General features: G+C 40.0%; 3 protein-coding genes and 1 non-coding gene across 6 annotated transcripts; 2 read left to right on the forward strand and 2 right to left on the reverse strand.

The window, feature by feature from the left end:
* Nucleotides 1-415: 415 nt before the first annotated feature.
* LOC145030657 (putative prolyl 4-hydroxylase 3) lies at nt 416-3,744 on the reverse strand. The gene is made up of 8 exons (XM_078979043.1): nt 3,428-3,744; nt 2,757-2,847; nt 2,475-2,572; nt 2,264-2,361; nt 1,757-1,886; nt 1,409-1,596; nt 1,244-1,329; nt 416-693 (listed from the first exon to the last, which is right to left on the reverse strand). The coding sequence occupies exons 1-7, from the start codon at nt 3,634-3,636 to the stop codon at nt 1,256-1,258; spliced, it is 888 nt and encodes a 295-aa protein (XP_078835169.1). The 5' UTR covers nt 3,637-3,744; the 3' UTR covers nt 416-693; nt 1,244-1,255.
* Nucleotides 3,745-6,444: 2,700 nt separating this feature from the next.
* Nucleotides 6,445-7,566, reverse strand: EMB1793 (LYR family of Fe/S cluster biogenesis protein). 3 transcript variants are annotated; one of them, XM_078979046.1, is made up of 3 exons: nt 7,448-7,545; nt 7,254-7,363; nt 6,445-7,127 (listed from the first exon to the last, which is right to left on the reverse strand). In XM_078979046.1, exon 3 carries the CDS (start codon nt 7,080-7,082, stop codon nt 6,609-6,611), a length of 474 nt encoding a protein of 157 aa, XP_078835172.1. In that variant the 5' UTR covers nt 7,083-7,127; nt 7,254-7,363; nt 7,448-7,545; the 3' UTR covers nt 6,445-6,608. The 3 variants fall into 3 exon arrangements, with proteins under 3 accessions (XP_078835172.1, XP_078835170.1, XP_078835171.1); XM_078979044.1 differs by lacking the exon at nt 7,254-7,363 and having other exon boundaries at nt 6,445-7,094; nt 7,448-7,566; XM_078979045.1 differs by lacking the exon at nt 7,254-7,363 and having other exon boundaries at nt 7,448-7,548.
* Nucleotides 7,567-8,715: 1,149 nt separating this feature from the next.
* Nucleotides 8,716-10,602, forward strand: LOC145030660 (Pentatricopeptide repeat (PPR) superfamily protein). The gene has a single exon (XM_078979047.1). The coding sequence runs from the start codon at nt 8,796-8,798 to the stop codon at nt 10,392-10,394; it is 1,599 nt and encodes a 532-aa protein (XP_078835173.1). The 5' UTR covers nt 8,716-8,795; the 3' UTR covers nt 10,395-10,602.
* Nucleotides 10,603-22,538: 11,936 nt separating this feature from the next.
* On the forward strand, nt 22,539-22,645 carry LOC145033183 (small nucleolar RNA R71). Its single transcript, XR_013677420.1, has one exon. It is a non-coding gene; the product is annotated as a small nucleolar RNA R71 (small nucleolar RNA).
* The last annotated feature ends 49,444 nt before the right edge of the window (nt 22,646-72,089 follow it).

Here is a 72,089-nt window from a genome sequence, read left to right on the forward strand (position 1 = left end):
TTTTATTAATTGCAAATGAATTCTATACACAATGTAAATAAATTACAATCATTTATGATTACTTTAAGGTTCAATCGTTAGCTATACACTTTCATCATTTACCACCCATACAACATATTTTAACAAATTTAACTACCCTTTTCGAAAACTTACCAACTTTCACCTTAAATTTTATTCAAGTCTTATATAATTTTGTAAAAGATATAAGTTTACTACATTAAATAATTTATATATGAAAAGTTGTATGTTACTTGAATTTTGAAATTTTGGTAAAAATATCTTACTTATTCCGTACATTTACCATTAAAAAAATTGAATCAAACCCTAACATCACATGGTCTGGACTCTGGATGCCATGTTTCAAGCCAATGGTCATAAAAATAAAAAAATTTAAGAAAACAAAACACAAACACCAAGTACAATTCGACAACATTTTACAAGAGTAAATTCATCTCAGCATAACATCGTGTCAAAAAATTAAGTACTCGCCATGAAACATAAAAAATAATAATAAATAATAAATAACTAGGATTTTGCTACTCTCATAAATGATCATGGTTATCTGTTATCTGTAATCTGTAATCAATTTCCGTTACTAACTAACACAAAGCTCGGTTTAATTTTCTGCAACTATAACTTACCACCAACAACCCATCTCTATACACCAACACCACCACATCTTCAATTTACTTGCTGCCAAATATTAAAAAAAAGAAAAAAAATAAAATTAGTATACTTTTTAATCCCATTGTAAGTGTGTAATAATAGCCTCTACTTACATTTTGCTACTATTGACTAAGGTTATGTTTGTCGTACTAGCTGAAAAGCTAGCTGATAAATAAAAAGCCAGACGATAGCTGAAAAAATAGCTGATAAAAAATGACGTTTGGTAAAATTGACTGAAAAGCTAGGTATGAAATGACATAAAAGAACATTTAAAAGAATGTGTTTTTATAATTAATTAAGGGGTATATTTTGAAATTTTTAAAAAAGCTTCTAAAAAACTTGTCTAAGTAGCTTTTTAAAAAGCTAGCTTATAAGCTACATTTTGGCTTAAAAAAGCTCGAAAAATAAGCTAGCTGTGGCAGGCCAAACACAACCTAAAAAATGTAAGTATTTTGCTTTACGGCTAAGCAATTGTAATTATGGTTTACGTAAAAAATCGATGCAAGGTGTTTATCCGAAATACGAGGTTTTCAAAAGAAAAAAAAAATCTAAAATTAAAAAGGTTTAAAAATGGTACCTTTCGAGAGACTTAAATTTTGTATTCTTCAACATGCATCCATTTTGTTGATGACCATTTATGTCCTTTTATCACAGGACAACCACCTAAAAATACAGAATACATGAGCTCAATCGTATAAAAAACGAATATGTATGTAAATAGAAAACATTCATATTTACATACCATGCAAACTAGTGGGATCCAACGTGGCATCAGGCCTCATGCTCCAAAAAAGCAATGCATCACCCATTTTTGGTTTCACATGCACACCCTTTTTAGCACATTCAGATAAATTATTCCACTCAGGGTGAGAGCTGAAATTTCCCTGTGCAGCTGGGAAAACCGTTTCTCCCCCTTCCTCCACATCTGACCTGTAATCATATCATATCATATCATATCATATCATATCATATCATATCATATCATATCATCAGATAAATGAGTATATAAGTATTTACTTATATTAGGGTTTAGGGTTTAGGGTAAAATACAGATAGGTTTCAAATTTCAATAAAAATGGAGGATACTCACAGATACATAAGAACTGTAGCTATTCTTTGGCCACCGTTTTTAGTGTTGAATTCATCAAGAAAGTAGTCAAAGTGAGGCTCATACTTTTGTCCTTCTTCATAGTGAAGAACTTGTAGCCCTTCTCCATGCTCTGTTAATTAAGAAAATAGCAGATTAAAAAAAAATGGTACTTGTGCTTTTAAGTCCAATACTGAAACTTTGTTTTTTTTTTTTTTCGAATTTGGTCCTTATTACAAGGTTTCATATCAATTTTGGTCCCTGGGACTTTCTGAATTTAATCCTTATTTCAAGGTTTCATATCAATTTTGCTCCATGAGCCAAAAGCAACATGAATGCAAGTGTGGAGTAAACACGATAATAATCAGAAACCACAGGGACCATTTTTGTAATTTACTGTTGAGAACAATATTTGTCTGTAATGTATGATCCACAGAAAACAGAAGACAATAGAGTTTAGAGTGTGTAACTGATTATAAAATGAGCATGAGAGATATTCATAAATCATACCTACAGGGATAAATGTGAAGTCTGCTATTCTTTGTTCAATGTTGCGTATAATTTTATCTCTTCCCCTTCTCAAAAATGTTCCTGAGCTTGTACGTACCCTAAAAAATGAAAGTTCAAGAAAAATCTGATTGCATTCATTTCATATGATATGATTCAACTGAAATATAAATAAATAAAAAAAGATTAAAAAGTGTTAGAACACAGAAAAAACCTGCTATCTTTGCTTTGACCAGTCTTGCTATCAACAACTGTTGACTTTGCCATGTGAGGTTTGGCAAGATTTATCAAATACTCGCACTCTTCCTTTGACTATTTCATAACACAACATCAGAGTCAATACTCAATACTTCAGCATTGATTATATGTTAATGTTGGTGTTTCTTTTTGACATGATGCATTAAGTGCAACATAATAGAGGAAGTAAGAGATAATTAGGTATGATATAGAAGCTGGAAAGCATATAAATATGTAGGAAAGAAGAAAGGCTACTCACCAAGAAATTGTGATAAACAAAGGCTCTAGGCTCCCAAGAGAGAATCTCAGTCCATTGATCTCCTCTTTTTCCCATCTCATCACCATCACCACTGCATTGCATTGCACATCAATCAAGTTCAAGTGTGGTTCATAACTGGGAAACTAATAGTGATAAGCATGGTTGTTTATAATTATACTATATTCACATACACATAACAAAATGAGATGCAATTAAAATGCTAAATATGCAGTTCCCCTATTTTGGGCTATCTACCACACTTCTGATCAATGTCTGACCTTTTCTCATTGCAATCTCAAAAAGCCACAAATTTTGTGTCTTGTAATGTCTACTGTATACACCCGCTGTTCTATAGAAGATATGCACCTTGGATCTTGATGTCGGAGTCGGACCTAGTACATTTCAAGGTTCGAAGTAGAAGGACTTTCCTATAGATTTAATAACGGATTTCCGTTACAAGACCTAAATTTTATGCCATAGATTGAAACAGATTAACAAAAGTTTATACTGTTCGCCTGATTCAACCCCTATGGCCGCGCAGATCGTCCCTGAAAACTATCTAAGTTGAATTTAGGTGACAAAAATCACCCAAAAATCGAACCACGATCACATCTCAGAAAAGTAACCGATTAAACGTAAATTCAGGAGAAAATGAGATGAAAACTACATACATAAGAAATCGTTTCCGTTTGAAGATGATGTGATCTCGAAGGTAAGAAGAAGAACTGTCGTCGGAACCGATCGGGAGCGAAAAGATCCCTAGAGCAAGAAGTACCAGTAAAACTATTGTCAGCATTAAAAGCATTGATAGAACTAACGCCATCGTCGACGATCTCTTCCCGTGGTGATGCCGACCCAAATAGTTTCTTCCCTTCCGCATTGTTGCAAAGATTTCGGGATGAAAAGAAACCCTAGTTCGAAGGGTTTTCAGCTGAATTTTCGTTCGTTGTTTTTCTGGAATCGAAAAATGGAAGTCTTTGATGACTTGTTTGGGTTTGTATACTTTATATACATGTGTTGAGGAAGAAGGAACTAACGGAAGGCGGCACGGTCCACGGACATTGTTTGTGAAATGACAGATTTGTCCTTATCCCCGGCCTGTTTAATCCAAATTATGATAGATATAATATAATTGCACTTTAAAAAGTATTTTTGGTTGATTTCCTGTTTTCAATTATATTGAATTCTTTTATATCTTTTATCCAAATAACTATATAAGATTGATACAACAACGAGACATAATGCTTCCATGTTGTGCATTCATATCACGCAATGTTATCATGTTACATTCAAACACATGACTTGTCTTTCCAATATGAGCAAGACACGCTTTTATTTATGTAAATACTTCACATTTAAAGCTTCCAATGTTACTATTCACTCCCAATGTTACATTCTCTTATGTATTTATTCTTTAAATGCTTTGTAATTATCTTCTAGTATAGTTTTGTTATACAATTGAAAACATTAATACTTCGATAAGTAAAGTTGATAATCCTTCTTAATAAATGAAGGTTTTTTTGCCACTTGTCATCTTCTCATTCATTTGAACACATGACATTTTCTAGATTTTTAAAATTTTTTATTTTCCACTTGTCATTTTATTGTATTTTTTATTTTATTAAATTAAAATTCCACATTTAATGTGTAAGGTAATATATATGTAAAATATTTATTAGAAAGAGTTTATATATGTAATGTATTCAATACATTAAAATCTCATTAATTTTAATAATTCAAATTTTTCTATTTTTCTTATAAATTCAAACTTTTCAAATTGTTAAAATTTTATATTTGTTTTTTTTAATTAAACCCATGTAATACATGGATCTCACACCTAGTTGTTATAAAATAAAATAAAACACTGTCCTGATCTATAAGACTCTTGAGATAATCTTTAATCTTCACGGTTACAACATATGAAGGAAACCTCAATGTCCTTCATAGAATTGTAGTTTGAAAAAAAAAAATTTGAAAGATTTTTTTTTATTTAACTATTAATACTCTGTTTTTGTTTTTTTAAACCACTATATAACTTTTTTCTATAAATCCCACTATAGGTTGAAATTTGTTTCGGTTGAACCATTGTGATTTAACCATTAATATTTTCAATGTAGAGAAAAAAAAAACAATTTTACTCAAAAAAAAATATTCTTCCAATAGGTTTTTAGAATTTATTACTGAAAAAACCTTAGGTGATTTTATGAAAAAAAAAAAAAAAAAAAAGAGGTTTCCCATGGGTAAACTAAAAAAAATCCAATAATTGTTTTATGTAATTTTATAATAAAAAAACTATCGGTGAAATAAAATTAATATATATTTACAAGTACGATAAACCCCGTTTTGAATATATATTGGTAAACAAAAAATTGGTTCCTATCATCCTATGGGCTTGTTTTTGTTTGCTGTTTTGCAGCGTTAGCCACCCGTATTGGCGTATTCGAATATTGACTTTTGTATATAAGCTTTTTTATTTTCTTTTGATTTGTGTTTATTTTTTCTTTATTTTTTTAATTTAGTTATTTTATCGCAGATTAATACTTTTTATTTTTTAATTTTTTTTTATCATAAAGGTTAACACCAAGTTCCTTCCCTAATTTCAAGCAGTGTAGCTTAACGTTATCCCCAATACAACATTTTTACATTGTAACCTCATATTTTTAGATCGATTAAAAATGATTTCATTTTGTAGATTATTCACATAACCTTTTTTCTATAACTAAATTAATTTTTCAGTTTTGCTTTATAAAATGATGTAGGACTTTACTTTATAGAAGCTTTTTACTATTACTTGATATTTAACTTGTATATATTATATATCATGTTCTAAGAAACAAACACCCACTAAAAAGTGTTTGGGTTCATGGTTTCAACGAAATCCAATGGAACCGGAAATCCAATGGAACCGGACTAAAGGGTTGTTTGGTTTACCTTTTTAGAGGTCAAAATTCCTTTTTGGAAAAACTGTAAAAAATCAGGTTTTCCTGACTTTTTCCAAAAAATTGATTTTCATTCTATCCAAAATCTAAAAGTGCTTTTAAAATTTTTTTGCCAAACATCTTTTACCTTTCATATTTTCCTAAAATGACTTTTGGTCTTACAAAAACTAAGCCAAACACCCCCTAAGTTTTCATAGCATCACATGTTTGTTTGTCAAATGAACATAAGTCAACTTGTTAGATTCATTCATATAATCATATTCCATATTTGATAAATTTATTAATTCCTAAGGAAGCTGGATAAAAGAATTCAATTACATTTTTTATTTCTTTCAACTAAAGACCCTCACCATAAATATAGTAAAAGTATAAGAAATTAATTACAAGTTGAAACTCATACACATACTCTAATCTCTTTACCAATATAGACTAACCATTTTATTCATTTACCCATAATAACAACTTTTTTTTTTTACTGATTACAAGTTTCACATTACATATTTTGCTATTACCAGTAAATAAATGTAAGCATGTTACTATTATGGGTAAAGAAATGTCAGTATGCTTCTATTATATTTATGGGTAAAGAAACATAAACACACTGCTATTATACATACAAGAATACAGTACAACTTTAGTGCATTTATTGGTAAAAGAAATGTAAGAACATTATTACTATATGTAAAAAAATGTATAAATACGTTTTGCTATTATATGTAAAAAACAAAGTACATGTTACAAGTTTCAGGTTATCAGTAAAGAAATGCAAGCATGATAATTCTTGCAATTTCTTTATTTCATATTTGCTTGTTTTGAATCCATTCCACAAAACAAAACTCACCAAAAACTAAGAAAGCTAAACATCTAATACACTATTCATACAAGAATTTAGAATTTAAAATCTTTACCTATTTTATCTGCGTTCAAGATCTGCTTTTTCCTTAGCAATTTGTGCCTTTTGCTTTTCAACAAGTTTATCAAGAGCAGCTTGAACAGCATCATGTCCACCAATAAGCAACCGAGTAATAACTTCTGGATCCTTCTCGAATCGAGCTTCTTCAAATTCCTTTCGTGCATTTGTTCTAAGAACATCACGCCACATAACTCCATGTGAATCTGACCACATAAAGAACCGAGTTGCTCTAATTATGTCACGATAAAGACCGAGTACCTCTCTACGGGTGGTGGTAAGTCTTTGTCTGATCAATCTCTCATCTTCTTCATCATCGTTGTGATTTTTTTGTTTCTTGACTACATGTCGATCCAGTAGCTCCTCCACTGTGTCTGGGCCGTTGTTCAAGAAATACCGGCGGTGGAGGTGGTGGAAATGGAGGTCGGAATGGATAGAGATTGCAAGATTCCGGCATTTTCTGGTGGTAGCTGCCATCTCCTCCGTAAGCTGTTTATTCAAAAACGGATGTTGATGTTGAATCTATGCGTAACGATGTGAAAATTGAACATTAATGCATTGTTTTGATGGACAAAATCGAATTAAGATGCTAAATCACGATCAAACAGAAGATTAAACAATCAAGGTAAGGTGAATCTGTTCAAGCACCTCATAGTCATGGATCGCTCTTATAAAACCCTAAGTTAATATGCAAACGGGATTCCCAAAATTTAGACGAGAGACAAACATATCGTATCAGGCAAAGCAGGGAACCCTAACTATAGAAAAATCCCAAAACGGAAGAAATCAACGAACACGAACAAGATTCACAAATTAAAGAAGGCGAAGAGAAAAGAACTCACCTATGGAATCGATCTGATTGTCTCCAAGAACAAGCCGATGGCGGTTGAGTTAGGAGACACGAGTTAGGAGACTTTGTAAAAGAATTTTTTATCTTTAACAAAATCATTTTTTTCAGGAAAGTGTTGGTGAAAAATGAGGCTAAATTTTTTAAAAATTATTTCGAATAATTTTTGGATTTAAGTTCGGCAATGATTTTTTTAAGTTTTTTGGAAAAAAGTCTGAATTAAAAAAAAAAAAAAAAAAAAAAAAAAAAAACCTTGTTTGGTATACCTATTTAAAGTTTTAGTTTAAAATTTTAAAACAAAAACTTTAAATCTAAAATCTTTTAACTTTAGTTTTTATTTTTATATATATTTTATATATTTTAAAGCTTACAATTATTTTTATCAAATAAATTTTATATAAATAAAAACTACAATTTCCAACTACCAACTTTAATTAACATATAACAGTTAACAATTAGTTGTATCAAACATATTTATAAGTTTTTTTATTTAAAATAAAAAACTTAAGCTCATAATTTTAAACAAACTTTTCTTTGACTCATGTTTTAAAAACTTGCTACCGAACGTATTTACCTAATAAAATGGCATTACTCTAGAACCCACCACAAGTATGAACTATGTGTCTATAAGATTCCTCTTAATCAAGCAAAATGAGTAGATTTATACAAACCGAAAGAGAAATCTTTCATAACAAAAAAAAAAAAAAAAAAAAAAAAAAAAAAAAAAAAACATATTATCCGTACTAATCAACTTTTTTGAAAGTAAAATTATGATTCAAACTTTTTTATTTATTGGATGAATTCATAAGCATACAAGAAGTTTTGGTAATAGAATTTGTTTTCGTAAAAGACTATATAACATTGTTTTACGGTTTCTAACAACAGTTAAAAAAAATACAATTTGTTATTTGTTTACCTGTTATATTTATATAAAACTTTTATTTAATGACCGAAAACTTTAGATACTTTGTATTACAAAGAATTTGATATCAACTTTTTAGTTTGATTTCAATTGAAAACTAATTATAATATATATGATGTGAATGGGCAATAACGATTCTTTATATAATTAGTTATTCGTATTCATATTTACATCTTTATTAATGTCATATTCAATAATAGAACTAATATCATAGTTTTAGAATAATAAAGTAGTAATAAACTGAATCAATTGATTTAAAACTGAATTAGAAATCGATTTTCAGTTAAATCGATTATTCCATTTATAATGTAAAAATTACAATATCATATTTTCAGTGAAAAGAACCCCAATACCTACAAACTCACATCCAAACAGCCCTCTGTTTTATTTTGCTTTCGTACGGGAAAAAAAGAAGCAGCTAATGGCCGTCGTCAAACCAAACCTCCGCCGTCTCTCCGGCCTGGCCTCCATCAACCGCTATTGTTCATCTACCTCCGCCGTGGCCTCCGCCTCCCATTCCGACACAGACACTGACACCAGTATAGTCGTCACCACCGCGACCAAAACCATTCAGAAACTATCTCACTCGGAAACCCTAATATCAGAAAAACTCCACTCTATAATCAAAAACCACCACCGTCAAAACCCCAACCCTAGCCCCATCCCCACCGATTTTCCTCCCAACTTTACCATCCCTTCGCTCTCCTCCGACTTCTCAAATCTCTCCCGCCAACAGCCCATCTCACCCGCCGTAATCCGCTCCGTAATTGAAAAATGCGCCGCCGTCCGCCATGGTATTCCTTTTACACCAACCCTAGCTTTCTTCAACTGGGCTACCAGCACAACAACCGGTTCCTCGGATACATATAACGAAATGATCGACCTCGCCGGAAAAGTCCGACATTTTGACGTAGCGTGGCAGGTAATCGAGATGATGAAACAAAGAAACGTGGAAATTTCGATTGATACCTTCTCGATTTTGATTCGTAGGTATGTTAGAGCTGGGTTAGCTGCTGAAGCTGTTCACGCATTTAATCGAATGGAGGATTATAACTGTAAGCCAGATCGGATTGCGTTCTCTGTTGTAATCAGTATTCTCTGCAAGAAACGAAGAGCTGAAGAAGCTCAATCCTTTTTCGATAGTCTAAAACACAAATTCGAACCAGATGTTGTCGTGTACACCAGTTTAGTCCATGGGTGGTGCAGAGCAGGTAAGATTTCAGACGCAGAAAGGGTATTCAATGAGATGAAAACCTCTGGAATCAATCCAAATGTTTACACTTACACCATTGTAATCGACGCTCTATGTAGAACTGGTCAGATAACTCGTGCACATGATGTGTTCGCTGAAATGCTCGACCAAGAAATCAAACCCAATGCAGTCACATACAATAACCTAATGCGTGTACACGTAAAATCCGGTAGAACAGAAAAGGTTCTACAAGTTTACAACCAAATGAAGCGCCTTTCTTGCACACCCGATTTAATCACTTACAATTTCTTGATCGAAACCCATTGTAAAGATGAAAACCGTGATGAAGCAATCAAGATTTTGAACTTGATGATCAAGAACGGATGTGAACCAAATGCGAGCAGTTTCAACCCAATTTTTAGGGAAATCATGAAAGCCCGTGATGTGAATGGTGCTCATAGATTGTTTGGGAGGATGAAGGGGTTGAAATGTAGACCGAATACTGTGACTTATAATTTGTTGATGAGGATGTTTGCTGATTCGAAATCAGCTGATATGGTGTTGAAGATGAAGGAGGAGATGGATGAAAATGGTGTTGAGCTTAATGTGAATAGTTATAGGATTTTGATTGGGTTGTATTGTGTGATGGGGCATTGGAATAATGCTTATAAGTTTTTTAGAGAGATGATTGAAGAAAAGTGTTTGAAACCGAGTAATGGTGATTATGAAATGGTGTTGGGGCAGCTTAGAAAAGCCGGGCAGATCAAGAAACATGAAGAGTTGGTGGAGAAGATGGTGAATAGGGGGTTTGTTGTTCGACCATTGTAGGAGGCATTGCATACAACAAAAATTGTGTTTTTTTTTGTTCTTATTTGTAGGATTTTGATGCATACATTTAATTTAAGTTAGGGTTTCATTGCTTGATTGTTGTAGTATGTATGCGTAAATGCATACAACGTACCCCAATCGTTTTTTCCAAGTTGTTTTATTAAACTAAACGGTTGTGAACACAATGTATTGTTAGTTAGTTTGCTTATTCTGAGTGTTTTTGCAAAATTGGTCTTGTATATACTCTTGATTTTCTCAAATAAATCAAAATAACATCCTCTTAATAAATAAAAATAATTTTGTTACGTGTCATTGTCTCATATATTATACCATTAATTTATAACCTTTAGGAACTATGATTATAAAACTAGTTAAATTTTTATAGTAAAAATTCAAAGTTACTAATTAATTATTTTAAATAAACATTTTAGATAAGTTATTAATTAAAAGATATTTTCTAAGTTATATTAAATTATAATCATTGATTTAAATAATTACATGATCTTATAATCTATATTAATTTTATTTTAGTTTTAAATTAATGTTATTAATTTAATGTAATTCAAGTGAGAAAATCAAAATGAAAAATCAATAGTTTAACATTAATTATGCGGCCTAATAGGATGATACATAACAAAAAGAGAATAAATCTATTCTTTTGTTAGAATAGAGAGATATGTCATTTTGTCATAATTTTGAGATATCTATTTTCCACTTGTCATTTACTTTATTTTTATTTTTCTATATATCATTAATTTAGTTCTATAAATTTGTAACAGCCCGGAATTTCCAGGTATTTATTTTTGGGTTATTTTTGGAAATTGTGAGTGGACTCGGCGAGTTGGAGCTCAAACTCGCCGAGTAGGATCGCGGATTTGGGCAAGGGTTCGCGTCCGGACTCGACGAGTCCAAGAGTGGACTCGGCGAGTCCACGCTGTGTGGTGAAGCCCTAATTTCCGGGGTTTGAGACCTATTTAAAGGGCTTTATGGCCGTCATTTGTGCTCACCCAACCCTTAGAGAGAAACCCTTGAGTGTTGGAACGTTTTGAGAGAGAAAGGAAGCATTCTTGACCTTATGTGTGTGATTTAGCAAAGAAGGAGAAGGTTCTAGTCAAGAGGAAGCAAAGGAGGTTGCTATTATGTGGAAGTGAAGCTTAGATCATCGATCTAGAGGTATGATTTCGATTCATTTTCTGTTTTGTGAAGTATAATGGGATCTAAGGTTTCTTATGGACATTTATGGGATGATTTGATGCCAAATAGTTCCCTTCTTGTGTTGAGACTCTGGATCTGGATCCATAGAGGTCCAGAGAGCCTCACTCATCAAGCTTTATGTATAGCAATGGAGTTTATGACCTTGAGTTGTAGTAATTGAGACAAAAACATCATATATGGTCATATAGGGATTGTATGTGCATCAAGATAGTGACTTTACGTGCTAAATAAGCTTGGAAGGACTGGATCTATGGGTTAATGGACTGGATCTGACCTTATGAGCAAGTTTTAGTCATTGCATGGCACGGACTCGCCGAGTCCGAAGAACAGACTCGGCGAGTAGTATGAATATTGCCCGACCACACAGCGAGTGGTCTTGCCGAGTTGGGGAGGGTTGACTCAGTGATTCGGGGGGGGGGATCAGAGTGGACAAGTGGACTGAGTCAAGCTGGACTCGCCGAGTTGTTCTTGAGACTCGGCGAGTTGAGTCGTGGTGGCCCCACAACTCATGCCAGGTGGAACTCGTCGAGTTAGGGGAATACTCGACATGTCAATGGAGGATTTAAAGGAAATTAGTGTATACGCTCAGACTCGCCGAGTCGCTAAAGTGCACTCGCCAAGTCCGGTCAAAGTTGACCGTTGACCGTTGACCAGGGTTGACTTTAGTTGACTTGTTAGGGAGTAGTCAACCTTAGTTAGGAAAGTGTTAATTAGAGATGTATTGTGATTTAGGAGGACTATAACTCGGGAGATCGAGCACTAGTGGTTTCAGGATTTACGACTTACCGAGACACGCGAGGTGAGTCTTCTCACTATACTTTACCTTGAGTAGGTAACCAGAGTTATGTGATAGAGTAATTGTATGCTATGTATGTTATGTGTTGTACTGCATTATTTATATGTGATTTATGTTGTGCATGTTTACAGAGTTAGAACCGGAAGGTTCACAGAGTTAGAACCTGAGGGTTCACAGAGTATGGGTGCACGGACCCACAGAGTTATAGCCTCGAGTGGCTAATATGTGTTATATGTGGTATATTGGGGAACTCACTAAGCTTTGTGCTTACAGTGTTTGATGTTATTGTTTCAAGTACTAATGACGACCGCGGGAAGGCGCCGACTTGATCCGTACACACATGGAGTTTATACATTTATGATCTTGGGATTTTGTATTTACTTGAATTGGATAAATAAATATGGTTGTTTTATGAATATCAAATAAAATATGTTTTATGAAAATTTGAAAAATTTGTTTTGAAATTCACGGTGTTACAAAATTAAACATACCATAATCACTATATTAAATTCAAATTTAAAGTTTCAAATTTCAAATTTCAATTTCAATTTTAAATATATTTACAGTTTAAACCTTCGTATTTAACATTTCATTATAATCAACATGTTTAGTAGATGGGTCTAACAACTAAACACATAATTTTAATTTACTTTTTTGCATGTTTTTTTCTTATAATTTGTACTTATTAAAAATTTTAAATTCCAATAAACTTCTCGATTAATTACTCGTATTTAACATTTTGTTTTAATCAATCCGTATAGCACTGTTGTAAAAATCCCGATTAATTCCTAGGCACTACTCGACCGATTAGAGGGCGCCTAGCAATTAATCATTGCATACATAATGAGTGAAACATTATAAAACGATGAAATTCTAACATTTTGAAGAAATTTTATCTCAATGGAAACTATTTGAGGCATGATTAGTGTCGTATTAATCATATTAACTTATTTTGTTATTATATTAGTGGTATTTACGAACTTTGATATGATATTAGTCATATTCTTTTTTTTTTAAATTCAACAAATTAGCAATTAATGGTACCTAATTAATCTCCGCCTAGCCGATTAATCCCTTGACCCCAGTCCACCGACTAGCTAACGTCGAGCGATTTTTACAACCTTACCGTATAATATATGGAACTCACAAATAGTGTAATATTAAAAAAAAAAAAAAAAAAGTATAACGACTTGATCTTTTGACTATTTGCGATCACTAGGCCTTCATTATTGTATTTTACAATAATTTATTATTTTATTAGCTTTTTAAAAAATCAATAAATCATAAAGAAAAAAAGTGTTCGACTCTTGAAAAATAGATTTTTGTAATCTTTTTTTTTGTTACATCTAATAAGGAGTTTTAAGAAGTTATTTACAATTAATTTCTTGAAAAGTAAACAAAAATTAAGATAACTTATGTGTACTCGATTCATGATGAATATGCTTAAGCTCAAAGATGCCATGATTTTGGAACTAAAATCTACCATAGGATCGGTAGGCACTAAGACTACAACTAAGATTGATAGATCTATTGAAGAAAAAAAAAAGTAGGAATTATAGCAATAACTACAACACATATAAGCTTTATTATAGCCATTTACGTGTGGAAATCGATATAGTGGATGGGGATCAAAAATCGGTAACAATCAAGTCCCTAGTCCAATGATTTCTCACACTAATCACTTTAAATATGTTCTTCATCAAAAAGATAAGTGTAACATTCAAGAGGAATCTCCATACGATATTAGATTGTTAAAGGTAAATGATGGAAATGAGATGATTTGAAACTGTCTCCATGTGTGGAGAAGTTTGAAATTTGTATGAATTGTTGATAATAATAATAATAATGGTAATTCAAAAGATGAATACCATGGAGTCGATGACTATTCTGTGAAAATGAAGAAGATGGTGTTTATGGAACCATAAATGATTTTTGGTGTAGAAGAAGTTGGTGTTTATGGAACCATAAATGATTTTTGGTGTAGAAGAAGTTGGTGTTTATGGAACCATAAATGATTTTTGGTGTAGATCTCCCCCATCACTATGTCTAGTGTCTATTATTAAAACTAGAATACCAATACATTATCAACCTACTTTGCATGTCTCACCCAGCCAAATGTTCAAAAGCAAACCGGGTTTGTAATATATTGAAGAAGTTTTACTAATTTAAACAAAATAAATAATCCAAAAACATGTTTTAGTCATATTTCTTTCTGAAAACCATAAATGTCGTATTGATCATCTTGGTAGAAGGTATTGAATTTTTTTAAAGTTGGAATATTGAAAGACCAACACACTTACACTTGTTCAAGAATTCAAATATGTTACAATCATTGTCAAGCAAACAAGAAGGTGTTAGGTATTTACTAAAGATTTTAAGATTTTAAATGAAGAGAGAACTACAAGATATATGAGGAAAAGAAATATGACTTAAATCATATCTAGTTGTATAAGTCTTAGCATTTGAATCATGAAAAACCACATTATATGGATTGCATTGTGAAGTACAAAGCTACTTTCAGAAAATACAACCTTTAACTACATGTTTTCAACTCTAAATTCGACATTGTTAAGGACCAATGAACATTGAACAACATGGTCTAGTATTATTGATCAGAAACCAATCATAGGAAATATAGAGGCTCTTTGAGATGCCAATATCATGCTTCACAATTCCACTATGGAGTCCATATTGTAAGATAAATGATTGATTTCATTCATAAATAATGAGGTTAAACCTCATATATATAGGGTTACATAAGAGGCCTAATCTAAACTCTAAAGTGTTTGGGCCTAAACCCTAATCACCAACATCCCCCTACAGTTTGATCGGGAGGGGACAATTAAACTGGAAAAACAAAAACATAAAACATAACATAAAGGAAGACATCGGCACTGGCGATGGCAGAGCTCTAACGATAACAACTAACAACTGCTTGTCGGAGAAAGAGAGAGAAGAAGTGACAGCCATCATCAGTTCCTTAATATAAGAAGAGAGGAGCGGTGGCAACGATAACTATCATGAAACTGGTGACAGAGGGATCCGGAGAAAGGCAGCGAGAAAGAAAGAGGGCTTGAGTTGCGGCAGACGGAGCCAATTCCAGCAAGATCAGCGACTGCAATGTTAATAGAGAAAGAAATGACTACAGATCAGAGGCTGCCTAGCAGAGAAGGTGCAATCAAAGAGAGGCAGTCTTAATATTAGAAGGGGATGAATCGGAAAAGAGATATGAAGAAGTGGCCAACCAAGGAGGAGGTAGAAGGTGAGGAGGCAAAAGTAGATGAGGCAGTAGAAGAAGCCGATGAAAGGGCCCTGGTTTGGTGTCATCCTGCTATTTTATTATTTATACGGAGAAGAGAAGAAACAGAAAAATAAAGAACATAATGATGGCACCTCCGACGATTATTAGAGAAGGTCGCCGGAGGTGGAGGGCGGCAGTGTCACACCCCCAAACCAGAATGGCGAAATCGCTCACGACATTCTGTCATAATTCGGAATCAAGAAGCTGCGAGAGGATAAAATCCAATTCACGACGTGAGAATTATGACGTTCACGACATTCTGTCATAATTTGGAATCTAGAAGCTGCGAGAAGATAAGATCCAATTCACGACTCGAGGATTATGACGCTCAAGATATTCTGTCATAATTTGGAATCTAGAAACTGCGAGAGGATAAGATCCAATTCACGACGTGAGCTTTATGACACTAAAGACGTGAGGTGTCATGGCCACCATCCGAAGCTAGGGACGCAAATGGCAAATCTACGGAGTGAATCATGAGATTCACGACTTGAGTCTTATGACACTCACGGCGTGAGTGTCATACAAACTTACTATAAATAGCATGTGAGCCATTCCGAAAATCTCACACCTTTCTTCATTTTTTCTCTCTAAACTTTCTCTCTGTAAGGGTTTTAACCCTACCCTAAGCCTAGGTGATCCCCTAGCACCCTAAGGAAGCCCCAAGGCTCCCAGAGTCTCGAGAAAAAGAGTCTTTCGGTTTCGAAACGCTGCTCAAAATAAAGCCTGATTTTCTTTAAATTCCGCTGTAAGTAAGCTACGCTTACGCAATTTTTAATATAGCTTTCAAATAATTATAGTAATGTTATAGGCCCTTAAAATAATTATTTGGGCTATTATTATGAGTTATATTGAGTGTTATTTAACGCTTATATAATAATAATAATAGCTAGACTATTAATTAGTCACCGTTGACGTTAGACTAAACCCTAGTGGAATTGATTCTAGGTTTTATCGAAGGAAAATTGTTTTGAGAGTATCGAAGCACTATCCAAGTGCTGAGTCACCACCTACTAAGGTGAGTGTATAGTCACTTTCACCTTACACATATATATGAAGTATTTTCTTTTAAATACGTGCTATGTGTAATTACATTAATTGTTTCATTAAGGTGACTGTTAAATAGATGTTTTATACAGGTTTTAAACTGTATATGTATTTTTATCTACAAATATGTTGGGTAAAACATGGGTAGATGAATTAGATGATGTGTGATGAAATAAAAGGTGATGAGAGGTATCGATGTTTAAGATGATCTAGTCATCTAGCAGAGTATATACAACGGCAACAGACTATTTTATATAGTCCTGTGGAACGTTAGCAGACTTGTAATCGGTAGGTATGTTTTCATAAGGTGTTCTTGAACTATATGTTCATTAGGTGTTTTTGAACTATGTGTTCATCTGTTAGTTCTTCTTTTTGACACTATTACGTGTTGGGGTACGGGAGCGTACGGGAGTACTTTATTAGTACCTTCCCTATACCTTTATTTTGAAGAGATTTGGAGTCTTTGTTTCTTTTATGAAGTGATTGGACAAGCTTCATGAGTCAGTGTTTCCATTCTCGATGCCGGATAGGAGTGAGTATGTGGTTATATACCTCATGATATTCAGACCACAGCCTAGGCATTAGTCAGTGTTTCCATTCTCGATGCCGGATATGAGTGAGTCTGGGGGTTATATACCTCACGATATTCAGACCACAACCTAGGCATTAGTCAACGTTTTCATTGCCGGATAGGGTGCGTCTGGGGGGTTATATACCTCATGATATTCAGACCACAGCCTAGGCATTGATAATTACCCCTGACTTAATTGTCTGGTGGTTCTTTCTTTTACGAACAAAGGTTTGTGGTTAAACTTAGTCCATTCATTTGATGTCTTCTTCGATCCTCGTTTGCTGTTAGGGAATTTCCGAAGCAGTTTCATTAGTTGGTTGTTCATATCGATCCTTTAGGCTAGATCTAGTAAGATCATTTTATAGGATCAGTATGTGGGGATTGACGTTGTTAGTGCTTGTAATATAAACCTTGGGCAGCGATGGACTTCGTGCCTATTCCTTAGGATGAATCCTTAGTAATGAATGATAGGTAAATCCTTAAGAAATGAATAAGATAATGGGGATTGGGTAATTGGGTTGATTGTTTGATGTTTAAGCATAATAAATTTATTTATTGTGGGGTAAAAACCCTATATGTTCACCAGGCTCCCAAGCCTGACCCGCTCAGTTTAATTGTATCATAGGTATCGATACGAAGTTGCTTTACACTGAGAGATTAAGGAGACATAGATCACCAGTGAAATGAATGTAAGTTCTCTTTATGCTTATGTTTATGTATTGACGATGACATCCCAAATGTTTTAAAATGAATAAAATACGTTTCTTTGGAAATGCTTTGATAACGTATTTATCGTGTTTTTCTGGGAATAAATTCCGCAACATTTTTTTATTAAAAGAGGTACTCTGATTTTCATAAAGCATAAACAAAATCGGTCTTTTCTGGCCGTGAAATTGGGGATGTCACACAATAGGTGTTTTGAAAGCTGTTTGGAAGGCCCAAAGTGCATCATCTAGCTTGTCCGACCACTCTTTCCGGTTGCTCCCCACCGATCTTTCCAAGATTCTCTTCAAGGCTCTATTAGTCACTTCGGTTTGCCCACTTGTTTGTGGACGGTAAGATGTCGAGAATTTATGAGTTACCCCATATTTCCTTAACACCTTCTCTAGTTGATCATTGGCAAAATGAGTGCCTCGGTCACTTATAAGGGATTTTAGGACTCCAAATCTTGAAAATAGCTTCTTCAAAAATCGCACCACCACCCGGGCATCATTAGTTGGTAATGCTTGTGCCTCCGCCCATTTGGATACATAATCCACCACCACTAATATGTATTTGTTGCCTTTGGACACGGGAAATGGTCCCATGAAATCAATCCCACAAACATCAAATACCTCACATACTTGAATACTTTGTTGTGGCATTTCATTTTGGGATGAAATGTTTCCCGCTCGTTGACATACATCACATTCTTTGACAAATTGAGCTGCATCTTTAAAAATTGTGGGCCAATAAAACCCAATATCAAAGATCTTCTTAGCAGTGTAGTGTGCTCCATGATGTCCACCGGTGGGCCTGCTATGACAATGCTCCATGATTTGTCGGCTTTCATTCCCGAACACACATCTGCATATGATTCCATCCGCGCAGCTTTGGAAAAGATAAGGCTCATCCCAAAAGTAATATTTTATTTCTGAAAAGAATTTCTTCTTTTGTTGGCGGGTAAGATCTTTTGGGATGTACTTGCTATCTAAGTAATTATCTATGTCCGCGAACCATGGCTCTTCTCCTGTGGTCACCAGAATGTATTCGTTCGGGAAGTCATCTCCAACTCTATCTTCTTGCAATTGCGGGTTTTCAAGCCTCGATAAGTGGTCGGCTGCTACGTTCTCCATTCCCTTCTTGTCGCGTATCTCGATGTCAAACTCTTGAAGAAGTAGAACCCATCGTGTCAATTTTGGCTTAGCATCTGCTTGGCAAATAAATACTTGATAGCGGAGTGGTCAGTAAAAACAATTGTTTTAGATAAAGCTAAATAAGGGTAGAATTTATCAAAGGCATACACCACAACTAATAATTCTTTTTCGGTGGTGGTGTAATTCTGTTGGGCCGGATTTAGAGTTTTGCTTGCATAATAAATGGGTCGAAAGTGCTTATCAACCCTTTGACCAAGGACAACTCCTAAAGAAAAATCACTAGCATCACACAATATTTCAAATGGTAACTCCCAATTAGGGGCAATAATGATCCGGGCATTAGTCAATTTATCTTTCAGGAATTCAAACGCCTCTAAACATTCTTTAGTAAAATTGAATGGTGTATCTTTTAAAAGCAATTGCGTTAGAGGTCTAGTTATTTTAGAAAAATCTTTTATAAAACGCCGGTAAAAACCCGCGTGTCCAAGAAAACTTCTAATGCCCTTTACATTAGTTGGTGGAGTTAATTTGGAAATGGTGTCAATCTTTACAATTACTGTTTTGTAAACCTTGTGGCCTATACCCTCCTTGACCATAAAGTGACATTTCTCCCAATTAAGAACTAAGTCGTTCTTTTCACACCTAGCAAGCATCAAATCAAGGTTATTAAGACAAGCATGGAAGGAAGATCCAAAAACAGAAAAATCATCCATAAAGACTTCGATGAATTTTTCCACCAAGTCGTGGAATATGACTGTTATGCACCGTTGAAATGTCGCAGGTGCATTGCATAACCCAAAGGGCATGCGTCGATAAGCGAAAGTCCCACTTGGGTAAGTGAAAGTGGTCTTTTCTTGGTCCATGGGGTCTATGGGTATTTGGAAATAACCCGAAAATCCATCCAAGAAACAATAGAAACTATGGCCCGATAATCGTTCTAGCATTTGATCAATAAAAGGTAAGGGAAAATGGTCTTTACAAGTGGTATCGTTTAGCTTTCGATAATCGATGCACACTCTCCAACCGGTTATCGTTCGTGTCGGAATAAACTCATTCTTCTCATTGGTTATGACCGTCATTCCTCCTTTCTTAGGCACCACTTGGACCGGACTAACCCACGGACTGTCGGAAATAGAGTAAATGATCCCCGCTTCTAAAAGCTTGACTACTTCCTTCTTGACCCCTTCTTGCATGTTTAGGTTTAATCTTATTTGGTGCTGTACAACCAGCTTGGCTCCTTCTTCCAGGTTAATCTTGTGTGAACAATAAGAGGGACTTATTCCCTTGATGTCGGTAATTTTCCATGCTATGGCCCGTTTTCGCTTCTTCAATACTTGAACTAGTTCTTCTTTTTTAGATTCGGAGAGGTGAGAGGCTATTATTACTAGCTTTTGATGGCTATCTTCCAGGAAAGCATACTCCACGTGATCTGGTAACGTTTTGAGCTCGGTTTTTGGGTTCTACATGTTGTACTCGCCGAGTACAGGAAAGGAACTTGGCAAGTCAGATGCTGAATTTACGAAATCCACCTTTTCTGCACATGAACTCGACGAGTAGATCGGCCCTACTCGCCGAGTAGCTTTATCAGATTGCCTTATTAATTCTTCATACTCTGCTTCTTCCAACATCCTCTCGATCTCCAGTAGGTCTTTTTCAGCATCGAATTCTTCATTAAAGACAGTGGACTTGTTGGAATCTTCACTATCACACTTTTCCATCAACTCATCAAACATATCCATCGAGAATGCCATGTCATCACTATTCCTTGCATGCTTCATAGCTTGATCAACCCCGAAAGTGACTGAATCTTCTCCTACCCGTAAAGTAAGCTTTGAGTCTCTCATGTCCACTATAGCACTTGCCGTGTTGAGGAAGGGTCTTCCAAGGATGATCGGGACTTGAGGATCTGCCTCCATGTTTAGAATTATAAAATCTACAGGAAATACAAACTTGTCCACCTTGACCAATAAGTCTTCACATATTCCTCTTGGAAATGTGGCTGTCTTGTTTTCCAAGTGAATTGCCATGCGAATTGGCCTTGGTTCCGGGAGATCTAATTTCTTAAAGAATGAGTAGGGCATGAGGTTCACACTTGCTCCCGAATCAGCCAACGCATGGATGGTGGCCAAGTTGCCAAATTGGCAAGGCAAAGTCAAGCTTCTCGGGTCACCTTTCTTCTTTGGTAATTTGTTTAACATGGCAGTTGAGCAGTTTTCATTAAGAATTACCTCTTTCACCTCCTTCATCTTCCTTCTATTTGTTAGAAGCTCTTTGAGGAACTTTGCTTATTTTGGCATTTGAGCGACGACTTCAATGAAGGGTATGTTGATTTGCAGAGCTTTAATGTGGTTTAGAAACTTCTGGCACTCCTTTTCTTTCTTTTCTTTCTTAACTTGGGATGGATATGGCATTGGAGTCTGAAAGGGCTTTTCATGAACGTGGTCTTTCAAATTTTGTAGTGGACACGTCGAGTCCATATTATGGACTCGGCGAGTAGGGTGTGTGTCATGCAGAATTTTATTTTGGTCCCATTTTTCTGCATCCTCCTTTTGCAAGTCTTTGGGTGCTTCATTCTGAATGGGTGCTAGAGGAGTAATTATCTTCCCACTTCTTGTTGTGACTATGTTTATGTGCGCGACTCGTGGGTTGTTTCCAGTTTTACTAGCAAGTTCGCTGGGTGATCTTTGGTTGATTTGTTGAGCAAGTTGCCCAAGTTGCATTTCAATGTTGTGGATAGATGCTTGCTGATTTCTAAGCATGGTTCTTGTTTCTTGGATTGCAACATCATGATCATTGTGTCTCTTTTCTAAAGCAACTACAAATTTGGTGAGCATCTCTTCCAAACTTGGTTTTCTTTCTTGTACCAGGTCCTCCTTTTGGTAAAAACCCCTTCCCTTTTGCTTGTACTTCTCCTCCTTAGCCTTCTTGTACTCTTCATAAGGGAGCCACTCCTTCTTTGGTTTGCGCCAATCTTCATCATATCGGTCCCCACTTGAGTAACAAACTTGCACCTTTTTGTTGCCATTTTCATCCAAGTCTCAGTCTCTAGTAAGATGAGGCCCATTGCAATTCTCACAACCCACCCGAATAACATGGATCGTTTGATCCATTTTATCCATCCTCCTATCCATGGTTTTTAGCATAGGCATGACTGCTGACAAGTCTTCTGAAGCTGCATAGGCGGCCCCCTAGTCACATCATTTCTTGGATTATGGTATTCTCTAGAATGCTTATAGAATTCTTCAATCAATTCTTTGATCACCGGGGGTGGCTTATTAGCGGGCCTTGCGAGTCAAGTAATTTCCTTGTTGTGACATTGACTTCGTCATAGAAGATGGAGACTTCTTGTTGGCTATTAAGGTCATGGTGTGGGTAATTCCTTAGCAGGCTCTTGTACCTCTCCCAAGCTTCATATAGTGACTCTCTAGCTTGTTGTTCAAAGTTAGAAATGGCCTTCTTCAACTTGGCTATTTTAAAAGGTGGTAAAAGTGGTCAATAAATTCTTCTTTCATCTTAGCCCATGTGGTGACCGACCCGGGAGGGAGTGACTTGAGCCAATCTTTTGCAGCACCCTTGAATGTAACTAGAAGCATGCGAAGTAGCTGGGTCTCGCGAGGCACATTTGGAACATTAAAGTAATCAGCTACATCATTGACTTCATCCAAGTGCTTGTAAGCATCTTCGTGGTCTTTTCCATAGAAAGGAATCTCCTTTAGTTGAGCGAGTATGTGGCCCTTTAGTTCGAAAGTAGCAGTAGCGGGAATTGCGGGTTGCACAAGTCCCGGGCTGGTGTCATCGCGGATCCTCTTCTTCCACTCTCCCATGGGAATTTCATCAATGTTAGTAATGGTAAGAGCTAACTCGTCGCCAGAATCGGAGTCGTGCCCGTATGTAGGTTCTTCTTCCTCCTCGGTGTCGTACTCGGTGTCTTCTTTGATCGGGTATTCGCTTGCTAAGATGCGTTGGATGCTCCTGATTTGCTGCTCTTTTTCTTCCCTAAAACAATCTTCAAGTTAGACAAAGGTGACATCTTAGGTGTATTTGAGCTCTCCACGTCCTTGCCTCTGTTCTTTCTCAATGCGGATTCCGGGTCTTCAAACGGGGGTACCAGCGGAGTGTTGGATCCTCTGGTCATGAAAGTCCATAAATAAAACAAGATAAACACGCAAAAAGAACAAAAAAAATGCAACTTAACTAAATAGAAAAATAAATATCAAACAGCAGGCTACTCGCCAAGTAGGCACAAATGCACTCGACGAGTAGCTTGTTATTTAAAAAAAAAACAAAGCTAAAGTTAATAATTCTAAAAATTCTAAAAAAATTCTAACAAATTCTAAAATCTAAACTACTTACTATTTGACTGAAACAAATTAACTTTGTGCCAGAAAACTCACACAATGGATCGATAAAATTAGGAATTAGATTAATTTTTAAACCGTTCCCCGGCAACGGCGCCAAAAACTTGATGTGTGTAAAATGCACTGGTTTTAATCCTACTTTTAAGTTATAAATTTAGCACACAAAGGCAGTGAACCTGTTTTTTATTGGTATAGCTGGATAAGTAGAGTGTCGAACTCAGGGAACGAAAATTAAACTAACAACTAATTTTAACTAAGCAAATAATAAAAGTAAAGGTTTTTCTCTAGTTTTACAAGACTAGAAACTTAAACAAATCACCTAACACAAGATTTAACTAAAAGCTAACAAGTAAAAATTCACCAAATTTTGATAAAGAGTTTTTGTTTAGGTCCACCCAATTCACTCCTATGGTTATTTTTATAGTAATGTGATATATTAATTGTTATTGGTTACCAACTATAGTGGTTAGGTTCATATTCACTAATACAAACCCTTAGATAATTAATCAATTCAAGCAGTGGCCAATTGTTTAAACTAATTAATTCCCTAGTTCAATTATTTGGATTAAATAAGATTTGTAATTGGTTAACCAAATGGGCGATTCAATTAACCTCTTGTTTGTTGGTTTGTCAAACTAATTAATTCCCTAGTTCAATTATTTGGATTAAATAAGATTTGTAATTGGTTAACCAAGTGGGCGATTCAATTAACCTCTTATTAATTCTAGTTTCATGTTCATTATTCCTAGTCATATGATAGAGTGGTCACATAAACATATGATGTTAACAACTAAGAGATGTTCATGCAACTTAATTGTCTTCCAATTATGTAACGCCTGCGTTTCCAAGCTAGACATTATCATTGATGTAATAGTCTAGGTTAACCCTTGTAACTCTTTTTGAAGTATTAATGATGAAATATTTGAGTATTATGTGAAATATGTGTTTATTTTCTTAATTATTATAATTTAATGAATTAAGAATAAAATAAGCGTCAAATTTGAAGTGTGGGATAATCCCAATATCTTTTCATTAAGATGTAATGGTCGAAACAAGGATTCCGAAGATATAAAGAATGCCGAAATCCGAGTTATAACGAAGAAGTTATGACCTGTTGAAATTTCGCGACAGAACCAGCAACGCTGAATGACGTAAAAAGTGAAATTTACATTAGAGAGATATTTAGCCTTAGTGATCTAAATGAAAGTCGTAGAGTTTGTTAAACCGAGAGCGTGCATAAAAAGAACGCCCAAATCTGACTTCGTATGAGGAAGTTATAATTTTTCGAAGTTTCGACTAAGCAGTATGCAGCCCGAATACTCGATTTGAGATCGAGCGGTTTTTAGCCGAAACAATCTAAATGATAACCGAAGGTCTCGTTAATAACAGTAAAATGATAAAAAGATAGGCGAAAACGGACACCGGATGAAGAAGTTATGAATTTATAACGGAATTTTCCTGTCTCAGCCTACTAAAAATAAATTCAAAATTAGCCGATGGAGTCTAAACGAAAGTTGTAGATCGTAGTCTCACCTACGCGTGGATATAAAGAACGTCAAAAACGGAGTTCGTATGAGGAAGATATGAATTTTTGAAGTTTATTAAATATTTTCGATATTTAATTTAAATATATATATTAACCGATATTATCCATGGGGGAGTCAACGACCCTATCCTCATTACGCCCAGCGTAATTTCATATTACACCCAACGTAATTTGAAGTTCCAGCCCCTATAAAAGGATGTCGAGGGTAACCGAGTTGTTTGCTCATTTCTTCCCTTTTTCTCGTGTTTTTGCATCGTTTTCCGTGCAAGAATTATCCTGAAGCACCGGTATCATTCCCGAGCCCCGAAGCAAGTCTCGAAGATCCTGAGAAGTGCGATTCCCGAGCCGAAGCTCTGCCCGCGAGGAGTCCGGTTTTTGTGAAGATCTTCCAGATCTGCCGAAGAATACTACTTCTACAAGTCGTAGTGTTGTCCGATCATCTTCTGATCAAGTGAGTGTGTGGTTACTTTCTTCAAACGCATAATTATGAAGTATTTTATACGAAATACGTGTTATGTGTATATTTTGTGTTATATGTGTGAATGCATATTCACTTTCTTCTATCTCATAGATATGATTTATTCTCTATGAAATACGTGTTATGTGTATGTGTCTCATCTGTTGTTTGGAATATGTATTGAATGAGAATGTTATACAGGTTTTAAACTATGTATAAAAATATATATTTTTATCTACTAATATGTAGGGTAGAACATGGGTAGATAGTTGTGTGATAAACAGATGAGAGGCCTCGATGTTGTTTTTGATTCAGTCATCTAGCGGAGTTTAGATGACGACCACAAACTTTTCTAGACAGTCTTGTGGAACGCTAGCAGGTTCGCCACCTGTAGGTGTTAATGAACTTGGGTGTTCATTCTCTGTACTCCATCCCCCTCATGGTTGCCTTATTTGACATATATTGCCGGGAAACCCCCGAATGCATGTGTTGTCGCCCCGATGAAATATTCTAAGACTAGGTCCCTTGTGTTAGTTGTTTTAGGGACGTAAAGTGAGAATAACGGGAATGGGTAATTGGGTTATTGTTGGTTGGTGGAATTAAATATAATTATTTATTGTGGGTTGAAAACCCTATATGCTCACCAGGCTCCCAAGCCTGACCCACTCAGTTTTATTTGTATTACAGGAAGTGGCGCAAGGGCATAAGATGGATGAATCATCAAGTTGTTTTGTTTACAAGTCTGTATATGTATATATTTTTTGAATGACTTGTAATGTTATCGTTTATGCTTTATGTTCTGTATCGGAACATGACATCCCAAGTTTTGATTATATAATGAAAATACATTTCTTTATGAAATGCTTTGGTAAATATTATTTTATCATACTTTGTTTTTGGGAACAAATTCCACAAGTCTTTCAAATCAAAAGGATTTACTCTGAAATTATTTTAAAAGCATAAATGAAAATCGGTCTTTTCTGGCCGAGATTTTGGGGATGTCACAGTTGGTATCAGAGCATTAGTTTAAGCGAACTAGGAATTTGTGTGATTTCTAGACTTAAACTTAAAATGCTAAGTGAAATTTTGAGATGTGTGTCTGTTATGTTTTAGACACGAGCACTAATTTATTTTAGGAAAGTTGCCTAAAATGTTTTTATGTGCTAAATGTTATATGTTGCCATATATGATATTATTTGTTCGGATCTATGGTCTGTTGCCGACCGGATCTGGAGACCTTATGTGTGTAGGATTCTAAGCATACGTCTACGATATTAGAACTAGCATGTAAACATTTCGGAGTGATAATGATGATTTGAATATCTATCGTGATTGAGGATCTAATTTCACCTTATTCGGTGTGTAGATCAAAATGATGAGAACGAGGAGTGGAGTTGGAAATGCTGATGAAAACAGGAATCAACCACTAGTGGTTGAACAATTACCTGTTATAGCTGCAGCACCTGAGCCAATAACAATAAATGATGATTCAAAGAATGTTGGATCGTCAAATGGAGGAGACTAGGTGGTTGCTTCAACAGAATCGTGAAGAACTGTCAATTCATGTGGAAGAGCCCGAATTAAATGAAGGGCACTCGGAAGGTGGAAACTTCAGTGGGTCTGTTGGTTAAGCCAACCCACCGATAGTTAGGCAAAACAACCATGATGGAAGGAATGATGGAATGGGATGCAAGTACAAGGACTTTCTAACTTGCAAACCATCGACGTTCACTGGAATGGAGGACCCGATCAGAGTGATGGATTGGATCTCTGAAATGGAGTTAGCCTTCATGACTTATGGCTGCAGAGGCAAGTTACAGACTACCTATGCAGTGCGTCAGTTCCGAGGTGGATCCGTTCGTTAGTGGAACACTCTAGGGAAGACTTTAAGCCCTAATGATCCACTGCAATTCTCATGGGAAGAGTTCTTGGTGCATTTCAAGCGCAAGTTCTGCTCGGCTCAAAATCTGTTGGAATTGGAGAGCAAGTTTCTGACATTGACAAAGGGCAACATGTCAGTCGACGAATATACTAAAAACTTCAATGACAAGATGGAGTTTGCCTTGCACATTGTTCCAGATGAGTTGACAAAGGTTGAACGGTACTCAAAGGGACTCCCATGGGAGTACGCAGTGCCAATTCGTCAGGCACCTACTCTAGAGGCAGCTATTTGGGCTGCCAATCTATTGAGAACATGATTAAAGGGAGAACCACCGACAAGGTTGAGGTTGGTGAGAAGAAAAAGTTTGAGGGAACATCTGGTTCCAGTAAGAGAAGCAAATTTTCGATATCTGATTCGAAAAAGTTTGGAGGAAAAAGAGGCAAAGCGAAATGGTGTGATAAGTGTAAGAAAAAGCACTTTGGAAAGTGTAGTGAGGATGTAACTAGCTACAAGTGTGGAAAAATTGGGCATTTTGCCAATGAGTGTCCGTCCAACAAAAGGATGTGTTTTGGTTGCAATGAAGGGGGACACATTTTGAAAGACTATCCGAAGAAGAAGGAGGCAGCTAAGCCCAACATTCCACCAAAGCCGAAGGAGAGAGCCTTCCAGATGACACTTGAGGCTGCTAAAGATGAAGCTGATGTCGCTTCAGGTACCTTTCTCGTAAACGAATTACCTGCTCAAATTTTGTTTGATTCTGGAGCCAACTACTCCTTTATTTCGCATGAGTTTGGTAGAAAACTAGCTTTGCCTATTGATAGACTAGATAATGCTTTATTAGTCGAAGTTGCTAGTGGCAAGTTTGTACCTGTTATCCATCGTATGAAAAACATCTTAATCGACCTTAATGGGAATAAGTTTCACGAGGAATTATTGCCTATTGAACTTAATGGTTTCGACGTCGTTATTGGAATGGATTGGCTTAGCGCCAATGACGCCGAGATATTATGCAAGAAGAAGATAGTTAAAGTAAACTCGCCAGGGAAAGAGTCATTTATGGTGTATGGGGACAAACGCAGAGTGAATTCTGGAATCATTTCCCTAATGAAAGCTAGAAAGTGTTTGACCAAGGGATGTACATCATATTTAGCATTCGTGATTGATGCTAAAAAGGAAAAGAAGGTGATGCAGAGTATTCCAGTGGTGTGTGATTATCCGGAAGTATTTCCCAAAGATCTTCCTGGATTACCACCTGATAGACAAGTGTAGTTCAGAATAGACTTGTTACCAACAACCACCCAATAGCAAAAACACCTTATCGATTAGCACCGACAGAGATGAAGGAGCTAATGATGCAACTTCAGGAGTTATTGGACAAAGGTTTCATTAGACCTAGTTCATCACCCTGGGGAGCTCCGATGTTATTTGTGAAGAAGAAAGATGGAAGTATGAGAATGTGCATCGATTACAGAGAGTTGAACAAGGAAACAATAAAGAATAGATATCCGTTGCCGAGGGTTGATGACCTATTTGATCAATTGCAAGGTTCGAGCTATTTCTCAAAGATCGATCTTAGGTCAGGATATCATCAGCTAAAAGTAGGGGAGCAGGATATAGAGAAGACTGCATTCAGAACATGATATGGACACTACGAGTTCTTGGTTATGTCGTTTGGACTAACTAATGCTCCAGCAGCATTCATGGATTTGATGAACAGAGTTTGTAATCCGTTCTTAATAAATCTGTGATAGTGTTCATAGATGACATTATGATTTACTCGAAAAGCCAAGAGGAGCATGGTAGACACTTGCGAGAAGTGTTAGAAGCATTGAAGAAGGAGAAGTTGTATGCAAAGTTCTCCAAATGTGATTTTTGGATTCGAGAAGTCCAATTTTTGGGTCACATGGTCAACCAAGAAGGGATAATGGTTGATCCAGCAAAGATTGAAGTTGTAATGAAGTGTGAACAACCGAAACGTCCCATAGAGATCCGAAGCTTTTTAGGATTAGCGGGATATTACCGAAGGTTTATCCAAGGCTTTTCTTCGATTTCTACTCCATTAACAACTTTGACCCACAAAGGAGCTACTTACGCTTGGACTGATAAGCATAAAAAAGCATTCGAGAAGCTAAAGAAGAAGCTATGCGAGACACCGATACTTTCTCTACCTGATGGAGTTGAAGACTTCGCTGTCTATAGCGATGCGTCTGGGGTTGGATTGGGTTGTGTTTTGACCTAAAGAGAAAATGTAACAGCCCGGAATTTCAGGTATTGCTTTAAACTAGTTTTGGGGCATATTTAGGAGGGGACTCGGCGAGTTGGTGCCTGACTCGCCGAGTAGGACCACGGCCTTGGACACAGATTTGCGACTGGACTCGACGAGTCCATTAGGGACTCGGCGAGTCGACGCTGTTCAGCTGAAACCCTAGCCGTTTTGATTCTGGATCGTATATAATGTCTTTAGGGCCGTCATGTCTCGTCTTTTGGCCGATTGAAGATAACCTAGACGACTGTGGGCATCTGGAGCAAGGGAGAAGGCTAGTGGAAGCTTGGAGAGGTTGTTAGGCAAGGAGAGGCAAGGTGGTGATCAAAGGAGGATCAAGGGTTGAGCTCTGAAGGTTGGGGACATAGGGAACACGTTTTCCAGGTAATCCTCGGATCATTTCTGTAGTTTTGGTGTTGTACACGAATCTAGGGTTTAGGAAACCCATTTAAGGATTTGATAGATTATAGTGTTGTTACTAGTGTTTTAATCCCAGTAATAGTATGTGTAAAGGTCCAGGAAGTCCCATATCTATATATTACGGAATCATGCGAATTACAGGAGGCAGTTGATTGACTGCATGGCGAGGACTCGCCGAGTCCAAAGATCAGACTCGGCGAGTAGCTTGAAGATTCACTAGGACTCGCCGAGTTTTTCTTCAGACTCGGCGAGTTGCTTGAAGACTTACTGGGACTCGTCGAGTCGTTCTTTAGACTCGGCGAGTGGAGTCGGGGTGTCTAGACTCGCCGAGTCGCCTTTGCACTCGACGAGTCCGGTCAAGTTGACCGTTGACCTGTAGGTAATTAGTAGGGTCAGTTGTCTTGTTTGATAAAATCATTAATAAAGGTATGTGGTATTATAGGGAGCCTGCAGATTAGTGGATCGAGTGCGAGTAGCTCCAAGGGTTTATAGCTTGCATACTACGAGGTGAGTCTTCTCACTATACTTCACCCGGAAGGGTTTGACTGTGTGACCGGAAGGTCGTATGTGATATATGTGATTTATGCTATAACTGGAAAGGTAGATGCTATATATGTTATGTATGTTTATCCGGGCCGGAAGGCATTATGTTATGTGATAGCAGGAACAGGTATGATGTATGATATATGTGCTATGTGTGTGATGTTATATGTGTTATGCTTTGTAAATGTTATGGGCCGGAAGGCAATATACTATGGGCCGGAAGGCAATATAATACGGGCCGGAAGGCGATATGTTATGGGCCGGAAGGCAATTACTTTACGGGCCGGAAGGCAATGTTATGTGGACCGGAAGGTCAGGGCCTGGAAAGGCGTATGTGTGTAAGTTGTATATTGGGGAACTCACTAAGCATTTATGCTTACCAGTTGTGTTTATGTTTTTCAGGTGCTAGTGATGACCGTGGGAAGGCGCCGGCGTGACACGTACACACTGCCATTGTTGAAGATCTTGGGGATTCGTTATTTGTATTTTTGCGATAAACTTGGAATAAATTCTTTTGTCGAATAATGACGTTTTATCTTAAATGAAAATTTTATTTGAAAATTTAAGCTGTTATAATTGGTATCAGAGCCTTGGTTTGAGGGATTCGGGTGTACTTTCGGGTGCAACTGAACTCAGACCGAGGATTTGAGGAAAAATCTTTTAAAATAATAAGGACATAACATTTCATAAATGGTAAAGCGGTAAAACAAGAACGGTGCAGTGTGTACGATCAGCCAGCGCCCGAACGGTAAAGATCCCCAAAATACCTTACAATGTTATGTTATGCACTGAATTATGAATTGTTATGCATGCTAGAAGACTAGGTATACATGATAGGACTAGAAAGGCCTGTTTTGTGATGCCTTAGTCTAGGGAGATTGCTTATATGAGATAATTGGTAGCGTGCAAGTAGATAGTGCATACTGGAGGTAGAGTACTCATTATTCGGGGTTTGGGGAGGAAGATTTGGGACGAATACTGATACGGTGTGGTCGGTAGTATTGGGCCCGTACTACCGAAGACACCGGGTCGGTGGAAGACCCAAGTAAGAATCCCTGGATACTGGAGACTGAGTAGGGTTGCGTTATCGAGTACAAATGTACTTGATGGAGTCTCTGATAATTTTATGTTGTATTTCAGAGACATCATGGTTACGACACGCCACGGAGCAAGTTCGAGCGGTATGAATGACGAGGAGATTCGTCAGATGATTCAGGAAGAGGTAGCTGCGGCGGTTCGGGCTGAGATCCCGGAGATGTTTGGGTCCATTAAGACCACCCTGATGGAGGAGTTTGAGGAGCGGTACGCTGCACTGACCGAAGCTGCAGTCGCTGCCGCTACCGCAGCGGTGGCCGCTGCCAGGCCGCAAGGGGGCGATTCGTTGCTCTTCCGAGAATTCAACAACACGAAACCCCCTGAGTTCGATGGGACACAGGATCCGATTGCAGCGATGAGGTGGATCGCCGACATTGAGGGGTGCTTCTATACTTGCTCATGCCCGGAGCACCTGAGGGTACGGTTCGCTTTAAACCAGCTCCGACTGGGAGCGAAGGATTGGTGGAAGTTCGTGACGGCGAACTTCACTGTGGCGGAGATTACAGCGGTGACGTGGGAGAGGTTCACGGAGATGTTCAGGGACGAGTACGTTCCCCCGGTGGAGAGGGAGCGATTGATTCAGGAGTTCTTGACCCTTAAGCAGGGTACTGATTCCGTGGCAGTGATCACGCGGAAGTTTCATGAGAGGGCAATGTTCTGCCCTGAACTGGTATCTACGGAGCAGTCGCGGATGAGCCGGTATTTGGGCGTTTTGAAGAGGGAAATCCGGGAGTTTGTGTCAAACTCCACCTATCGTACTTTCACTGAGCTTCAGGCGAACGCCAGGAAGCGCGAGATCGAGTTGGAGACTCAGGCGAGGGAGGAGGCCGAGTCTCGGCAGGTGGATCGGCGGCCGGCTCAGCCTCAGCCGGCAGCCAAGCGGACTAAGTCCGCTGATTCTAGGATGGGAGGTCCGAAGGGCCGCACTTGCGCGAAGTGCGGCAAGAGTCACGAGGGTGTGTGTCGAGCTGGTGGTTGCTACAAGTGTGGCAAGGAGGGACACATTGCCAGGGATTGCCCTAAGGGGTTTATGGTTTGCTTTCACTGCAACCAGACAGGCCATCGGAAGGCCGAGTGTCCGCAGCTTCGTCAGGGAGCTACACCTACTACCAGGACTACTGAGACCCGACCGGCGAAGGTCGAGGCCCCGAGGGCTCGCGGGAGAGCCTTTCAGCTGACTGCGGAGGAGGTCCGCGCTGCGCCCGATGTTGTGGCAGGTATGTTATCATTCACGTATTTACTTAAAGGTCGAAATGTTATGCTTATGTTAATGTATGTGTAGGTACTTTTCTTGTGAACTCTATGCCTGCTCTAGTGTTATTTGATTCGGGTGCGAGTAGATCGTTTGTATCGTTAGCCTTTAGTCAGCATATCGGCATTAGTCGTGAGCCGTTAAGTCGGCCTTTGAGCGTTTCTATTGCGGCCGAGAGGGTGGTTTGTGCTACGGAGGTTCTTCGGGGATGTGTGCTAGAGATCTTCGGGGTCGCGTTTCCGATTGACCTAATTCCTATTGCGATGGGGGATGTCTGTGTCATCGTAGGCATGGACTGGTTGAGCCGATTCAGCGCCGTCATTGACTGCGAGCGTCAGCTGGTGACTATACGAGACCCTAGTGGGGGAGTTCTTACGGTATACGGCGAGGGTACCCGTTCGGGATCAGCTTTTGTTCGGCCGCTAGGGCGAGGCAATGCATACAGCAGGGATGTAACGGTTTTGTGGCGTATGTGATGGATACGCGGGAGACTTCCGAGAGACCGAAGACAGTGGAGGAGGTTCCAGTGGTGCACGAATTTCCAGATGTTTTTCCCGAGGATTTGCCGGGAGTACCTCCTGCGAGGCAAGTAGAGTTTGGTATCGATCTAGTTCCAGGGGCTGCGCCTATTGCGAAGGTGCCCTATCGTCTTGCACCTCCAGAGATGCAAGAGTTGTCCTCGCAACTCCAGGAATTGTTGGGAAAGGGATTTATTCGGCCGAGTAGCTCGCCGTGGGGAGCACCGATCCTGTTCGTCAAGAAGAAGGATGGTTCACACCGGATGTGTATCGATTACCGGGAGCTGAACAAGGTGACGGTCAAGAACCGCTATCCGTTACCGAGGATCGATGATCTATTCGATCAGTTGCAAGGGGCATCTTGGTTTTCCAAGATCGATTTGAGATCAGGGTACCATCAGGTAAGAGTGCGGGATGAGGACGTCCAGAAGACAGCATTTAGGACGCGGTATGGGCATTACGAGTTCGTGGTGATGCCTTTTGGGCTCACCAATGCCCCAACAGTGTTCATGGACCTCATGAACAGGGTATGCAGGCCGATGCTGGATCGGTCTGTGATTGTATTTATCAACGACATTCTGGTGTATTCGCGGTCTAGAGAGCAGCATGAGGGGCATTTGAGAGAGGTCCTTGAGGTACTGAGGTCGGAGAAGCTATATGCAAAATTCTCCAAATGTGACTTCTGGTTACGGGAGGTCCAATTTCTGGGACACGTTGTTAATCAGACAGGGATATTGGTTGATCCGGCCAAGGTGGAAGCAGTGATGAGTTGGGAGGCACCGAAGTCACCTTCTGAGATCAGGAGTTTCCTTGGGTTGGCGGGGTACTATCGGAGGTTTATTAGGGACTTCTCCAAGATCGCGGTGCCGCTCACCAGATTGACCCGGAAAGGTGTTACATTTTCATGGGGACCCGAGCAGCAGACTTCCTTCGAGACACTTCGTCAGAGACTGTGCGAAGCCCCAGTATTAGCTCTCCCGGAAGGGATGGAGGACTTTGTCGTATATTGCGACGCATCGATTTCGGGACTGGGTGCAGTGTTGATGCAGAGGGGCCATGTGACAGCCTATGCATCGAGGCAGCTGAAGCCTCACGAGGCGAGGTATCCCACGCATGACTTAGAGTTGGGGGCAGTAGTGTTCGCCCTCAAAATTTGGCGTCACTACCTGTACGGGGTTCGTTGTACTATATACACGGACCATAAGAGTTTGAAGTATTTGATGGATCAACCGAACCTAAATATGCGTCAGAGGAGATGGTTAGACGTGGTTAAGGATTATGACTGTGAGATCCTATACCACCCAGGCAAGGCTAATGTGGTAGCCGATGCATTGAGTCGTAGGGCGGAGAGCACTACATTGCGGGACGTATGTTTGAGATTGACGGTGATGACTCTGGTATTAGATGCTATTCGTGGGGCACAGGCCGAGGTTGTGAAATCCGGGATGCAGAAGAAGGAGCGGGTCGTTGGGTTAATTTCAGAGTTCGTTATGGATGGACGGGGACTTCTGACGTTTAAGGGTCGGATTTGGGTGCCATTCGTGGGCGGTACGCGTGCTACTTTGATGGAGGAGGCTCACAGATCGAAATTCTCGATCCATCCCGGTGCTACGAAGATGTATTTGGATTTGAGAAAGGAGTATTGGTGGCCTTGCATGAAGAGAGACGTCGCTTGGTTCGTTGAGAGGTGTTTGACCTGCCGTAGGGTTAAGGCCGAGCACCAGAGACCGCATGGTAAGTTGCAGCCCTTGGAGATTCCTGAGTGGAAGTGGGAACAGATCACGATGGATTTCATCACCAAATTGCCGAGAACTGCCCGAGGAGTCGATGCGATTTGGGTGATTGTGGATAGGTTGACAAAGAGTGCACACTTCCTTGCCATTAGCGAAAGTTCATCAGCAGAGAAGTTGGCAGAGTTATACGTGAGAGAGATAGTATCTCGGCATGGGGTACCGATCTCGATTGTTTCGGATCGCGACGTACGTTTCACTTCCAGGTTCTGGAAGAAATTTCATGAGGATTTGGGTACTAAACTGCATTTTAGTACCGCATACCATCCCCAGACCGACGGTCAGAGCGAGCAGACGATTCAGACATTGGAAGACATGCTTAGAGCGTGTGTGTTGGACTTCGGGGGTAGCTGGGATGCGCATCTGCCGTTGGCTGAGTTTTCCTACAACAACAACCATCATTCGAGCATTGGTATGCCACCTTTTGAGTTGTTGTACGGTAGGAGGTGTCAGACTCCCATTTGCTGGGGAGAAGTGGGACAGAGAGTGATGGGCAGTACAGAGATCGTACTTCAGACGACCGAACAGATTCAACAGGTGAGGCAGAGGTTGTTGACCGCCCAGAGTCGACAGAAGAGTTACGCGGACAGACACCGGTCCGAACTCGAATTCCAGGTTGGCGACTTCGTTCTCCTAAAGGTTTCTCCTTGGAAAGGAGTGATTCGGTTCAGAAAGAGGGGCAAATTGGGGCCCCGATTCATAGGTCCATTTCGTGTAATTGCAAGGGTAGGTCGGGTAGCTTATCGGTTGGAGTTGCCAGCGGAGATGGGTCAGATTCACAATACCTTTCACGTATCATAGTTGAGGAAGTGTATAGCCGATGAATCAGCAGTGGTTCCGTTAGAAGATATTCAGGTGGATGCGAGCCTGAATTACGCCGAGAGACCAGTAGCCATCAGGGATCGGAAGATCAAGGTTCTGCAGAACAAGGAGATACCTCTGGTGTTGGTTCAGTGGCAACATCGGAAGGGATCGGAGATGACTTGGGAGCCGGAGAGTGAAATGCGGGAGCAACATCCGGAGTTATTCGAGAAGTGAGACTTCGAGGGCGAAGTCTAGTTATAGTGGGGGAGAGTTGTAACAGCCCGGAATTTCAGGTATTGCTTTAAACTAGTTTTGGGGCATATTTAGGAGGGGACTCGGCGAGTTGGTGCCTGACTCGCCGAGTAGGACCACGGCCTTGGACACAGATTTGCGACTGGACTCGACGAGTCCATTAGGGACTCGACGAGTCGACGCTGTTCAGCTGAAACCCTAGCCGTTTTGATTCTGGATCGTATGTAATGTCTTTAGGGCCGTCATGTCTCGTCTTTTGGCCGATTGAAGATAACCTAGACGACTGTGGGCATCTGGAGCAAGGGAGAAGGCTAGTGGAAGCTTGGAGAGGTTGTTAGGCAAGGAGAGGCAAGGTGGTGATCAAAGGAGGATCAAGGGTTGAGCTCTGAAGGTTGGGGACACAGGGAACACGTTTTCTAGGTAATCCTCGGATCATTTCTGTAGTTTTGGTGTTGTACACGAATCTAGGGTTTAGGAAACCCATTTAAGGATTTGATAGATTATAGTGTTGTTACCAGTGTTTTAATCCCAGTAATAGTATGTGTAAAGGTCCAGGAAGTCCCATATCTATATATTACGGAATCATGCGAATTACAGGAGGCAGTTGATTGACTGCATGGCGAGGACTCGCCGAGTCCAAAGATCAGACTCGGCGAGTAGCTTGAAGATTCACTAGGACTCGCCGAGTTGTTCTTCAGACTCGGCGAGTTGCTTGAAGACTTACTGGGACTCGTCGAGTCGTTCTTTAGACTCGGCGAGTGGAGTCGGGGTGTCTAGACTCGCCGAGTCACCTTTGCACTCGACGAGTCCGGTCAAGTTGACCGTTGACCTGTAGGTAATTAGTAGGGTCAGTTGTCTTGTTTGATAAGATCATTAATAAAGGTATGTGGTATTATAGGGAGCCTGCAGATTAGCGGATCGAGTGCGAGTAGCTCCAAGGGTTTATAGCTTGCATACTACGAGGTGAGTCTTCTCACTATACTTCACCCGGAAGGGTTTGACTGTGTGACCGGAAGGTCGTATGTGATATATGTGATTTATGCTATAACTGGAAAGGTAGATGCTATATATGTTATGTATGTTTATCCGGGCCGGAAGGCATTATGTTATGTGATAGCAGGAACAGGTATGATGTATGATATATGTGCTATGTGTGTGATGTTATATGTGTTATGCTTTGTAAATGTTATGGGCCGGAAGGCAATATACTATGGGCCGGAAGGCAATATAATACGGGCCGGAAGGCGATATGTTATGGGCCGGAAGGCAATTACTTTATGGGCCGGAAGGCAATGTTATGTGGACCGGAAGGTCAGGGCCTGGAAAGGCGTATGTGTGTAAGTTGTATATTGGGGAACTCACTAAGCATTTATGCTTACCAGTTGTGTTTATGTTTTTCAGGTGCTAGTGATGACCGTGGGAAGGCGCCGGCGTGACACGTACACACTGCCATTGTTGAAGATCTTGGGGATTCGTTATTTGTATTTTTGCAATAAACTTGGAATAAATTCTTTTGTCGAATAATGACGTTTTATCTTAAATGAAAATTTTATTTGAAAATTTAAGCTGTTATAGAAAAGGTGATAGCATATGCGTCTCAACAGCTGAAGGAGCATGAAAAGAATTACCCGACTCATGATTTGGAGTTGGCAGCGGTAGTTTTCGCTCTGAAAATATGGAGGCATTGCCTCTATGGCACAAAGTGCAAACTTTCCACTGATCATAAGAGTCTCCAATATCTCTTTAATCAGAAAGAATTGAATTTGAGTCAATGATGCTGGCTAAAGTTACTCAAGGACTACGACTGTGAGATACTTTACCATCCCGGTAAAGCTAATGTTGTTGCTAATGCTCTCAGTCGGAAAGTCAATCTAGAAAGAAGGAGGCCAAGTGCGTTGAGAATTGAAGTTGTCTCAATAATTGTGGAGAGTATAAAGAAAGCTCAAGAGGAAGCTTCTGAGAAGAATGACCGAAAGGAGGAACGTTTGGGCAAAACGTTGGTGGTTGGTACAAACGGTCATGGACTGAAGGTATTCCAAGATCGGATTTGGGTACCTAAGTCAGGAGGAATTAGAGATCTTCTGATGGAAGAAGCTCACAAAACCATGTAGTCGATTCATCCTGGTAGCACTAAAATGTATAAGGACCTAAAACCCTACTACTGGTGGCCAACGATGAAGCTTGATGTTGCAAAGTATGTGGCCGAGTGTGTGACTTATGCGAGAGTCAAGACACAACATCAGAAACCATACGGGAGTTTAGAACCTTTACCTGTCCCTATGGGTAAATGGGAAGACATTGCGATGGATTTTGTCACTAAACTACCCAGAACGAAAAGTGGTCACGACATGATTTGGGTGGTCGTTGATCGGTTCACTAAGAGTGCGCATTTCATAGCAGCTTAGGAGAAATGGTTTATGGATAAGCTTGCGAATTCTTATGTGAAAGAAATTGTGAGGCTTCACGGTGTTCCGTTAATGATTGTATCAGATCGTGATAGCCGTTTCACCTCAAGGTTTTGGAAAAGTCTACAAGAGAAAAAGGGTGCCAAGTTGTGTTTAAGTACAGCTTACCATCCGCAGACTGATGGTCAGAGTGAAAGAACAATACAAACACTTGAAGATATGCTGAGAGCATGTACCCTAGAATTCCTAGGTAATTGGGATGAACATTTACCTTTGGTAGAATTTTCCTACAATAATAGTTTCCACTTGAGCATAAAGATGGCACCTTATCAAGCTTTGTACGGACAAAAGTGTCGTACGCCGTCTTGTTGGCTTGAGGCTGGGGAAAAACAGTTTATGGGTCCCAAGATGGTCCATCAAACTGCTGAGAAGTTGAAAGTGATCAGGGAAAGAATGTTAGCAGCTCAGGATCGTCAAAAGAGCTATGCTGACAAGAAGCAAAGACCGATGACTTTTGAGGTTGGAGATTCGGTTTTGCTTAAAGTCTCGCCGTGGAAGGGACTTATAAGATTTGGTAAAAGGGGAAAGTTGAGTCCAAGGTTTATTGGACCGTTTAAAGTTCTTCAGAGGGTTGGGAACCAAGCTTACAAGCTCGAATTACCCGAAGAACTGAATGGAATTCACAACACTTTTCATGTGTGTTATTTGAGGAAGTTCACGAGAGAAGTTCCCGATATAATTCCAATTTCTAAATTGAGAATTGATGAAAACAAGAGGTTAATTGAAGAACCAGAGGCAATTGTTGACTGAAGGACTAAGAAGCTTTGACGCAAGATGGTCGAATTAGTGCTTGTCCGTTGGAAACATTCGAATGGGCCAAATCTCACATGGGAACCGGAGAGTGACATGTTGAGTCGCTATCCGTATTTTTTTGTTGATGTGTGATTCCGGGGATGAAATCATCCTAAGGGGGAGAGAATTGTAATGCATGCATTTCCAGGCTAGGAATTATCATTGATGTAATAGTCTAGGTTAACCCTTGTAACTCTTTTTGAAGTATTAATGATGAAATATTTGAGTATTATGTGAATTATGTGATTATTTTCTTAATTATTATAATTTAATGAATTAAGAATACAATAAGTGGCAAATTTGGAGTGTGGGATAATCCCAATATCTTTGCATAAAGATGTAGTGGTCGAAACAAGGATTCCGAAGATATAAAGAATGCCGATATCCAAGTTATAATGAAGAAGTTATGACCTATCGAAATTTCGCAACAGAACCGACAACGCTGAATGGCGTAAAAAGTGAAATTTACGTTAGAGCGATATTTAGCCTTAGTGATCTAAACGAAAGTCGTAGAGTTCGTTAAACCGAGAGCGTGCATAAAAAGAACGCCCAAATCTGACTTCGTATGAGGAAGTTATGATTTTTCGAAGTTTCAACTTAGCAGTATGCAGCCCGAATACTCGATTTGAGATTGAGCGGTTTTTAGCCGAAACAATCTAAATGAGAATCAAAGGTCTCGTTAATAGTAGTAAAACGATAAAAAGATAGGCGAAAACGGACGTCGGATGAAGAAGTTATGAATTTATAACGGAGTTTTCCTGTCCCGGCCTACTAAAAATAAATAATAAAAATAAATTCAAAATTATCTGACGGAGTCTAAGTAAAAGTTGTAGATCGTAGTCTCACCTACGCGTGGATATAAAGAACGTCGAAAATGGAGTTCGTATGTGTAACATCCCGAAATATCAAGAGTAGAGTTGAAGGGCTAAAAGAGTAAATTGGGAAAGAGCGACTCGGCGAGTCCATGTGTGGACTTGGCGAGTAGAGTCGCGACTTGGTCGCGTGTTAAGTGGCCGACTCGGCGAGTCAGTGTATTAGACTCGGCGAGTAGGCGCTGAGTGGAGAAAACCCTAATTCTCGGGGTTGAGCCTTATATAATGATCATTATGTCTTCCTCCCAGCCTCTTTATCACCCCTTGAGCCCCAGAAAACCCTAAATCGCGGAGAAGCACCATTTTTGAGTGGATTGGAGCTTGGAGAAGTAATGGTTGAAGGAATTTTGGGAAGATTGAAGGCTTGGAGCAAGGGGCTTTGCTTGGATTCGAATTGCATTGCAGTTGGGGCATCACTTAGAGGTAGTATCTCGTTTTTGACCTATTGATTATGTTGTTTCTTCATTTTGGGGTTTGTGAGAAATTGTCTATGGATGAAATGGGAAGTCTAGAGGTTAGATCTGAGGTTGCTACCTCAGATCTGGAAGGGAGAAGAATCAGAGAGCATGAAAGTCCCTGTGTTGGAGTGTTTAGTGAAGCTTGCATGTCCCAAACCCTAGCCCCAATGTGCAAACAGCTTAGATCTCTTTAGATTCACGTAAAGTTTGCCACTTTACGTGATGGATGAGTGGTAGGAGGCTAGATCTATGTCTTGGAGCAGTTGCATGGCCTGGAATGCTTCGGAATGTATTCAGACCGGCGGTACTCGGCGAGTCACATGGGTGGACTCGACGAGTTGGATGAAGATGGCCTGGAACTCGGCGAGTTGTATGAACAACTCGGCGAGTAGGTTGAAGATAGCCGTAGACTCGGCGAGTCTGTTCTTGGACTCGACGAGTCTTGACGAAGAGTCCCAAATATTTCCTGGTTGAGTCGAGAATCGGTGAGTCAAGGGATGACTCGGTGAGTTGGGTGTGAGTGGACTCAGAGTTGTGGGACTCGGCGAGTCTCGTGGTGACTCGACGAGTTGAGTCACGATATGGGGAAGTTCTGATTATGGGAACTCGACGAGTCACAGGGTTGACTCGGCGAGTAGAGTCAGTCAAGGGTTGACCTAGACTGAGGACTTTGATTTCGACCAAGGGTTGGCCGTTGAGTTTTAGGGTTTGGACAGCGATGTGGCCTTTGGGCCAAGAGAGAGGTAAAATAGTCTTTTACCCATAAGAGGGTGTTATGAGAGGATTTATTCTAGCCTCGAGAGTTATATTCATGAGAGTATTTGCCTTACGTGTTAGGCGGTGGCGAGTTCGAGATTCAAGTGTGGGGATATCTGCTTTCTGCTTGCCAGGTGAGTCTTCTCACTATACTTTACCTTGAGTAGGTAACCAGAGTTATGTGATTAGAGTATTTGTATGCTATATGTACGTGATGTGTTGTACTGCATTATTTCTATGTGATTTATGTTGTGCATGTTTATAGAGTTGGAACCGGAAGGTTCCCAGAGTTAGAACCTGAGGGTTCACAGAGTTTGGGTGCACGGACCCACAGAGTTATAGCCTCGAGTGGCTAATATGTGTTATGTGTGGTATTTTGGGGAACTCACTAAGCTTCGTGCTTACAGTGTTTTGTTTGATGTTTTACAGGTTTCTTTCAGTATCACGGGACGGCACCGGCTTGATTGTACACACCAGAGAAAGAGTCATATTTTTGAGGATCTTGGTTTTCTATGCAAGTGAAAATGGAGTTATGTTTTGTAAATCGACTATGAATAAGATTTTAAACAAGTGTTTCTAAGAGTAAAATGATTATTTTAAATGAAAAGTTTGTCTTGAAATTTACGGTGTTACAAGTTGGTATCAGAGCCTTGGTTTGAGGGATTCGGATGCGCCTTCGGGTAAATCTGGACTCAAACTGAGGAAGTACGAAAAGTTTTTAAAGAAATAATTTTCTAAAAGTGAATAAGAGTTCAAAGAGAAAGCAAGAAGGAGCAGTGTGTACAATTAGCCAGAGCCCGAATGGTGATTTCCCAAAATACCCTTATTTTTGTGTTATGAGATATGTATGATGCACTTTATGAGATATTATTGCATGCTAGAGACAGGCTAGGTATTTCATATGTTAGGACTAGAGTGGCCTGATTTGTGATGCCTTAGCCTAGGACTCATTGTTATATGTGTTATGTTTTAAGTATGTGATGAGTGAGAGTATCCAGTTAGAACCCATGAGGGGTAGAGTTACAGAGTTCGGTGGTACTTTCGAGGATGAGCTGAGAAGGTGGAGTTATCACAGAGAGGGAGTCCTATGTATCCTTCGATGCTCGAATGCTGCTTGCTTTGTGCTTTGTGGAACTCTCGATGATGGGAGTCAGCTACCAAGTGAATATGACGATATTCAGGAGGTAGATGGCTGGCATCATTGGGAGCTCTTCAGCAGCTGATAGCAAAGAAGTGGAAGGACGACGGAAGAGCCTAGGGAATAACCCTATCCAGATGAGTGCGCTTGTAGAATAGAGAATTTCGCTGGGGAGCGAGCACGCACGATGGGATTGGTGAAAGAGCAGGTCGAGCAGCTATTTAGAAGCTCTGGGATGGTCCATGTGGAAAGTATGAGTAGATGTGGTAGGTAGTATGGGCCCGTACTACTGAAAGCAGAGGACCCATACTTGATACAGGGAGTATTCTGAAGGTTCTAAAGAGCAGATTGAGGAGTGATGTTATGGTTTGAGTACCATACATCGGAGCGGATTGAGGAGTGATGTTATGGTTCGGGTACCATACATCAGAGCAGATTGAGGAGCGATGTCATGGTTTGCGTACCATACATCAGAGCGGATCGAGGAGTGATGTTATGGTTCGGGTACCATACATCAGGGTGGATCGAGGAGTGATGTTATGGTTCGGGTACCATACATCAGGGCAGATTGAGGAGTGATGTTATGGTTCAGGTACCATACATCAGAGCAGATTGAGGAGTGATGTTATGGTCCGGGTACCATACATCGGAGCGAATTGGGGAGTGATGTCATGGTTAGGGTACCATATATCGGGGCATATTGAGAAGAGATGTCGTGGAAGGAGTACCATGGTTCGTAGTGAATGATGTTTGTGGTTCTCCGGTTATTCGGTCACGAGTAAGTTCGAAGAGGCGTCCCTTGAGAGGGAGATCGAGAGTCCCTCAGAGTATTCTAGTAAGGAGTCAGTGGAAGGGAGAATTTCGATATGAGTTGAGTGATCAGTCGATAAAGGAGATGTCACCTCCTATGATCGGGGAGGTACTAATTATGTAAGTGTGAGAATATGAGAAGCATGATGTTTTGGTTTTGGGTTTAGGGGTAAACCCTGCAGGTCGTCATTGATGATGATTTCCCCCCAGAGTATCAGGTAACATGTGTGCCGCGAGGCAGTGATCTATCATGAGCAGATAGTCAGTTGGGACTAAGATAGTCGAGGGCCACGCTATACCTAATTGAGTATAGTCGGGTGTATGGTAGTGGTATCAGTGGGGAGTTCAGTCGAGTTTAGTGGTGCAGAGAGTTTTCTATCCATGGGGTGTTGAATATGGGAGTGGGTCCTTGTTCGTGGGGTGATCCCGGTGTTGGAGCGTTGGTTGATGAGTTGAGGTGAGGGGTACGGTGATTTTATGGTTCAGTCTATGAGCCAGGGATGTTATTGAGCAGTTGATTTGTTGGTACTAGATTGGTAAGATATTTGGAACGACTAGAGGCAGACGTGACGAGAAGTTCTTGAGGAGTTCATCAGAGGTTCAGAGTATATGAAGTCGATTCATTTCCGTAAGGGGGATTATCGGGCGTTGTGTAGCACTTTCCGGGGGCAGGTGCGATTTTGCTGGAGAATATAGTTATGGAATAGTTGTGTGCTATTTGGTGACGGTTTGAACCCTAAGTGGGGGAGAACCGGGTGCCGTATGTAAGAAAGCAAAGATTTGTCAGGAGCAGTTATAAGTGGAGTATAGAGATATGCGGTAAGAAATCATGAGACCAGAGATGTCGCTGATCGAGGAAAGGGGTCGGAGTGAGTTAATGCGGGAAGTACTTGTTTGAGAAGGATGAATGTCTCCACGACAGGTGTTTATTAGTCAGGAATCTGGTATTGGTCAGTGTTGGGGCAAGTAGATAAAGAATGATTGGGCAGCCAACTCCCGGGTCGGTATGCGTATCCTTGTTTGGGTTTTGAGTGGCAGGAAAAAGGGTTTCGGAGAATTATCAGCGTATTTCGTAGCGTTAGCGTTTCTTCGTATTGCAGTTGGGAAATTGAATACACCGAAGTTGCAACTTGGGAAAAATGAAGATCTAGTTATGGGGTTCAGAGGGAATGTATTATTGCATCTATATGGTGCTTGGGGCAGGAAACCTGTGGTTGTGGCAGGATCTTGTGATGATCGGTGGGGGTGTTCCGAGGTATCCGGGTATTGATATCTTTATTTCGAAGTTATTCGTGAATCTTGAGTTGCGACGACTTGTGGTATATCAGGTATCTATGGAACTAGTGATAGCCCTTCGAGTATGGGCATCCAGGGAGATTACTTGGGAGAGTGGATCTTCGCAAGGGTGGGCATCTGTTATGACGATTGCCTCCAGAGTCTGTGATGAATATTCGAGACGAGTATGGGTAGCCGCCTATGATAGTCTGTGGAGCACGAGCTAGTGGAGTCAGAGGGTGTTGTGATACTGCGGGGAGCCGTAGTACTCACTAGTCAGAGGGTGTTGTGATACTGCGGAGAGCCGTAGTACTCACTAGTAAGAGGGTGTTGTGATACTGTGGAGAGCCGTAGTACTCACTAGTTAGAGGGTGTTGTCATACTGCGGAGAGCCGTAGTACTCACTAGTCAGAGGGTGTTGTGATACTGCGGGGAGCCGTAGTACTCACTAGTCAGAGGGTGTTGTGATACCGCGGGGAGTCGTAGTGCTCACTAGATGGCAAGAGAGTGTGATGATGGAATGTTCTCCGATCAGTGTATGATGTGGAAGAGTTTTGGGCTTGAGTAGCCCTAGTATTGAGTTTTTGGAGCCTGGATGTTGGACCGAGGGCGAGACTAGGGTCCCCGTCTCCGTCGGGGAATGTGGTGAGATGGCAAGGGATATGCGCAGCAGAAACCAGAGATCAGAGTGGAGACGATCCTCGGTTGGATTGTACTTTCTTGCATAAGAAAAAGAGAATTTCGTGACTTGCGTGTCACGGGGCCGGGATAGTGGTCACGGGGAGGAAGTTAGTGGGATATTTGGATCATGATTTGGGTGACCTTTGGAGGCTCAGCTGTGGAGTCAAAAGCTGACCTGGTGCTCAGTCTCGAAGAGGGATATGTGATGAGCTAGAGCTTATCCTGATGATGTCGGAGGACACCTCAGAGGGAGTGAACGATTCAGATGCTCAAAGACATGCTTCGGGCATGTGTATTAGATTTCGGAGGGTGTTGCAGCACGTATTTATCCTTGGTTGAGTTATCCTATTTCAACAGCCATCATTAGTGCATTGGTATGCCACCCTTTGTGCTGTTGTATGGGAGGAAGTGTTGGATCCTCATTTACTGGGGAAAGTGTTGATTCGCGGAAGTGAAAGTTGTAGTGAGAATGGATGATTTGGAGTATGGTGGTCGAACACTGTGTCTGTGACAGTGGTATGGAATGACATCATGATGGGATGTCTGCTGAGGACGCGGAAGGATTCCGCGGGTGTAGAGCCAAGAGTCTCAGGATGGATGTAGGGATGGAGTCTGGGACTCCCAACTTGATTCTGATCGAGGGCTGTGTGCGTAGTGGTGGTTTCTCCTAGGGATGTTAGAGACGTCATCATTGTGACGGGTTTTCCTAACCCGAGAGTGCGAAGGTTGGTGCGGCATGGGTGTGTGATTGCAAGAAGAGGACTCATGGGAGTTGCTCTGGGATTTAAGAGTGGGTCTTTCCGTCGTCACGGATTGGATAGAGAGGGATTCGAATCGGGGATCCGATGGTTCATGTCTTCTAACCCTTATGGGTCGAGTGATTGTTGAGATTTGGGGCAGTGATACTTCATGGGTAATTCTCGGATCGATGTGTGTGGTCATCAGAGGGTGCATCCGGTGCCCGGTTCGAGACAATGGTGAGGACACCGTAAGGAAAGGGAAAGTGTGTTCGAGTTTCGATGGGTATGCCTTGTGAGATCTGGTCCGATTAAGGCCAGGTGGCACGTTGTGGGAGTAATTCTGGAGTTGAGTTACTGTAGGCTTCGAGGGTGAAGCCTAATTTAAGTGGGGGAGAATTGTAACATCCCGAAATATCAAGAGTAGAGTTGAAGGGCTAAAAGAGTAAATTGGGAAAGAGCGACTCGGCGAGTCCATGTGTGGACTCGGCGAGTAGAGTCGCGACTTGGTCGCGTGTTAAGTGGCCGACTCGGCGAGTCAGTGTATTGGACTCGGCGAGTAGGCGCTGAGTGGAGAAAACCCTAATTCTCGGGGTTGAGCCTTATATAATGATCATTATGTCTTCCTCCCAGCCTCTTTATCACCCCTTGAGCCCCAGAAAACCCTAAATCGCGGAGAAGCACCATTTTTGAGTGGATTGGAGCTTGGAGAAGTAATGGTTGAAGGAATTTTGGGAAGATTGAAGGCTTGGAGCAAGGGGCTTTGCTTGGATTCGAATTGCATTGCAGTTGGGGCATCACTTAGAGGTAGTATCTCGTTTTTGACCTGTTGATTATGTTGTTTCTTCATTTTGGGGTTTGTGAGAAATTGTCTATGGATGAAATGGGAAGTCTAGAGGTTAGATCTGAGGTTGCTACCTCAGATCTGGAAGGGAGAAGAATCAGAGAGCATGAAAGTCCCTGTGTTGGAGTGTTTAGTGAAGCTTGCATGTCCCAAACCCTAGCCCCAATGTGCAAACAGCTTAGATATCTTTGGATTCACGTAAAGTTTGCCACTTTACGTGATGGATGAGTGGTAGGAGGCTAGATCTATGTCTTGGAGCAGTTGCATGGCCTGGAATGCTTCGGAATGTATTCAGACCGGCGGTACTCGGCGAGTCACATGGGTGGACTCGACGAGTTGGATGAAGATGGCCTGGAACTCGGCGAGTTGTATGAACAACTCGGCGAGTAGGTTGAAGATAGCCGTAGACTCGGCGAGTCTGTTCTTGGACTCGACGAGTCTTGACGAAGAGTCCCAAATATTTCCTGGTTGAGTCGAGAATCGATGAGTCAAGGGATGACTCGGTGAGTTTGGTGTGAGTGGACTCAGAGTTGTGGGACTCGGCGAGTCTCGTGGTGACTCGACGAGTTGAGTCACGATATGGGGAAGTTCTGATTATAGGAACTCGACGAGTCACAGGGTTGACTCGGCGAGTAGAGTCAGTCAAGGGTTGACCTAGACTGAGGACTTTGATTTCGACCAAGGGTTGGCCGTTGAGTTTTAGGGTTTGGACAGCGATGTGGCCTTTGGGCCAAGAGAGAGGTAAAATAGTCTTTTACCCATAAGAGGGTGTTATGAGAGGATTTATTCTAGCCTCGAGAGTTATATTCATGAGAGTATTTGCCTTACGTGTTAGGCGGTGGCGAGTTCGAGATTCAAGTGTGGGGATATCTGCTTTCTGCTTGCCAGGTGAGTCTTCTCACTATACTTTACCTTGAGTAGGTAACCAGAGTTATGTGATTAGAGTATTTGTATGCTATATGTACGTGATGTGTTGTACTGCATTATTTCTATGTGATTTATGTTGTGCATGTTTATAGAGTTGGAACCGGAAGGTTCCCAGAGTTAGAACCTGAGGGTTCACAGAGTTTGGGTGCACGGACCCACAGAGTTATAGCCTCGAGTGGCTAATATGTGTTATGTGTGGTATTTTGGGGAACTCACTAAGCTTCGTGCTTACAGTGTTTTGTTTGATGTTTTACAGGTTTCTTTCAGTATCACGGGACGGCACCGGCTTGATTGTACACACCAGAGAAAGAGTCATATTTTTGAGGATCTTGGTTTTCTATGCAAGTGAAAATGGAGTTATGTTTTGTAAATCGACTATGAATAAGATTTTAAACAAGTGTTTCTAAGAGTAAAATGATTATTTTAAATGAAAATTTTGTCTTGAAATTTACGGTGTTACAGTATGAGGAAGATATGAATTTATGAAGTTTATTAAATATTTTCGATATTTAGTTTAAATATATATTAACCGATATTATCCATGGGGGAGTCAGCGACCCTATCCTCATTACGCCCAACGTAATTCGATGTTCCAGCCCCTATAAAAGGATGTCGAGGGCAACCGAGTTGTTTGCTCATTTCTTCCCCTTTTCTCGCGTTTTTGCATCGTTTTTCGTGCAAGAATTATCCCGAAGCCCCGAAGATCCCGAGAAGTGCGATTCCCGAGCCGAAGCTCTGCCCGCGAGGAGTCCGGCTTTCGTGAAGATCTTCCAGATCTGCCGAAGAATACTACTTCTACAAGTCGTAGTGCTGTCCGATCATCTTCTGATCAAGTGAGTGTGTGGTTACTTTCTTCTAATGCATAATTATGAAGTATTTTATACGAAATATGTGTAATGTGTATATTTTGTGTTATATGTGTGAATGCATATTCACTTTCTTCTATCTCATAGATATGATTTATTCTCTATGAAATACGTGTTATGTGTATGTGTCTCATCTGTTGTTTGGAATATGTATTGAATGAGAATGTTATACAGATTTTAAACTATGTATAAAAATATATATTTTTATCTACTAATATGTTCTGGTAGAACATGGGTAGATAGTTGTGTGATAAACAGATGAGAGGCCTCGATGTTGTTTTTGATTCAGTCATCTAGCGGAGTTTAGATGACGACCACAGAATTTTCTAGACAATCCTATGGAACGCTAGCAGGTTCGCCACCTGTAGGTGTTAATGAACTTGAGTGTTCATTCGCTGTACTCCATCCCCCTCATGGTTGCCTTATTTGACATATATTGCCGGGAAACCCCCGAATGCATGTGTTGTCACCCCGATGAAATATTCTAAGACTAGGTCCCTTGTGTTAGTTGTTTTAGGGACGTAAAGTGAGAATAATGGGAATGGGTAATTGGGTTATTGTTGGTTGGTGGAATTAAATATAATTATTTATTGTAAGTTGAAAACCCTATATGCTCACCAGGCTCCCAAGCCTGACCCACTCAGTTTTATTTGTATTACACGAAGTGGCGCAAGGGCATAAGATGGATGAATCATCAAGTTGTTTTGTTTACAAGTCTGTATGTGTATATATTTGTTGAATGACTTGTAATGTTATCGTTTATGCTTTATGGTCTGTATCAGAACTTGACATCCCGAGTTTTGATTATATAATGAAAATACATTTCTTTATGAAATGCTTTGTTAAACATTATTTTATCATACTTTGTTTTTGGAAATAAATTCCACAACTCTTTCAAATCAAAAGGATTTACTCTGAGATTATTTTAAAAGCATAAATGAAAATCGGTCTTTTCTGACCGAGATTTTGGGGATGTCACAAATTAACAGAAAATAGTTGTAGTTAATGCATAAGGTTCTTTGACAAACTTAATTTAATAAAATCACCAATAAACAATCAACAAAAGTATTAATTAAACCATAGAAGTAATTTAGTTCTTCCTAAACAGAAACCATCCGAATTTTCGCTCATGATTACAAGGAAAACAAGCTCAAAAACGAATTTGATTAAGCTAAATATAATTCAATCCTAAGATTAAGTGGAAAATATAACCTAATTCGCTTCCAAACTTCAAAAGAACAAAGATTAGGGTTCTTCAGGTCTTCAAGGGTTTCTCCAGTCGTAGCTCTATCTCCAAGGAATCCAGAAAAGTCTTTAATTCGGATTAAGACTCCATATTTATAGTTATCACAAAACAGGGGCTACTCGGCAAGTAGGTCGTTGACTCGCCGAGTAGGTGTATGAAATCCGTGTACGACAATGATTTTTGACTTTTCTTCAGGAACATTCTTATGAACTCGTCGAGTTGGTGCGTGGATTTGTCGAGTAGGTGTGTGGTTTTTCCTTTTTCTTCATTCTTTGGTCTCTAATCGCTTCCCCTTATTCCTTTTTGCTTCCAAAGATGTCTTTTGGACTGAAAACACAATTTAAGTATTATTAAGTACCTTTTGTCCATATTATGCACATAATTAGCTAAAAATGAATAAAAATATATGCTAAATATATGGCTAAGTATGTAAATATCACTCGTGCTTTACCACTTTGCATGCAACGACTTTCAATGCGGCATATCCAGTTGTGAAACTCCCGCTCCCCAAACCAACGAGATGAGAGACCCCAGTAAGATCCATGCACGCATGCTTCCCTCCTATCTATCTACAGACCAAAATGTTAGCCGGTCTAAGTGTGAACCTTCCATCTTGTGGGTCCGTCAAAAAGTTCACTCGCGCTTCTTTCTTCACATTTGGACTCTATTGGATGCTTGTTTGTTAATTTCTTAAACATGCTTATGAAAACATGTAATATCAGACCATGTTGGTATAAACATATATCCAAATGTATGAAAAGCTTTTTTTTATAGGATTTTGTTGGATAAGACGACATAAGGTTTAAAATCTGGAACAATGAATTCATCGGTTGGAATGTAATTTATTTTCATTAGATTTTGTGTGTTCTTTTATGATTTCTATTTCATCGGGTTTCCTGGTTTTGAGATTTCAGTTTCATAAGATATTGGTTTTGGTTTTTTGCTTTTTCACAAAATTGATTATTAGTGGTTACGAGCTTGGTTACGTTGCTCGCCGGAACAACGAAGGAGGCAGGCGAAGAGGAAGGCGATGTTTTGGCCGGAGAAAAAAGGGGATGAGAAGGAGTAGGTTGTTGTACATAAGATTCAAACTCATTGTACTGATGGTCTTTTAATTAAATTTATAATAAAAGAATAAATAAATAATAAAAACTAAAAAAAGTATAAATAATCTCCAATGAGGGTAATCGGGTCATTTTACGTTAATCAGGGGCTAAATCCGTGACAAAGATAAACTATAGGGATGTTCAGAGTTAGAAAAAAAAAATTAAGAAACGAACATTCAATAACAATAATGTGGTTGTAACTTAAAACTTATAAAGATTCAACTCGTTTAGTTTTTGTGATTAGAACGCTACGCCGCTATAGTCGCACGAGTGATGGAAATTCCAGATATTATGATATTTGAAATCAAAAGTATGCTTCTGTATAATCTTCAAAACAATCATCGACAACCTCGATTCATGCAACTAGCTTCCAATCTTCTCATCAACAATGGTAATGTCATTTCAACCTTTTAATGTTATCGAACCATGGGTATTCGAAACCATCACCCCATCACAATTCATCACCTTCACAATGCCAAACCCGCTTAACCACCGCCGGTTGCTCCACGCTCTAGTGATCCGCGTCGCCGTACTCGATTCTCCGATAGCCACCGCTGACGATGAGGTCCCCTTAATCGCCGCCATGATTGTACCTAATCACCGGGAAACAGACTGGAATTTTTGTACAGAATCCGGACATCTTCAGCTCCTATACGACTCCCACAACGTCTCCCGCCTTATCCTAATCGGTAATAATCCCCCACCTAATCCAGAACCCTCCATTTATATTCGCCCTCAAGTTACTGGTCCTTTGGAGAAACAAAGACTAGAAAACGAATTGAAACCATTACTCATGGCTTTGCATCCCAAAGTGAGTTTTCATCGTCGTTTGCCAGAAACCATAATCTTGACATACGAAGATGATGTCGTGTATCGTGTGACTATAGCTAAATTTGTAGGTCCCATTGTTGGTGAATTTGTCGTTGAAGATGTTGAACTGGAGGGTAATCGTGATAGAAGTAAAATGCTCCGAAGGAGATTGAGGTTTAAAAGAATGCCTAATTTGATACAATCTCAGGTCCCTCTTATACCTGTTATTAGCGATGACGAAGCTACAACACATGTAGATTTGGAAAGTTTGAGGAAGATAGTAAACGCAAAGTTTGACGTTGATACATCTGTTTTGGTTCACCCATACTTGCCTCCAATGGTTGCTGGACTTTTCTTGATTGCTTCACATCTCAATGAGCGAATTCAACAAGGGTTTACTCCAAGAGCTTTGTGTTTAGGGATTGGTGGTGGTGTTTTGTTAAGTTTCATGAAAACTCAATTGGGTTTTGATGTTGTTGGAGTGGAGGCTGATAAGGTTGTTTTAACTGCTGCAACAAAGCATTTTGGGTTTAATAAATCGGGTTCTATTCGATTCATTGTTGGAGATGCTATAGAAGTGATACAAAACTTTCCTTCCCAAAAGATAAAAGGAGACAGCGATGGTTTAAAGGTTAATAATGATGTCCTAGATGCTAAATTTGATGTAGTTATGGTTGATTTGGATTCAAATGAGGCTCAAAATGGTATTAGTGCTCCACCACCAGAATTTGTTAAGAAACCGGTTTTTAAAGCTGCGAGATCACTTCTTGATGATCGTGGTGTCCTTATTATCAATGTGGTTCCTTTAAATGAACTATTTTATACGACATTGGTAAAAGATCTTAAGGATACTTTTTATACGGTTTATGGAATAGATGTTGGGAATCAAGGTAATTTTGTTGTTGTGGCTACTGTGTCACCAACTTCCTCCAATGACCATGATAATGATTTTTTGAAGAAGTTGACATCTGTGATTCCTGGAACTTATAAAGATACCATAGTTGAATTGTGAAGCATCCCTTATAACAACTTTAGAATATCAACTTCTTTATGATTAATGCATTTTCTATCATGTCCAACATGTTATACCGTATGTGTATCGTAGGATTCTTGTTCTTGTAATTCCTATCTTCCTTTCGAGCACATTTTTTTAACAATAAACATACAGATTCATACAAAACGTATAGTTGGATTAATTGACACACTATAGAATTTTACTATTAATTTCAACATAGCCTTTTTGTCGCACAATACTTACGTGGTTTCCGTCCATTTTATGGTAGAAAAAAATGGTGTAGAAATAAGATGTTTGATAATCAAAGAATGATTAGATATCTTGATACTCGTGTAAATTCATTTCCCGAATTGATATGACAACCTTATGTATAAGTTTCAAGAAATTTAATATTGGATAAACCCTTAAGGATAATTTAGGTTTTATGCACATAATAGATTTCAATGTGTCCTAAAAACTAAGGGCTCTTCTCTTTTGACCTTGCAATAGGTGATGCGTTGTGACCTCACAAAGTGGTGTGGCCCCTTAACCATTGTCTTTCGTCATGCTCGGGATCAAACGCGTCTATTAAACAAGTTTACACTTTGTAGCATCTAACTTGTTTTTTTATCACTGTTTAATTCCCTATTATGACTAGTGTTAATTTTAATTACACTAAATAACTAGTTACACTAAAATTGTTAAATACTTCAACCATCTTGTTTTTGTGCAATGGATAACATCGTCTTTTATATCCTTAACTTGTGGATCATATATCTCATGTACGTGATCTCTCCTTTGGGTATAATACTTAGTCCAACATGCGAACTTATATTCCCTCCTAGTTAGTATTCTTGCTAAATTGGACTAAAAATATTATGTCATTACTATACCAAGATACAAGATGTAATCATTTTTCTTCCACTTCTTCCAAATATCCATCTTAGCATTAAATTCCATCATTATTTCTTGTCACCGATACAAAGTCACCCACATTTCCATTTCAATTGAAATCATGTGGATTTAAGAGTGACCACAAAACACATTATCATTTTCAATTGAAATCATGTGTACTGTAACCGGCTATGGTCACTTTATAAACTGTTTACTAAAATTAGCAATAAGCTATGGTTGTCTTAGTCGTATGATCTCTTTTATTTAACATTTCTGTCACGTGTTCGAACCTAATAGTAGCTGTTTTTTTGCACGCGGGTCATAAGGGTCATAAAGCTCCGACTTACTTCAGATCTACGAGAAGTTCATCCCATTCAACACAAAATCCGACCCATACAAAATGTAGGCTCATATATGATCTCTCAACCTTTTCTTTTTACAATTTGACCCATGTTTTTTTTTGTCCACACTTTTTTTAACAAATTCAACCAACCTTTTTTTTATAAACTTTGTTTTATTTTTTATTTATTTTTTTTTAATAGTTTTTTATTTAGAAGATTATATTTCTTACAAATTCTTTCAAATCTTATTTAACAGTATAGATTTTAACAAATTTGTATTTATAGAATTATCATTTTACAACTTATTTTTTTAAAAAATAGATGTTTTGATGCCTAGGTTTTTTTTTTTTTTTTTTTTTTAAAGATTTCTTTGTTTTTACAATTTATTATTTTTTTAAAAAAATGTTTATTCTAAATTTTTTTGTATATTCATTTTCATATAGGTATGGTTGTAAAAAAATGTAACAATTCATTTTTGCAGATCAACAATACATTATTACGTATAAATAAACTTAGTTCACCATAATTATATATTATTATACTTACATAAAATTCTATAACATTGCGCGTGGTGCAAACCGAAATATTTTGGTTAACTTTTGAGTTTAAATTTTTTACCGTTTAAGCTAAAAATGAAATTCCCCCTTCATGTAACTTTGAGAAGGTTAAAAAATGTTATATACTACTATCAAAGTATGTGTAACTTGAAAGGAAAACCCAAAATATTCAAAGGTAGTTTATAAAAACCCTCACATTTTCAAGAACTCGTTTGTGTATTATTCGAAGATTTTATGTTTTTTTTGCTAATTAACAGAGATATCCCTCCCTAAATCATTTTTTCCATATGTGTGTTATGTAAACATTCATGTATACTTCTAATTTGCATTATTATTGTGGCTGAAATTGGTGGACATGTATCTAGTCAAGAGTTAAGTCCCCAACAGCACCCTCTCGAGCATTGAAATTGGTGGACGTGTCCCTTGAAGATGTCACCCTAGAAAGGCCAGATACACTGCGAAAAGCGTAGAAAGCTAAATCCAAGATACATTGGATCATCCGAGATCCTTGCTAGGTTCGGTCTAGTAAACGTACGAACTCCAGTTACCTCGAGAACTTAGAAAATTCCATCCCGCCTCCCACGTATCGAATATAAAGAAGTGTCGGTCCGATGAGACATTTGCAATTCCCATGAACCTTAAGTACCTCCATCTTTTCCAAGGCCATGAGTTATATTCTTATTCTTGAATTTCGGGACGAAATTCCCTCTAACGAGGGGATGATGTGACAACCCGAAAACTTCTACCCGGTACATCTAGTCAAATAGTCTAAGTTAAACTCATTTATGTTAACTCCTAACACTGATTAAGGGCTCATTTAAGCACTTAAAGCCTTGAATACAACCAAAGTTTGAATTTGGGTTGGATTGGTTTAAGATTTAGGGTTGAAAATAGGCCAAACACTCCATCAAAAGGAGTGTGCGACCATACACTCACTCGAGTGTATGGCTGCACACACGAGTTTATGGCCGCACACCTGAGTGAATGGCTGCACACATGAGTGTGTGGCCGCACACATGAGTGTGTGGCTGCACACCCGAGTGTGTGGCCGCACACCCGAGTGTGTGGCCGCACACCCGAGTGTATGGCCGCACACCCGAGTGGGTGGCCGCACACCCATCCTCCAACAGGATATTCATCCCTATTTATATAGGGTGACCCCTTCACTCATTCCTTTCATTTGGCTGCACTCTACTTTCTCTCTCTAAAAACTTCATCCAAGAATGCTCTCAAGGCCTAAAAAACGTGAGTTTTCGATCACCTAGCTTATCATACATGAAGGACCCATTGATCTAATCCTTTAACCATCAAAGTTCATAATGTTCTTCATCACATGAAGGTGTACGGTTGCACGCCTTCATAAGGTGGCCGTACACACCTTAAAAGCTCTCCAAAGTGAAGAGTTTGGCCTTCATTCACTAGTAGAACCCGGTATTAGCACTATAACACCTAAAAATCGACATTTCGGGCACAAATGAGGAGTGTACGGCTACACACTCATGTGTACGACCACACACTCTTGTGTGCAACCGCACACACAGCCTGGCAGTACACCCTGGCCGCACACACACCCTAATGACCATACACCTCCTTTGTTTGATCACATAAGGTCCCGACAAGCATTTCCAAGTCTTTAGGGTGGTTTCCCATCATGTTTTCTCATGGAATACCTAAATCTAACACATATATGTGCTATTATATGTTACTAGGATCTACTTGAGTGCGAAACCTCAATTGACACTCAACACTCATAACCGATCATCCGCTCGAATCATCCGTCAAACAGTGAGTTCATACCCCTACATTTTCCGTGTTTTTAATGTTTTCATGGGGAATACAAGCTAAACTCAAAGTATTTTATTAAGTTTTAAACTTATTAATGCAACCCAACGATTTCCACGTTTAATAACATATTCGGATATTTTATCTCTTTTGTAATATGTTGAGCATAAGGGAAACTTCTATTTTGGAAATCTAACTTCATAGTTTTCAGAAAGATTTTTACAAAGCATTTTCCATATCAACTCTAATAAACTATAACGGGTATAGTTTAAGATAACCATCTAGGCAGTCTCTACTTAAATAGATTTCGTAAATGAATATATATATATATATATATATATATATATATATATATATATATATATATATATATATATATATACTATGGCAGATTTAGTTTGTGTCATATGTTTTCTCAGGAGTATAAAGTACATTTATTCAAGGATAATTACTATTTCATATTGATTTCTCGCTAGTAAACTATATTATACAGAATTGTGAGGCGCTACTTCAATATTGTACCCTTAGGTGTATAGTGATAAATCCTTTTAGTATAACCAGAGTCTCCTGAAGGGAGAGCGGGACTGACAATCCCACACCTGAACTACTAGCTACAGTTAGGCAGGCATGCCTGGGGTGAACAAATGACATTTAGCTTAACGCGTGAAGAACATTATAAAGGTCTCTCGGTCATATCAAGTATGGTTATACGACTCACAAAATAAGTATAAACTAGCTTTGGTTTTCAGACTCTACTCTTCATTGTTTTTTTTAGTAATAAAACTACTTTCATAAATACACTGATAGTAATCAAGGATTTCTAATATTGCATCTCTACCTCTAGGAAGGATAAACTCTACTCTCCATTGTTTTATTTTGAGTAATAAAACTACTTTCATAAATACACTGATAGTAATCAAGAATTTCTAATCTTTCATCTCTACCTCTAGGAAGGATAAACTCTACTCTCCATTGTTTTATTTTGAGTAATAAAACTACTTTCATAAATATACTGATAGTAATCAGGAATTTCTAAACTTGCATCTCTACCTCTAGGACGGATAACCTGTTTTTAGGGAAAATATAGGACTTTCCCAGGATAACTCAACTTTTCATAAACATATTTGTTTGTTTTACATGTAACTAACAGACATTCATATTCATTCCACGACTCCTTGGATTATACATACTTTGTATGAATCGGGAAGTCATGGAAGGAATGGGTTTCAAACACGCTTTTCATAAGAAAATACAGGATTTTCTTGAAGAACACTTTTCAAAAGGATCAAAGAAACATTTTCCACCAAAACTAAAAGCTTATGAACTCACCAGCTTTATGCTGATATTCTTTCAAAACTGCTTGTATTTTCAGGGGATTAGTAGACATGTACTTTCAGGAGATTGGAGAAGACGAAGCATTAGAGTCACGTCTTTCTATTTTACTTTGGATATGAATAAAACTATGTACTAAGACAATGTAAACCTTTTTCATATATGTATTCAATGTTTGGTTGTGTTTACTATGCTTTCTATGATACAATTGTTGTGATACTACACATGACTTCCTCCGCCCCCGAACGTTTCCGCTGTTCCAGTTTGGGGGTGTGACATCAACCGAAACCAACACTTTTCTTGGAGGTGAGGACTTAGAGTTCGATTCTACTTACTTCAGTCCTTATCGTGCTCAGAGCGATGATGATGATGACGCTCCTCTCACCAAGCAACATCTTACGGTTGTGACTGATAAGCTTGACCAATTACTTTCCTCTTCCTCTGCTAATCCTTACTCAGAAGCTGCTATCAAGGAAGTGTTCTCTTCTACAGTTAAGGAGCATGACACCTCTATCTCAAATGCAACGAAGGATATTGATTCCTCTACTTCTCAATGCCTAAAGGCTTCGCTTGTTGTGGAAGCCTCTACTAAAAACTACAAGGAAGCAACCGCAAAAGTCGAAAAACTAATTTCAGAAGCTCAAATCTTCCTCGATTCCCTTCAAGCCACTGCTCAGAAGAATGCACATACCATCAATGCTTCAGTTGATTCTCTAAAACGCTCATTGGAGGCCGAGCTGTCACAACTTGGCGTGTCTCGTAAAGCCATTGAAGCTGCTAATGAAGGGCTTCATTCCAAACTTGATGAACGGTTAACTCAACTTGAGACAGAGCTTGCAGTTGAAAACAAAATCATGGATGAACTGGACAAGTGAACCTCTCAGCTCAAACTTCAGAACTTAAAGCTCCGTACTGCAACTTAAGAGCTTAATGATTTAAAATCTGAAAGAGAGGTGATTCGCAGTTCTGTTGGTGATGTCCATTCCATCCTGCTTCATCTCCTGGATGCCCATGATTCGATCTTAACCATCTTCATTCGCCATCACTTGGCTGAGAAGCTTTGTACAACCTTGAACATTCTTAGTAGAATTGAAGGTGTTTCGGAAGCTGTTGTTCTTCCAAAACAAGGGGGAGAAAAGAAATCCCAAGGAGGTAAACTTGACAAAAATCAACCTTCTCCTCCTCTAGAACCGAAAGCTACTGCTGGACCGAAGGATAATGAAGCTTCGGCCAATAAAAGTCAAAAGAAAAAGAAGATCATTGGAGAAGATGATGAAGATGAAGAAGATGATTTTGATGATATTGTTACAGGAGCTCCTTCTAATCCTGATCTAAAATTCAAGCCTTCTGAGCAAGAGCTTCGAGAGAAGATGGATCGGTTGGAGAAAGAAATGAAGGAGAAGGAACTTCTTGATAAAAAGAAGTCAATGTTTCCTGAATGGACTATTGAATCACTCCAGAGGGAAGTTATTGATGAACCGAGTACTCATTGGCTTGAACCTGTTTTATCGTTTGGTCTTGAGAACTCGAAGGACACTCAGTTCGATATGCCAATCAACTGAAAGGCATTCATCTTTCACTGCTTTGCCTCGACTGCTGTCGTTCCTTCTCCAGACCCGAAGGTTGATCGGGACTTGTTGGAATTTTATCTGGAATTTGCTTAACCACAATACCTAACTTGGAGCTTGAAGAAAATTACAACGGTCAAAGTATTGAAGCCCTCTTCAGCTGGGAAATTTATCAATGTCAAATTCAAAGTGACCCGAGGCTCAGATAGCTCGGTCCATACCATTTCCCTAGCTGACCGTCAAAATCTAAACCCACACGACTGGATTCTCCTCAACAACATTCTGCTATGCAATCCACAAGAGTATCAGCTGATCATTGATCATATCAATCAATTGCTTGTTTGTTGCATTCATGAAGTAGCAAAGATGGATCAAGAGATAGCCACTCCTATTCACAAGCGTCCTACGGTCAAACAGATTGGAAGAGCTGGCAATGTTAACACGATGATCAGGGGAAAGATTGACTCAAAGTTTAATATTGTGATGTTCATGAGGGGCGAAGGTCAAAAATGCCTATTCACTCTTAGTGACAAACACCTGATCTCTACTGCTTGCTTGGAGCATATTTTGGAGATCATCCAAAGGTGTAAACAGAATAGTGAAGCTGACAAGAAATTGTTTACTGATATGCTTCATTGGTATATTCAGTTTCGGCAGACGCTTCTTGCTATTATCCCTCGGTTGTTTAAAGTTGTGAAGCAAGTCAAGGTCACACAACCGAAGTGAAGGTCTCGCCCCAATTTACGCAAAGGGGGAGATTGTTGAGATCATATTGTTGCGTCTTGGGCTTGTTTCCTTTTAGCCCAGTTTTATAATCGGTTTGGGCCTGTCCAACCGTGTATTATTTTATTCTACGGTTTTAGTATTTAAGGTGCATGCATGCATCCTTTGTTAGTAACGCTTTTGATTATTCTCATTATAGTATTGTAAAACCCTAGCTCGCCTCTACAGTGGAAGTTCTTAATCGAGCTCTGCTGAGGCGTGACTACGTTTGAATCATAAGCTTTATATTGATTATATGTTGTGTTCATTGTCTTGTTTGATTTTGTTATTTGTTATTCATTAATTTACCTGTGAAAGATCTAAATGATCAAGAGATTTTATCTCATCAATTGGAACATGATTGGGTTGGAAACCCTAATTAGGGTTTAAAAAACTCTAATTTAGCTTGGGCCTTGAGTTGGGCCTTTTTATTAGGATTTGGTGATTGGGCTATTGATGGGCCATCTAATAACATGCATATGGGCTAGAATATTTAGATGGCCTTTAAGGTAAGGCCCATGCGAGGGGTTTGGGCCCAATTTGGAAAATTGGGCAATAGATGAGCCATATTTGGGCCTTAATGATTATGAGATATTAGACCATCAGAATGCCATGTGTTGGATCAAGAATAAATGGTTGGGCCTTAGGATAAGACCATGTAGAGGTTTTGGCCTAATTTGGAAAATTGGGCCATATGTTGGGCTTTGGTTCATTATTAGACTTTTGGGCCTTTGGATTGGGCCTTAGGCTTGAATCAAGCTAAGTTAGGGGTAAAGTAGTCTTTTACACCAAGCATGGATTCATGGTTATGTGTGAAGCCCAATTATTAATTGGGTGTTATTTTGATATTGACAGTTTGGAATCTGTCATTTAGCAGCTAGAGTTTTATCTGCGGGACTTCAGCGGTGTGAGGTGAGTCTTCTCCTATAGGAATGGTTCTAAGGCACCAAGGCCGGTCCGTTTATGTATTATAGTGTATGTCGGGTTTAGCCCGATGTAGATTATATGTTTCCGGATTTCGGCCCGATGTCGAGGCATGCCCGAGGAATGTTTGTATGCTTGATGTCTTCGTGAATCTTGCATGTGTTTGTTATGTGTTCTGGATTTTGGTCCGATGTCGGGGCAAGCCCGAGGAATGTCTAGCTTATATGATATGTGTTATGTGTTCTGTACTTCGGTCCGATGCTAGGGCAAGCCCAAGGAATGTTTATATGTTTAAGTTATGTGTTCATGATATGTGCTTGTTGTTATGTTATGCATACCGGACTTCGGTCTGATGCTGGAGGGGCCCGATTTTGTTGATATGTTTATATGTATATGGATTTCAGTCCGATGTCGGGTGGGGCCTGATGTCGGACTTGTCTGATGTCAGGTAGGACCCGATGTAGTGGGAAAGGCCCAATGTCTGTTGTTATGTGATGATGTGTATGGTATGTGGTAGTTTGGGGACACTCACTATGCTTCATATTTACAATTTCAGTTTTGGTTTCAGTTACTTCCAGTAGTAAGGGAATGAGCTTGGAATGATAGCAGTGCACACACCATTTGTTTAGCCTAGGATGCTTATACTCTGATATATTTTGAAAGATGTTATGATATTTTTGAGATACACAACTTATGATTTTTATATGATGATTGATATTTATGGTTTTATTAATGATTAAAAACGAAAATTTTAGACTGTATTTTTGGGATGTTTCAACACCCTAAATCTTTAACCAAGAAATTGGTTGGTTTATGTAATTGCTTTCACCCTTTTTAGTGTGTATTAATTTGTAGTGGTATGAAGGGTCACAGGTTGTTTCTGGTTCCATATGGAAAGCACAAGTAGGTATGAAATAATGAAGAACAAATTATTGAAATTGTCCATGTTGTTTGTAAAAATTTCGCGTTTAGTGTTTATTTTTGTTTTGCACTCGGGCCGTCCCTATAGTTTGTTTTCAATTTGTTTTTCGACCCTGGCAGAAGTAAAAAGATTATTTTGCCCTTTGTATTTTCTTTTTCATTTTTTTCATTTGTTTATTATTTATCAATTAATGATTTATAGACATGGGATAACCACAACTAGTCACCCACAACCACCACCAGTCACCACCGATAACCACCACTAGTCACTGACATCCACCACCACCCACCAGAATACATATTTCAAGGAAAAAAAGAAGAAAATCCAAACCATGAACTAGAAACTGACACCACTACTCCCATGAGTGATGAGGAACGCATGAAGATTTCATCTGGGACTAAGCTCACGATGTGAGGAGCGCTGTAGCCCAAGCCCATAAAGTTTTAGGGTTTCCCACATATTTAAGCCCCCTTAACTCGGTTTTAGGGTTCATTTCTCAGCCTCCACATTCCTATAACTCAGTAAAACCATAACCTTAGTCTTTCTTTGTGTTTCTTGAGCTTTTGGTGGAGTTTTGATGGTTTAAAGAGGAGGGGATCACCATGGAAGCATAGGTGCATTTTGAAAGCCTTATTTGCAACCTTTAGCTACACTTCTTGACCAATGTGAGTAATCAAGATCCAAGCTTAATGTTTCCTTGTTCCTAGATCTAAGGTTTTATGCATATTTATCCAATATATTAAGAGTTGGAATGTTGGGACTCCATAAAATTCGCAACTTTATGGTTCCTTAGGGTCCCTAGATGCTTATATGTCATGGATATGAACTTTGGCTGATGTTGGAGTTAATGCATGAGAATTGATCCTCTTTTTCTTCATGAATGACCCATTTTGAGCTTGTGTCATGTATTGGACATACAAGGCGTTAAAGCATCGATATTTATGACCCTAGGAGTGTTAAGAAGCCTCCTGGAAAAGATGGTTGGTAGCTTAATGGATTAAGAGGTTTTTGGATCAAAATGGTGTACAGACGGATCTCACGACATGAGGAAGATGCATGTCATGTCATGAGGGGTGCAACCTCAATTATTTTGTCCTGTAACGGCTCACGATGTGGGCCATAGATGGTTAAGTCGTGAGGGCCTACTGACCGTTGACTTTTTGGCCAAGGGTATTTTGGGTGGTGTTTGAGATGTGGTTTTGGGATTTATTGGGCCATTAGATTTCTGATTTTGGGCTTTGAGTTGCCAATTTGGGATTTTTGGGCTTTTGGACTGGTCCTTGGTTTTTGTCCAAGTCAGGAAAAGGGTAGAATGGTCTTTTACCCTTTATGTAGTTAGATCATAGATTGGGCCTTGTATTTTGGATTTTTGGGATAATTATTGATTAAGATTTTTTTGTTGGCGCGAGGTTATCCGGTTCAACAACCCGAGCAGACATTTGATTATCAGTGGATTGAGGTGAGCCTTCCTCACTGTACTTTTGGGTCGAAGGCATCAAGGTCGGCCTATTGGATTGTTATCATGGTCTATCGTGTGTTGGTATGTTGTAGTGATATGTTAGATCTGCATCCTCGTATATAGGATGATATTATGCTTAGTGATTTGTAGATCTGCTGATTGTCCGTTGACTAGTTATATGTTCACCTGTTGCATATATCGACATAGTGTGGTTGAGTTGAGACTGTACTGCTTCGTGCTACCAATAAACAAACCCGGTAATATGTGTGTGCATATATATACATACATACATATATATATATATATATATATTGATACATTGTTATGGTTTAATGGGCTTATATATGTTTATCTGTTATGTATATGTCGACATGTTATGTATGGTTGAGTTGAGGCAGACCAGTGTTGACTGGAGGCTAAGAGACCTAGGGCGGGCCAGATAAATTGAAGGCCCGTGAGGCAGATCAGTCAGGCCGAAGGCCCGGAGAACGGTCCAGGTATGTGAGGCGGTTCAGTCATGCTGAAGGTTTTGTGAGCGGTCCAGATAGGTTGAAGGCCCGGTGAGGCGGTCTAGTCAAGCTGAAGGCTCTATATGCATGTTGTTTGTTTGTTATTATGTTTACGTGGTGGTAATTTAGGGTAACTCACTAAGATTCATGCTTACAACTTCAGTTTATTTTTTCAGGTGCTTCAGATGATTCTGGCAAGGTGAAGGTTTAACATCCCATTTCGGATCGTCTGTGATTTAGGGTTCGTGGGCTGCAACTCGAGCATGAGGAAGCTTTGAGGCTGCAACGAGTTACTAGAAGCGTAGGGCTTCTCGCCACCTTTCCATGGATATGAGGTTCATTGGAAACAAACTTATAGCAAAGAAGCTATGATAGTTTGAAGTTTTGGAAAGTTTGGTCCCATATTTGAGAAAAGGTGACAACTTAGTACACCGGGCGTACGCGTGTGTATGCTCAGCATACTCATGTGTGTGATTTGGAAGCGGAGCCACCTAGTACGCTGGGCGTACTAGGCACATGGTGAAAACCTAAATGAGTGGTGTGTCCCTATTTAAAGAACATGATGGCCTCATCTCTGGCCACCATTTCTAGCCCTCAACTCTATTAAAACCCTAATTTCCATCCCTTGAGCTTGAGTGGAAATTTGTGAGCTTCTATGTGTTCTTGTGGGATTCTTTGAGTGAAGAAGGAGCATAGAAGAGAATGGAGTTGGAGTCCTAGTTTTGGATCTGAGCTTTTCTGTGGGTGGAGCATCATTTGAAGGTATAAAGCCCAGAGCTTTCCTAAACAGACCAATGTATCTGGGGCCCTTCTTGCCCCGCTTCCTGAATGGGATGACACCTGTCCAAGGTGACACCTTCAGGAGGACCATATCTCCTACCTGAAACTCCAAGTCTGATCGACGTTTGTCGGCGCAACTCTTCTACCGACTCTAGGCTGTATGGTGTCAACTCCGAACCTGCTGCATCTTCTCCGTCGTCTTGAGTACCACCTCGGTACTCCCCATGACCCTCTGTCCAACCTCACCCCAACATATCGTGGTTCTTCACTTCCTCCCATAAAGCATCTCGAAGGGAGGACGGTCGATGCTGGCGTGGTAGCTATTATTGTAGAAGAACTCTGCCAGGAGAAGGTAGGTGTCCAAGCTACCAAAAAAAGTCTAGAATGCCCGTCCGCAACATATCCTCCAAGGTCTGGATGGTCCGCTTGCTCTGACCATCCGTCTGCAGATGAAAAGCCGTGGTAAAGTCCAGATGAGTACCTAACTCATAATGAAACTTCTTCAAGAATCTGCAAGTTAACTGTACATCTCAGTCAGAAATCACGGAAACTGGTACCCTGTGCCAAGCTACTACCTCTCTGATGTAGATGTTAGCCAGATTCTCGCATGAAAAGCTCTCTTGAATCGGAATGAAATGGGCACTCTTGGTCAACCGATACAAGATGACCCAAATCGAATCCACTCCTCGTGCGGTCCTGGGAAGCTTCGTGATGAAATCCATAGTAAGATCCTCCCATTTCCATACAGGGATATCCAATGGTTGCATCTTGCCGTGAGGTCTCTGGTGTTCGACTTTGACCTTCCTGCATGTCAAGCACCTCTCCCCGTACCAGGCTACATCCCGATTCATGAAAGGCCACCAGTAATCAGGACAAAGATCTCTATACATCTTCTTCTCCCTAGGATGGATGGAAAATATGGACTTGTGCGCCTCCTCCATCAGGATCTGGCGCACACCACCCGCGTACGGAACCCACACTCTGCGATGGAGTGTCAACAACCCACGACTATCATAGTCAAACGAGGAAATATGACCCACGATATGCTCACTCTTCCGATGTTCCTCATTCATAGCCTCTTGTTGGGCCTCCTGGATCTGCTCCAAAAGCGGAGTCCCTACTATCATCCTCATGCAGATGTCTCTGATCGGGGCTGTGAATGCCTTGCGGCTAAGTGCATTGGCCACAACATTGGCTTTCACCAAGTGGTAGAGGATCTCGCAGTCGTAATCCTTCACCACGTCCAACCATCGCCGTTGTCTCATTTTCAGATTTGGTTGGTACATCAGATACCTCGGGCTCTTGTGGTTCCTGTAAATGGTACAACGGACCCCATAGAGGTAGTGAGCTCTTGAGGGCGAAAACAACCACCCCCAACTCTAGGTCATGCATTGGGTAATTTGCCTCGTGAGGCTTTAGTTGCCTCGATGAGCAGGCAATGATGTGCCCACTCTGCATCAACATTGCGCCCTTACTCGAGATACAAGGATCACAATACACTACAAAATCGCCCTCTGGCAGGGCTAAGATCAGCACCTCAAACAACCTCTGCCTCAAAGTCTCGTACGGTGCCTGCTGCTCAGGCCCCCAATGAAAGACAACAACCTTCTTTGTCAGTCGGGTCAGGGGTACCGCTATATTGAAGAAATCCTGAATGAATCCCCGATAATAGCCTGCTAAACTGAGGAATCTTTGAATCTCAGCTGGAGACTTCGAAGCCTCCCATCTCATCATGGCCTCCACTTTGGCCAGGTCGACCAGAATACAGTTCTAGTTGACAAGGTGCCCCAGAAACTACACCTCGCGCAACCAGAACTTGCACTTGGAGATCTTGGCATACAAGCTCTTCCTCCTCAGGGTATCCAACACCTCTCGCAAGTGCTCCTCGTGCTGCTCCTGCGTCTTCGAGTAAACCAGTATGTCATCAATAAAGACTATCACAGATTGATCCAACATCGGTCTGCATACGCGGTTCATGAGGTCCATGAACGCGATATGGGCATTGGTGAGCCCAAAGGGCATCACCCCCTGAAGCTGGTCGAAGAGATCTTCAATCCTCGGGAGTGGGTAATGGTTCTTCACCGTTACCTTATTCAACTCCGGGAAACCTATACACATATGATGTGACCCGTCCTTCTTCTTCACAAACAGTGTAGCATACTATTTCGGATCGTCCGTGATTAGGGTTCATGGGTTGAAACCCGAGCATGAGGAAGCCTCGGGGATGCGACGAGTTGCTAGAAGCATAGGGGTTCTCATCATCTTTCCGTGAATATGAGGTTCACTGGAAACGGAGTTATATTGAGGAAACTATGGAAGCTTGAAGTTTTGGCAGGATAAGTCCATTATTTTAGAAAGTTGTCGACTGAGTACGTTAGGCGTACCAGAGGGTACGTTGGGTGTTCTAGGTACAGAGTGAAAACCTTAAATGAGGGGGTGTCCCTATATAAAGAATAAGATGGCCTCGTTCCTAGCCACCATCCTCAAACAATCAACCCTCTCAAACCCTAAATACTCGTCCATTGAGCTTATGTGTCCATTTGTGAGCTATTGAGTGATCTTGTGTTTCTTTGGAGTGAAGAAGGAGTCTGGAAGAAGAAGGGGTGGGATTCCAAGCTTTGGATCTGAGCTTATCTGTGTTGGAAGCTTCATGTTGAGGTATAAAGCTCAAAACTTTCTCACTCTTTTGATTTGTGCATCATTTTAGTGTATTTTAGGGTTTTAGTCCCAAATTTGGATACTTTATGAGATATTGAGCTCCAGAGTTTATTATCAGTTCCTTTGAGTATCTTAAGTGGTGTAGAGTCATAAAAATTGAGACTTGGACATTTGAATCAACCCATGCATGAGATATGATCATTTTAAGATAAGAAAGTGAGAGTTTTGGGTGTTTGTGACTTTATCAGCCATGCAAAGGCTTAAAGTCACAGATATTATGGAGTAAGAGCCTCTAGGGAGTCCAGATATGTGATATGAGCTAAGGTCTTAACGAGTTAAGACCAAGAGAGTGAGAAAATCCATACTGGACATATGCCGAGTGTAATCCTAGTACGCCCGCGTACCAGGTTGGTGTCCCCGATCAGGATTCGTGCATGCTTGTGTACACCGAGCGTACCGAAGGAGGTACGCCCCGCGTAACCTTGATGTGAGCTTTTTGGGCTAAATCTTATAGTGGGCCTTAAGGGTTGGGACTGGAACTTTGGTCTTGTGTACTAGAGATTTTGAACAGAGAAATATTATATATGTGCCTTGGGCCTTGTTTTGGGCTTGTCACTTGGACTTGAGAGTTGGGCCTCGAGAGAGCCCATTCATTATTGGGCCTTGGTGGGCCCAATAAGTTTTAGGTTATTGATGGGCTAGTTAGTGGACTACCTTTAGACCTAAAGAGTGAGGATTTTGACTTAGATCATAATTGGGTAATTGTGGATTGTGGTCCAGTGTTAGAGGCCGGTGTAACAACAACATCTATTGGAGCTGTTCATCATCCGAGGTGAGTATTCTCACTATACTTTACCTAGAATGGTAACCTTTGTGTGAACGGAGGGTCTTATGTGCTTATATTGAGTATTGTGATATCCTGCATTATGTATTTGTGATTTATGATGTGTATTATTCTCAGCTTACTGAGTTAGGACCGGAGTGTCCACTCGAGTTGTGGGACCGTTGGGTCCCACAGAGACACATTGAGCAAAGGGTCTTATCTAAGTATAGCCATGAGAGGCTAATGAGATATTTATGGTATTTTGGGGAACTCACTAAGCTTTGTGCTTACCGTGTTATGTGATATGTGTTTCAGGTTCTTCTAAGGACCGTGGGAAGGCGTCGGCTTGATTGTACACACCAGAGAAAGAGTTATGTTTTGAGGATCCTGGATTATTAATCAAACAATTATGGAGTTTCGTTTTGTAAATTAAATAAATGGGATTTTTGTGAAATGTGTTATGAGAATTATGTGATTTCAAAATGAAAATTTTGTTTGAAAATTTATGGTGTTATAAATAGGGTCAGGGCTCCACAAGGCGAACTGCTCGGCCTGATAAATCCCTTGTCTAACAGCTCATGTAGCTGTATAGACAACTCCTGCATATCGGGAGGAACCAACCAATATGGTGTCTTGGTTATCGTAGCCGCACCTGGATCTAGGTCAATCCTGAAATCCACCTGTCTCTCTGGAGGTACCCCAGACAACTCCTCTGGAAACACATCCGATCACTCCCGAACAACTGGCATATCGCTCATGGTCACCTTACCCGTCCCCCAGGTATCCATAACGTTGTTACATAACCTGCACAACCCTGCTGAATGTAGTGCCTAACCCTCGCTGCTGAACACAAGGTTGGACCATGCTACGGCCTCACGCCCTGAATCACCAACTCTCCCCCACTTGGGGTCTTGAAACGAACCAACTATTTCTCACAGTCGATCACCACCCCATTAGGGATCAACCAATCCATGCCTATGATGACTTTGTTCCCACGCAAAGGAATACAAACCAAATACACAATGTAATGCTTGTCATACATCCGCAAGACAAAATCTTTGTAAACCTCAGATGCCTGGACGGATCGGTCGTCAGCAATCTCGACCTCTAGAGGACAATCCAACATGCCTGAAGACTCAGCAAACCTCTTACTGAGTGCAAGAGATATGAATGATCGGGTTGCCCCCGAGTCAAATAAGACATTTACTGGGATGTCATTCACATGGAACGATCCTAAACAAAACACATAAAATATAAATTTCAAAACCGACTTGTAATAAGAGTTAGGGAGAAGAAAACATACCCGTCACCAAATCCGGTATGGCACACGCCTCCTTGGCAGTCAACTTGAAGCCTCGACTCTTCACCACTGGAGCATCTGTCTTGCCATGGCATCCATACGTGATCTGCAGTTTCGCTGGAGCTGGCGCCGCCACTAGCACTCCTGATGTCAATCTCGGGGAGTTGGCCTTTTATGGCCCTTCTAATTGTAATGAAAGCAAATTAGGTCTGATGTATGAATGGTGGGGGTACGGGGCAGTACAATCCCTGCCAAAGTGCCCAAGCTTGCCAAACTTATAGCAGCCCGATTCCCCTAATCTGCAAACTCCCTCATGCCGCTTGCCGCATTTCCCACAGCGGCTCTAGCCCTACTGGCCCTTCGACCTAGAGTCGAATCCCCTGGGTTTCTTCCCCAAAACCCCAATCGTCTGCCCAATCTCAATCTTCCTCTTCCTAATGTGCTCTCTATATCAATCTCCCTCTCCCTCACCCTCGCTATCATGTCATCCAAAGTCGGGCATGTCAAGTAGCTGACATATTGTTGAATGTCAGCTCTCAACATCTCATGGTACTGGGTTTTCTTCATCTCCTCATCACCTGTGTACTGAGGCACCAATAAATCTCTCTCCTTGAACTTGGCGGTAATCTACACCACTGACTCAGTCGTCTGTCCCATATCCAGAAACTCCATGGCTAGCTGCTGAATCTCCACAGCTGGCGCAAACTCGGCACTGAAAATGGTCACAAAGTCTAAACAGGTCATAGCCTCAATGTCTGGAGCTCCCAAAGTATCGCTGACTGCCTCCCACTAGTCTTTAGCCCGCTTTCTCAAACAAACAGCAGCAAACCCGACCTTCGACCCCTCAGGATAGAAGCTCGTCACTTGCACAAACTCAATGTTCATGATCCATCGTCTCGCTACAATGGGGTCCTTCACCCCGCTGAAGTCTGGCGCTCCGCATCCCCTGAAATCCTTGAAGGAGAGTGTGCGAGTCCCTGACTGGCCAGGTGTCATGTTACTCTTGAATGTCCTAAGGCAATCCTCCATCAGCTCAATGATACCCTCCTTGATCGACCCGAAAATCATCGGGTTTGCCTCAAGGATGCCTCTTGTAATATTAGATGCAATGAAATCACACAATTCGTCATCAACTGGCTCAAAACATGTACTTGTACCTGAAGGTGACCCAGACCCTGAACTTCCTGCTCCTTATCATGTCAATACCATTCTGTAACAAACCACACAATCATCAGTCATACATAATATCGAGATACCTCATGCTCACTACAAGTTCCTTGGTAAAATATCAGCCCTCCTTGATTCGAGTACGGATCCTCTACTTTCAGTAGTACAGGCCCCTACTACCTTCCACATCTATCCGTACTTTCCTCAAGGATTGATTTGACCTCACCAAGTGGCTTTCAGTACTACTTCTCTCAGCACTATTCTCATCCTAGGCTTTCCTTAGGGTAACCTCCGAACCACTCTCCACCATTAGCTACATAAGAAGTCCTTGCTATCTCTCCCTAGCTAGCTCATGAATAACATTACATATTACTAAGACCATATAATTCTTCTAATGAGGGGTCCTACCCTACAACATTTGGACTCAAACAAGGGCTACGAAATAGGGCTATACCTAATGTTATGAAGTTATTTAGTCCTCATAATATGTAACTTAACGTGTGCGTTTACTAGTTAATTAAAGATAACTAGGACTCCTAAAATCACAAAGCAAGCAATATTCGGGCATTGAGTAACCAAAACCAAGCATATCCTAATCAGGCTATCATATCACTGACTAGTCAGTACTATCATACAGTTCAATAAGCACATACATTAGGCACATAAGGGATCTTCCTAGACCCTTAGCCCTAATCTAGCATGCAGTTCTCATACACATACAATAGCCATATAATCAAGGTTGTAGAACTCGTTACTCGGTACCTGCTCGTCCGACTACCGAGTAGCGAGTACTCGGGAGTACTCAGGAGTACTCGGGGAGTACTCGGATTTGGTAATTCATGTAGAAATATTTTTAGGTAAATTATATATGTCAAAATCATAAGTTAAAATCATAAGTTGATTGAAATATATAACAAAATTAGATACATGTGAATACACAAAAACTAAAAAAACACATAATGGTCTCACTTCGTGAATAATTACTGAAAATTTAAGATGTATATATAGTAATAATCACAGGTGTGTATGTTAAATAATAAATCATTAAGTATATTATACATATTAATCACCTAGTTGACCGAGTTTTACAACACTGCTCAGTTCAGTAAGGGGCCGATCGTGAAGTACTCGGGATTCTATAACTCGCATCGGCAAGGGACCGAGTAGCGAGTAC

The sequence above is a fragment of the Lactuca saligna genome, chromosome 2 (assembly GCF_052625555.1).
Source record: "Lactuca saligna cultivar CGN05327 chromosome 2, ASM5262555v1, whole genome shotgun sequence".
NCBI lineage: Eukaryota > Viridiplantae > Streptophyta > Magnoliopsida > Asterales > Asteraceae > Lactuca > Lactuca saligna.

Bases quoted from the DNA above. Each gene is read 5' to 3' on its own strand.
- LOC145030657 (XM_078979043.1), bottom strand. From the start codon at position 3,636: ATGCGGAAGGGAAGAAACTATTTGGGTCGGCATCACCACGGGAAGAGA. The intron at 2,573-2,756 runs GTGAGTAGCCTT...GTTATGAAATAG, and splicing joins TTGTTTATCACAATTTCTTG to TCAAAGGAAGAGTGCGAGTA. The intron at 1,597-1,756 runs GTGAGTATCCTC...ATATGATTACAG, and splicing joins GCTACAGTTCTTATGTATCT to GTCAGATGTGGAGGAAGGGG.
- EMB1793 (XM_078979044.1), bottom strand. From the start codon at position 7,082: ATGGCAGCTACCACCAGAAAATGCCGGAATCTTGCAATCTCTATCCAT.
- LOC145030660 (XM_078979047.1), top strand. From the start codon at position 8,796: ATGGCCGTCGTCAAACCAAACCTCCGCCGTCTCTCCGGCCTGGCCTCC.